Below are 72,089 nucleotides of genomic sequence, written 5' to 3' on the forward strand. Positions count from 1 at the left end.
CTGACATGTTGTCATCGGCTTGTCCGCTACCAATCGAAAGCTTAGAAGCTAGGGAATACGATGACGGCCACATCGATCATGTAGCAAGCTGGGCAGAGAAGCTAGCGACGATGACAAGTGCGGAAATGGAAAACGCGTTTTTCCGTTGTGATTCGGCCAGAAACTTCAACATTGTGAGGCGAACAGATCGTTTTGGAATATAAAGCTTGGATATTACATTTCCTTGGACTTTTGTGGATTTATGAAAATCAAGTTTTGGCCAAAATACCACTGTGTTGCTGAAAGGACAACTAAATCAGGTATGGATGCACTCTCGACACCTGCGCAGATTATGGCTAAATTGTTTTATTGTAAATTGTTTACTTTGTAACAGTTGTGTAACTGCTATAAATCATCGTATGCTTTGTATGTTAATGCTTAAGTTAATCATTAGAGGCTAAGCTTTCAATTGGTGTGTCGCATGGCTGTATATTTTGAATATTTAATGCTTTAAAGTTATAAAAACGCGAATGAGTGGAAGTTTTATCGAGGTTACAGCGACGCAGTGTCCCGTCAACGGGGCAGTGATCCGAGAGGTTGATCCATATATAAGGCGCTCCGGATTATAAGGCGCACTGTCGTTTTTTGAGAAAATTAAAGGCTTTTAAGTGCGCCTTATAGTGCGGAAAATACGGTAAGTGTACTAGTTATGCAAGGCTGACACACTGTCCACCTGGTAGTACAATGCAGAAGCCGTCCAGTAAGATGGTCCCGGTCCGGGGTGAAGAGCCAACTTCAAATCGACGGGTCACAGCACCAATGTGACGGGTCACAACTGTGTGTGATGAAATGCAGCTCCACACTACTGTCGCTTCTACACATCACAGGCGGCCAGGTGGATTACAGGGGGTCTTTATTGCTCCATATTTTCCTTATCGCTCTGTAACACAGTACAGCAGTGGTATGTCAATCGCATTGGTCTCAGGATAACAGTCACTGCGCTTCCCGCATCACTGTGTGTGATCTCATAACAAAAATAATAATAATAATAACAAAAGAAATTATACTAACTGGATGTGATCGTATAGTGGATATTACCTAATGTATTATAATACAGTACAATGCTTAGGGTACAATGTATTCACATTTGCCCAATCAAATATACCTCCATATGTACTGACATTATATTGTGTGAAAACACCACCCAGTAATCCATTTTATAATACAGGAAAAGGCAGAAAAACCTCATTAACCATTTAGCATGAGGTGAGCATAAACACAGCACAGGTATACATCATACACACCTAATCAACAGGCTGCTTCACTAACTATGAGCAGTTAAAACAGTTAAAAAGAGCTGCTCACGCAGACAAACAATAATTTGCAATGAAACATCATGAAAACTAACACAGAAATGCGTAGAATATTACCTGTAACACAGTACAGCAGTGGTATGTGGATTTAGTCTGAACAAAACACGGAACAGATGCAAATGATTATGCTAGGCTAACACTGACAATGTACGTTTCAGTAGGTCTCTAAAATATCATTTTAAAGACTAGATAGCTTATAGTCTGGGCTCAAGACAGTTAGCAAACGTCAATATATGTACATTACATGGTAAAATACAAAGTATGAACATTTGAAATCTCACAAAATTAGTAATTATCCCGGACCATGCGGGAGAACGTGACCTACCACTGCGCTTCCCGCATCACTGTGTAGTTCCGTAAACACCGACCCACAATGTTATAACCACCACCGTGCCAATAGGTGGCACTGTTGCCCCGCTTTTGCCATAATTAAAACAAGTATATTCTACTCCGTTACACATATATAATCAGTGGTTTTGTCACCAGCAACAACACGTTGCTCAGTTTTGTTCCTGTAAGTTATGCACCGTAATACGTTTAAAAAAATCTGCGGAATACTACGGAAGTGACGTAGTACGTACCGCTCGGCAGATAGGAAAGATAAAAATTAAAAATATTCGTAATATTGATGTTTTTGTCTAGCGTTGTATTTGAGGATTTAAACAATACAGATAATAATAATAATAAAATACAGTTTAATGTATTTTTCTCATGTACCGTTTGCTCGGTTGGCCAGCAGGCGGCAATGTGAACTGGAATGAAGCCCATTCACGTCAGACAGCAGAAAAAAACATAGACGGTAAAATAAATGGACACTGCGACGCCATATACTTTGACGGAGACCAGTGAAGTCACTTTTCCGGTCATGGCTGAGCGTGCTGTGCAGCCTCAAACTGAGCTTAACGACGTAGATGTGACATGAGCAACCTGTCTGAAAGTTGTAAGTCTTCTGGTAGCTGTGCCAAGAGAAATCTCAATCATTCTGAATCTTGCAGAGACGGAGAGCGTAGGTATATGTAAGGAGATAACATAGGCACAGGCTAATTATTGCTACTAACTAACTAACTAAAATGCTAGTTAACATTAGTAATTAAACTTAAACAGCTAATGTAAGTCGAAACTGCCTGCCAGCTTCATCTGACTATACGATAATTTCTCTACCGTGCGACAGAAAGTCGCGTGGTTATGACACAATTGTTATTTTTTACAAAAATGGTTGCTACGGGGCCATAATGTGAGATACAAGGTAATGGAGCCTTTTATATATTGTCGTGTTTCCTAAGAAATAAACAATGGACAAAAAGACTCTTCAAACGCTTCAGATGTAAAGTTATTCACTGTCAAAGTGACGCCAAAATGAATGGGAGTCAATGGTTGAGAGCTTTCCAGCCATGTGTTTGCTATACTCCTACGACAATGTTTTAATTTTTACTTATCATGCAATACTTTATTGTCCCCAGAGGGATATTTGCCTTGAGTTCAAATGTTTCACACATAACATTTGACATATTGTTTTATCATACAGCTGACCTATAATTACAATAAAAACCAACATAAACAAAGTGATATGTATCCAGACTGAAGCATATCACACAGCCACAATCTATTGCTCATCTTTTACAAACAGTGACAAGAGCAACCTACACACAACCCTATATGCATTATATCATGAAGCTATTGCACAACCCCTGCAGCCTCAAGCAACATTATTTAAAGTTTTAATTGAGATAGGTCCAAATTAGGCCTATAGTTTAGAAATATTTAGTTTGCATTGGGGTACCCTATATCTTCTGCCAGAGGGTAAGAGCTCATACTTAGCATGGAGAATAAAGATAGATCAGACCATATTCTCTATGCTTGCCTGGAGAGACTGGTTTCCAGTGGTGGAGTGGCAATCGGGAGAGCCGGGACTTTTTCCGGTGGGCCAGTCTGATAATAGTTATAAATTGCAAGTTCTTAGCAACACCATCCGGCAGCCTGATGTGCGGCCGCTGCCAGCGAGGGCCGGTCTGATAATAGTTATACATTGCAAGTTCTTAGCAACGCTGCCCGGCTGCTGCCTGGCCGCTGCTTAACCCATACGGCAGGCCGCAGCATCCTCTTATTTCAATACAAACACAGGCTAATCAGAAAGCACTGTCACAACCATGTCTAGGATTTTCAGAAATATAGGGGGATAAGTGAGTGGCCCCTCCCCAAATGGCATAGCCCTGGTCGGCTGATGACGTAAAGCCATCGAACACCTCTTTTTTTCTTTGTCACGTTTGGAAGTCGGTAAGATTAACAGACAGTGTGTGAGTCTAATGATGGAAAGCCAAAAAAGAAAAGGGAAAGGTGGCGTTGAGATGATCAGACTCAAAAGGAAAAAAAGGGATGCTGTGCTGTGTGTTGTTCATTCATTCACCATCCGAACATTCATTTAAATCAAACTTAGTCCCACACATAAATATGCTCATGTTTTTTCCCTTTAGTCTTTGCTATTAACATTCATCAACCACAAAATTAGAAAATTGCGTTTTGTTTAAATAACGATGCATGTTAAATAAAAAAAATGCTTCTCTCTTCAAAACAAATGCAAATTACTCAAACAAGCCATGAGGCTGTATTTCTAAACACTCAACTGTAGGTTTTTTATATAGTATATATAAGTCAAATCAAAGTGCTTAGCATAAAACACTATTTTTATTTGTATTTTTATTGTATAAATTCTCATGTACAACGTGCAACATTCTTTAACAGACAAGGGGCAGTAATTACTACGTCACTTCAGATTTTTTTAAGATCTCGGCTTTGAATGCGTCCAGCTCGGCCCATATCGTATAGTGTTCTGTCATAGAGCATACTGTAATATTTCATCGGTAATAAGACCGAAATAATATTATTTAAATAAAGAAATGAATACCATGATAACATCTAAATAAATCTTGATAGATGTAGTGTTATAGTTTTAAAAATATCAATAAACAAACACCATCTTCCCTGGCAATAAGATCAAAATAATAACAATAAAATAAAATAATACATATAATCCATGATAAGATCTCGTTAATAAATGCTGATTAAAATTAATCGTGATTAAATTACGTGAAGGGGCCGTGTTCTTCCTTTCGTCTATATCCGACGGTGAGGGATTAACATGAATGTCTATCCAACGGACCCCCACGTCGAAAAACAACGCAAAAGGTATACCTCTTTCCTTCGAACTTGACGCCAGGGTCCTTGACCATGCGTCAGACATTTGATGAGTAGGGAGTGAGACTGTGTTGCTGGAGAAGAGGGAGACTTCTCTGGACATATCTCCTTTGGAGGAGCTGGAAGAGAGACTTGTGGATGAGAGGGAGGCTTCTCCACGACTCGCTCTTGATAAAGAGGTTGACACTTTCCCAAATGATGTGACTGAGGACACATACAGAAAAGAGGAAACCCTGGTTCAGGACTCTGCCGTGGAGGATATGGAATATGAAGTGCAGTTTGGTGCATCCAGCCAGGCTCGCATTAAACTGGAAGAGGGACTCATAGAAGAGAAGGAGTCTTCCCTAAATTTCCCTTCCTCCGAGGAGCTGGAAGAGGGATCATGGAAGAGAGTAAAACTTCTGCACAAGTCTCTCTTGATAAAGAGGTTGACACTTTGCCAAAGGATGTGACTGAGGACACAAACAGAAAAGAGGAAACCCTGGTTCAAGACTCTGCTGTCCAGAATATGGAACAAAAAGTGCAGTTTAGTGCATCCAGCCAGGCTCACATTAGGCTAAAAGGAGTTCCACCCAAAATGGGGGGAGGATACGCGTAAAGTGCGCCTAATTATATATTCCACAGTATTTACAAAGACATAAGAGCGTGCCTCTATTCTGCGGGGGAAATTCTCCGCCTCTTAAAAGCAGGTCTAAACCAGGAAGCGCGTTTTCCTGTGTGTAAAAATGTAGCTTATTCATTGGCAGCAGACTAAAAACTAAATTAAAAAAAGCGTCTCCATGTCTGTTCCATTTTTGATAAACAATTTTGCGATTATTTATCTATATAACACTTTCTTTAATGACTTAACCCCATCGGTTGGGTTGACATATAAATTATATAAACATATGTATACATACATAATAATACAATAAAACAATAGTATCATAACAGACCACACATACCTTAATTCTCTACAGAGATCTCAGCAGTATGCCGTTGTTCTATATCTATGGTCCACACCTTCCACCTTTTTTTCCGAGGGTGTGGATGTTCTGCCCTGTAATATGTTCAGGTTTGTTTGTTACTTCATGCACTAATAGGTCAATTTCATCGTCACTAAATTTAAGCTTGCGCTTTTTTTTTCCTGCAGGAAGATCTATGATAGATACATGTGGGCCCATTCTTTGCTCTTTTAAAGATTTTTTTTTTGGGGGGCTTTTCCCTTTATTTGACAGTGACAGTGGATAGACAGGAAAGGTGGAAGAGAGATGGGGGATGACACGCAGCAAAGGGCTGCAGGCTGGACTCAAACCCGGGCCACTGCAAAGGACTCAGCCTACATGGGGCGCATGCTCTTACTGGGTGAGCTACTACAGCAGAAATACATGGACCATAAGCACAACACATCTGCCGCAGCATGTCCACAGCAGAGAACATCCATTATGATTACATAAAGCTGCACAGACCACAGAAGCGCTGCTCATCTCTATTTTTGAGCCTGAATCATAGACTGTAAACGTTACGTTAAGGTCAAAGAACTTCAAACTAAATGTAGAAATATTATTGCACATCTAAACTTTGCGTGCCTACACTTAAAATTACTTTCGGGGCTAAAGCCTCGGAAAAATTACTTGACGATGCCGATGCCTGTGCCCAACAAGTCTGAGTACAAGTTTTCATGTCTTTTTTTTTCCAGTATCCAAAACTCTTCTCCTGTATGAAAGGCAGCTAACTTAAGTTGGTATTTTCATCTTCCATAGAGCACATCTTGTGCAGTCAACCTAAGTTCATGTTACAATAATTAACCTACTGTGCAGGGCGTCAAGCAGGACCACGGCAGCAGCTGCTACCACAATCCAGATGCTACCACAATCCAAGGAAAGAAGAGAAGAGAGGAGCTTAGTGTGTCATAGGAAGTCCTCCGGCAGTCTAAACCTAAAGCAGCTTAAATAAGTGCTGGTCCGTTTTGTGGGCATTAAAGGATATATCCTGATCCAGTGCTGCTACAAGTTAGTAAGAGCCCCATGCTTGAAGGTGGGAATCAAACACAACCAATTGTATTCTTATTTTCCAGTATCAACAACTCATCTTGTGTATGAAAGGTAACTAAAAGAAGTTGGTATTTTCATCTGCGATAGAGCATATCTGCTATGGTCAACCTAAATTAAAGTTAATAACACTGGATTTCAACACTGAGGAGAGAGAATGTGGTCCACACAATTCTGCATAGCTTGAAGCATCTGGCCAGTTATGTGGGCATTAACCCTGTGTATTATTTGATCTTATTTTATAAATATTAATACAATTATGAATTTGATAACTTTATCAAATTGAATAAATAGTAAATGGGGCATGACTCTGAACTCAGTGAACAATAACTGAACTTTGGCTACTGTCTCAAAAGGGTTGTTCTCTTAAAAATACTAATATTAATAGACTTAATTAATTATTCTCATATTTATAAAGTGAACAGTGAAGGAGTGAATCTGAGCACTGACCTGCACAACCAGCTGTTATTACAACATATACAACAATAATCACAGACAACTTCTCTTTAAAGTATAATAGAATGTATTTACTTTTACTAATACAGATAATAAAAAATAAATAATTCTTTAATCAAAACACATCTATTATCCTGCTACAACTATAACAAAGGCAAAACAAGCAAGCCTATGGTGTGAGGTTGTGTGTGTGTGTGTGTGTATGTGTGAATGAATGAAATTAATGAATGAGGAAGAGGGAGGAAAGAGAGATAGAGAGGGAGGAAGATGGCTGTTGATAATGTGGGTGGCTAAGCCACACAAGTGTCCAAGATGGCGGAGGAAGCCACGAGACTTGAAATTGAGATTCTTTGAAATTGAACCATTGTTGCAGACAGAGTAAACAAAATGACTAATGTGGCACCAAGATGACGTGGAGTGGAGTTGAGCTGAGTTTCCAATGGAAAGCCAGTATCTGGATTAAAAATTAAAGGTAACACCTAGGTATGAACCTCAGTGTTTTTTTTTGGCACCTGTAGGCTTGGATAGGCTGTGTTTTCTACATGTAGGCCTTTCCTTTGTTAAAGGAGGCCACATGACTGCAGAGTGTTCTTTGTTTAAAAAGCTAACATTGTTCAGGTTCCAATAGTCCTCCATTTGGTCTAAAGAGTAGGGTGTAGGCCACGATCTGTAGAGCAATTCATGGGTTACGCAATCCATACATTCCTGGGAATGGTAAAAAAGGTTCAGAGTTCATAGTGTTCACACAGGTTAACTGAGGCTATAGTGTCCGGGCAGACATTGGGGCAACATCTGGGAAGATGACTTTTAATTACAGCCAAACATCATGACATGATTCAAAACCCAAGAAAATATACTTTTCAAAGATAACTACAGGATGCCTTACTGTGCTGCTGGAGGCCATGGCAACGCCATCCCGAGTAAGTATAATTTCAGACAATGAGCTTCGGAGGTGTTGGGATAATTGTTTTCTGAATTTAACATCAGAATCACCCTAGTCTCACTTTGACACAACATCCACACACTGCGGAGTGGAGAAGGGTCTGGCTAGTCCACATAGCATTCAAGGGTAGGAGAAAAACGTGCTCTGGTTTTTTGGCATTTCTTTAAACCAATCACAATCGCCAAGCATCACACGGAGCTTGTGTGAGGGAAAACTCAGGACAGATAGTTCCATAGTACCATGCCGAAATCTGAGGAGCAGTTAACCATAGTCCTGATAAATCCACCAGAGTTTAAAATTCCAACACAAAGAAAGGACATACCGGACATCCGGCAGAAAATTCAGTACTAGGATCATACAAATGTAGTCCACACAGCCATCCTGCATAACTCAACGCTTCTACGTACTTGTGTGGATCATGCTTGTGCATAGCTCTGAGCTTATAAGTATGTGTACTTAGGAAGACAATGTTTCTACCCTATTCCAGTTTTGCTCCCCTATGCAAACTCTGTACATATTAGGAAGAGCTCCATACATGAAGGTGGGAATCAAAGATGACCACTATCACCAAGGTAACAGCCTGCACAACACCCTTTTATAGGGGGTACCCAGATTTGAACTGGGGACTTCTTGATCTGCAGTCAAATGCTCTACCACTGAGCTATACCCCACATGCCATGTGCTGAATATGCTTATTGTGCAGCAAAACAATGGCTGGTCCTCCACCGTGTGGTTAAAATCACGGTCTGTGCCCACATCTGATTAAAAGTTTTCATGACCTTTTTAAAGTATCCAATACTCATCTCCTGTGTCAAGGGCAACTAAAAGAAGTATGCCTTGTCATCTTTGATAAAAGCACATCTGAATTCATGTTAATTACAATGAATGTCAACACTAAGGCAGAAATGTGGTCAACACAACGATCCTGCATAGCTCAAAGCATCTACGTATGTGTACTTATGTGGACCAAGTTTCTGCCCTAGCCCGATTTTGCTCACCTACGTAAACTCCAAACCAGTATTTTTAATGTCAAATCATAACATAAATTATCTCAGGACATTTTACAGATAGTGAAGGTCAAGACCACACTCTGTAATTGACAGAAACCCAACAATTCCCACAAGAGCATGCATTTGGTGCGACAGCTAAAGGTAATAGAACTTTTACTTATAAAAGTAGTAGTAGTAGTAGTGCACGGCGTAGCAGGGCCTTCAAGCAGGACCACGGCAGCAGCTGCGAACCCGATTCAGGTGCCACCACAATCCAAGAATTCTGAGGGGGAGAAAGCACAAGGACTCCAGACAAGAAGCTCAGTTAGTTACATGCATTAATGGTCATGATCACACACAGATGGAGAGGAGGAGGAGAGAGGTGCTCAGTGTGTCATAAGAAGTCCCCCGACAGTCTAAACCTTTAGCAGCATTACTTAGGGCTGGTCCATTATGTTGGCGTTAAAGCATATATCCCGAGTTAAGATAAGTCAGAGATTCCTTTCAGTGCTGCTGAAGGCCAGGGCAACACCAACCAGAGTAGCTACGTTTATCTTTAGTTAATACATGTTGGAGGTGTTTGGGGTAATGTTTATTTGAGTTTACTATAAGGAACTCGTAGGTCATCCAAACATGGTCCATAAAACCATCCTACATTGCTCAAAGCTTCTACCTACACTTAGGTGGATCATGCTTCTGCCTTACCTTTAAGCTATTTTTTGTTGAATTTTCGAGGACCATGTTTCTGCCCTATTCCAGTTTTCCTCACTCATGCAAACTCTATACAAGTTACTGAGACCCTAATGCTTAAAGGTGGGATTCAAAGACAACCAGTATTACAGAGATGACTGCCTGTCCATATCATTTGTGTAGGGGGCACCCAGAGTTGAACTGGGGACCTCTTGATCTGCAGTCAAATGCTCTACCACTGAGCTATACCCCCACATACCATGTGCTGAATATGCTTATTGTGCAGCAAAACAATGGCTGGTCCTCCACCGTGTGGTTAAAATCACGGTCTGTGCCCACATCTGATTAAAAGTTTTCATGACCTTTTTAAAGTATCCAATACTCATCTCCTGTGTCAAGGGCAACTAAAAGAAGTATGCCTTGTCATCTTTGATAAAAGCACATCTGAATTCATGTTAATTACAATGAATGTCAACACTAAGGCAGAAATGTGGTCAACACAACGATCCTGCATAGCTCAAAGCATCTACGTATGTGTACTTATGTGGACCAAGTTTCTGCCCTAGCCCGATTTTGCTCACCTACGTAAACTCCAAACCAGTATTTTTAATGTCAAATCATAACATAAATTATCTCAGGACATTTTACAGATAGTGAAGGTCAAGACCACACTCTGTAATTGACAGAAACCCAACAATTCCCACAAGAGCATGCATTTGGTGCGACAGCTAAAGGTAATAGAACTTTTACTTATAAAAGTAGTAGTAGTAGTAGTGCACGGCCTTCAAGCAGGACCACGGCAGCAGCTGCGAACCCGATTCAGGTGCCACCACAATCCAAGAATTCTGAGAGGGGAGAAAGCACAAGGACTCCAGACAAGAAGCTCAGTTAGTTACATGCATTAATGGTCATGATCACACACAGATGGAGAGGAGGAGGAGAGAGGTGCTCAGTGTGTCATAAGAAGTCCCCCGACAGTCTAAACCTTTAGCAGCATTACTTAGGGCTGGTCCATTATGTTGGCGTTAAAGCATATATCCCGAGTTAAGATAAGTCAGAGATTCCTTTCAGTGCTGCTGAAGGCCAGGGCAACACCAACCAGAGTAGCTACGTTTATCTTTAGTTAATACATGTTGGAGGTGTTTGGGGTAATGTTTATTTGAGTTTACTATAAGGAACTCGTAGGTCATCCAAACATGGTCCATAAAACCATCCTACATTGCTCAAAGCTTCTACCTACACTTAGGTGGATCATGCTTCTGCCTTACCTTTAAGCTATTTTTTGTTGAATTTTCGAGGACCATGTTTCTGCCCTATTCCAGTTTTCCTCACTCATGCAAACTCTATACAAGTTACTGAGACCCTAATGCTTAAAGGTGGGATTCAAAGACAACCAGTATTACAGAGATGACTGCCTGTCCATATCATTTGTGTAGGGGGCACCCAGAGTTGAACTGGGGACCTCTTGATCTGCAGTCAAATGCTCTACCACTGAGCTATACCCCCACATACCATGTGCTGAATATGCTTATTGTGCAGCAAAACAATGGCTGGTCCTCCACCGTGTGGTTAAAATCACGGTCTGTGCCCACATCTGATTAAAAGTTTTCATGACCTTTTTAAAGTATCCAATACTCATCTCCTGTGTCAAGGGCAACTAAAAGAAGTATGCCTTGTCATCTTTGATAAAAGCACATCTGAATTCATGTTAATTACAATGAATGTCAACACTAAGGCAGAAATGTGGTCAACACAACGATCCTGCATAGCTCAAAGCATCTACGTATGTGTACTTATGTGGACCAAGTTTCTGCCCTAGCCCGATTTTGCTCACCTACGTAAACTCCAAACCAGTATTTTTAATGTCAAATCATAACATAAATTATCTCAGGACATTTTACAGATAGTGAAGGTCAAGACCACACTCTGTAATTGACAGAAACCCAACAATTCCCACAAGAGCATGCATTTGGTGCGACAGCTAAAGGTAATAGAACTTTTACTTATAAAAGTAGTAGTAGTAGTAGTGCACGGCCTTCCTCAAGCAGGGAACGCAGTAGCTAACCCGATTCAGGTGCCACCACAATCCAAGAATTCTGAGAGGGGAGAAAGCACAAGGACTCCAGACAAGAAGCTCAGTTAGTTACATGCATTAATGGTCATGATCACACACAGATGGAGAGGAGGAGGAGAGAGGTGCTCAGTGTGTCATAAGAAGTCCCCCGACAGTCTAAACCTTTAGCAGCATTACTTAGGGCTGGTCCATTATGTTGGCGTTAAAGCATATATCCCGAGTTAAGATAAGTCAGAGATTCCTTTCAGTGCTGCTGAAGGCCAGGGCAACACCAACCAGAGTAGCTACGTTTATCTTTAGTTAATACATGTTGGAGGTGTTTGGGGTAATGTTTATTTGAGTTTACTATAAGGAACTCGTAGGTCATCCAAACATGGTCCATAAAACCATCCTACATTGCTCAAAGCTTCTACCTACACTTAGGTGGATCATGCTTCTGCCTTACCTTTAAGCTATTTTTTGTTGAATTTTCGAGGACCATGTTTCTGCCCTATTCCAGTTTTCCTCACTCATGCAAACTCTATACAAGTTACTGAGACCCTAATGCTTAAAGGTGGGATTCAAAGACAACCAGTATTACAGAGATGACTGCCTGTCCATATCATTTGGTGTAGGGGGCACCCAGAGTTGAACTGGGGACCTCTTGATCTGCAGTCAAATGCTCTACCACTGAGCTATACCCCCACATACCATGTGCTGAATATGCTTATTGTGCAGCAAAACAATGGCTGGTCCTCCACCGTGTGGTTAAAATCACGGTCTGTGCCCACATCTGATTAAAAGTTTTCATGACCTTTTTAAAGTATCCAATACTCATCTCCTGTGTCAAGGGCAACTAAAAGAAGTATGCCTTGTCATCTTTGATAAAAGCACATCTGAATTCATGTTAATTACAATGAATGTCAACACTAAGGCAGAAATGTGGTCAACACAACGATCCTGCATAGCTGCACTAACGTACGTATTGTACTTATGTGGACCAAGTTTCTGCCCTAGCCCGATTTTGCTCACCTACGTAAACTCCAAACCAGTATTTTTAATGTCAAATCATAACATAAATTATCTCAGGACATTTTTACAGATAGTGAAGGTCAAGACCACACTCTGTAATTGACAGAAACCCAACAATTCCCACAAGAGCATGCATTTGGTGCGACAGCTAAAGGTAATAGAACTTTTACTTATAAAAAGTAGTAGTAGTAGTAGTGCACGGCTTAGCAGTGCCTTCAAGCAGGACCACGGCAGCAGCTGCGAACCCGATTCAGGTGCCACCACAATCCAAGAATTCTGAGAGGGGAGAAAGCACAAGGACTCCAGACAAGAAGCTCAGTTAGTTACATGCATTAATGGTCATGATCACACACAGATGGAGAGGAGGAGGAGAGAGGTGCTCAGTGTGTCATAAGAAGTCCCCCGACAGTCTAAACCTTTAGCAGCATTACTTAGGGCTGGTCCATTATGTTGGCGTTAAAGCATATATCCCGAGTTAAGATAAGTCAGAGATTCCTTTCAGTGCTGCTGAAGGCCAGGGCAACACCAACCAGAGTAGCTACGTTTATCTTTAGTTAATACATGTTGGAGGTGTTTGGGGTAATGTTTATTTGAGTTTACTATAAGGAACTCGTAGGTCATCCAAACATGGTCCATAAAACCATCCTACATTGCTCAAAGCTTCTACCTACACTTAGGTGGATCATGCTTCTGCCTTACCTTTAAGCTATTTTTTGTTGAATTTTCGAGGACCATGTTTCTGCCCTATTCCAGTTTTCCTCACTCATGCAAACTCTATACAAGTTACTGAGACCCTAATGCTTAAAGGTGGGATTCAAAGACAACCAGTATTACAGAGATGACTGCCTGTCCATATCATTTTGTGTAGGGGGCACCCAGAGTTGAACTGGGGACCTCTTGATCTGCAGTCAAATGCTCTACCACTGAGCTATACCCCCACATACCATGTGCTGAATATGCTTATTGTGCAGCAAAACAATGGCTGGTCCTCCACCGTGTGGTTAAAATCACGGTCTGTGCCCACATCTGATTAAAAGTTTTCATGACCTTTTTAAAGTATCCAATACTCATCTCCTGTGTCAAGGGCAACTAAAAGAAGTATGCCTTGTCATCTTTGATAAAAGCACATCTGAATTCATGTTAATTACAATGAATGTCAACACTAAGGCAGAAATGTGGTCAACACAACGATCCTGCATAGCTCAAAGCATCTACGTGTGTACTTATGTGGACCAAGTTTCTGCCCTAGCCCGATTTTGCTCACCTAGTAAACTCCAAACCAGTATTTTTAATGTCAAATCATAACATAAATTATCTCAGGACATTTTACAGATAGTGAAGGTCAAGACCACACTCTGTAATTGACAGAAACCCAACAATTCCCACAAGAGCATGCATTTGGTGCGACAGCTAAAGGTAATAGAACTTTTACTTATAAAAGTAGTAGTAGTAGTAGTGCACGGCGTAGCAGGGCCTTCAAGCAGGACCACGGCAGCAGCTGCGAACCCGATTCAGGTGCCACCACAATCCAAGAATTCTGAGAGGGGAGAAAGCACAAGGACTCCAGACAAGAAGCTCAGTTAGTTACATGCATTAATGGTCATGATCACACACAGATGGAGAGGAGGAGGAGAGAGGTGCTCAGTGTGTCATAAGAAGTCCCCGACAGTCTAAACCTTTAGCAGCATTACTTAGGGCTGGTCCATTATGTTGGCGTTAAAGCATATATCCCGAGTTAAGATAAGTCAGAGATTCCTTTCAGTGCTGCTGAAGGCCAGGGCAACACCAACCAGAGTAGCTACGTTTATCTTTAGTTAATACATGTTGGAGGTGTTTGGGGTAATGTTTATTTGAGTTTACTATAAGGAACTCGTAGGTCATCCAAACATGGTCCATAAAACCATCCTACATTGCTCAAAGCTTCTACCTACACTTAGGTGGATCATGCTTCTGCCTTACCTTTAAGCTATTTTTTGTTGAATTTTCGAGGACCATGTTTCTGCCCTATTCCAGTTTTCCTCACTCATGCAAACTCTATACAAGTTACTGAGACCCTAATGCTTAGTTAAAGGTGGGACAAGACAACCAGTATTACAGAGATGACTGCCTGTCCATATCATTTGTGTAGGGGGCACCCAGAGTTGAACTGGGGACCTCTTGATCTGCAGTCAAATGCTCTACCACTGAGCTAACTATACCCCACATACCATGTGCTGAATATGCTTATTGTGCAGCAAAAAAATGGCTGGTCCTCCACCGTGTGGTTAAAATCAGCGGTGCCGTGCCCACATCTGATTAAAAGTTTTCATGACCTTTTTAAAGTATCCAATACTCATCTCCTGTGTCAAGGGCAACTAAAAGAAGTATGCCTTGTCATCTTTGATAAAAGCACATCTGAATTCATGTTAATTACAATGAATGTCAACACTAAGGCAGAAATGTGGTCAACACAACGATCCTGCATAGCTCAAAGCATCTACGTATGTGTACTTATGTGGACCAAGTTTCTGCCCTAGCCCGATTTTGCTCACCTACGTAAACTCCAAACCAGTATTTTTAATGTCAAATCATAACATAAATTATCTCAGGACATTTTACAGATAGTGAAGGTCAAGACCACACTCTGTAATTGACAGAAACCCAACAATTCCCACAAGAGCATGCATTTGGTGCGACAGGCAAAGGTAATAGAACTTTTACTTATAAAAGTAGTAGTAGTAGTAGTGCACGGCCTTCAAGCAGGACCACGGCAGCAGCTGCGAACCCGATTCAGGTGCCACCACAATCCAAGAATTCTGAGAGGGGAGAAAGCACAAGGACTCCAGACAAGAAGCTCAGTTAGTTACATGCATTAATGGTCATGATCACACACAGATGGAGAGGAGGAGGAGAGAGGTGCTCAGTGTGTCATAAGAAGTCCCCCGACAGTCTAAACCTTTAGCAGCATTACTTAGGGCTGGTCCATTATGTTGGCGGTGTAAAAAACATATATCCCGAGTTAAGATAAGTCAGAGATTCCTTTCAGTGCTGCTGGAAGCCCAGGGCAACACCAACCAGAGTAGCTACGTTTATCTTTAGTTAATACATGTTGGAGGTGTTTGGGGTAATGTTTATTTGAGTTTACTATAAGGAACTCGTAGGGGTCATCCAAACATGGTCCATAAAACCATCCTACATTGCTCAAAGCTTCTACCTACACTTAGGTGGATCATGCTTCTGCCTTACCTTTAAGTTTATTTTTGTTGAATTTTCGGAGGACCATGTTTCTGCCCTATTCCAGTTTTCCTCACTCATGCAAACTCTATACAAGTTACTGAGACCCTAATGCTTAAAGGTGGGATTCAAAGACAACCAGTATTACAGAGATGACTGCCATATGTCCATATCATTTGTGTAGGGGGCACCCAGAGTTGAACTGGGGAGCCCTCTTGATCTGCAGTCAAATGCTCTACCACTGAGCTATACCCCCACATACCATGTGCTGAATATGCTTATTGTGCAGCAAAACAATGGCTGGTCCTCCAACCGTGTGGTTAAAATCACGGTCTGTGCCCACATCTGATTAAAAGTTTTCATGACCTTTTTAAAGTATCCAATACACTCATCTCCTGTGTCAAGGGCAACTAAAAGAAGTATGCCTTGTCATCTTTGATAAAAGCACATCTGAATTCATGTTAATTACAATGAATGTCAACACTAAGGCAGAAATGTGGTCAACACAACGATCCTGCATAGCTCAAAGCATCTACGTATGTGTACTTATGTGGACCAAGTTTCTGCCCTAGCCCGATTTTGCTCACCTAACGAACACCCAAACCAGTATTTTTAATGTCAAATCATAACATAAATTATCTCAGGACATTTTACAGATAGTGAAGGTCAAGACCACACTCTGTAATTGACAGAAACCCAACAATTCCCACAAGAGCATGCATTTGGTGCGACAGCTAAAGGTAATAGAACTTTTACTTATAAAAGTAGTAGTAGTAGTAGTGCACGGCGTAGCAGGGCCTTCAAGCAGGACCACGGCAGCAGCTGCGAACCCGATTCAGGTGCCACCACAATCCAAGAATTCTGAGAGGGGAGAAAGCACAAGGACTCCAGACAAGAAGCTCAGTTAGTTACATGCATTAATGGTCATGATCACACACAGATGGAGAGGAGGAGGAGAGAGGTGCTCAGTGTGTCATAAGAAGTCCCCCGACAGTCTAAACCTTTAGCAGCATTACTTAGGGCTGGTCCATTATGTTGGCGTTAAAGCATATATCCCGAGTTAAGATAAGTCAGAGATTCCTTTCAGTGCTGCTGAAGGCCAGGGCAACACCAACCAGAGTAGCTACGTTTATCTTTAGTTAATACATGTTGGAGGTGTTTGGGGTAATGTTTATTTGAGTTTACTATAAGGAACTCGTAGGTCATCCAAACATGGTCCATAAAACCATCCTACATTGCTCAAAGCTTCTACCTACACTTAGGTGGATCATGCTTCTGCCTTACCTTTAAGCTATTTTTTGTTGAATTTTCGAGGACCATGTTTCTGCCCTATTCCAGTTTTCCTCACTCATGCAAACTCTATACAAGTTACTGAGACCCTAATGCTTAAAGGTGGGATTCAAAGACAACCAGTATTACAGAGATGACTGCCTGTCCATATCATTTGTGTAGGGGGCACCCAGAGTTGAACTGGGGACCTCTTGATCTGCAGTCAAATGCTCTACCACTGAGCTATACCCCCACATACCATGTGCTGAATATGCTTATTGTGCAGCAAAACAATGGCTGGTCCTCCACCGTGTGGTTAAAATCACGGTCTGTGCCCACATCTGATTAAAAGTTTTCATGACCTTTTTAAAGTATCCAATACTCATCTCCTGTGTCAAGGGCAACTAAAAGAAGTATGCCTTGTCATCTTTGATAAAAGCACATCTGAATTCATGTTAATTACAATGAATGTCAACACTAAGGCAGAAATGTGGTCAACACAACGATCCTGCATAGCTCAAAGCATCTACGTATGTGTACTTATGTGGACCAAGTTTCTGCCCTAGCCCGATTTTGCTCACCTACGTAAACTCCAAACCAGTATTTTTATTTTCAAATCATAACATAAATTATCTCAGGACATTTTACAGATAGTGAAGGTCAAGACCACACTCTGTAATTGACAGAAACCCAACAATTCCCACAAGAGCATGCATTTGGTGCGACAGCTAAAGGTAATAGAACTTTTACTTATAAAAGTAGTAGTAGTAGTAGTGCACGGCCTTCAAGCAGGACCACGGCAGCAGCTGCGAACCCGATTCAGGTGCCACCACAATCCAAGAATTCTGAGAGGGGAGAAAGCACAAGGACTCCAGACAAGAAGCTCAGTTAGTTACATGCATTAATGGTCATGATCACACACAGATGGAGAGGAGGAGGAGAGAGGTGCTCAGTGTGTCATAAGAAGTCCCCCGACAGTCTAAACCTTTAGCAGCATTACTTAGGGCTGGTCCATTATGTTGGCGTTAAAGCATATATCCCGAGTTAAGATAAGTCAGAGATTCCTTTCAGTGCTGCTGAAGGCCAGGGCAACACCAACCAGAGTAGCTACGTTTATCTTTAGTTAATACATGTTGGAGGTGTTTGGGGTAATGTTTATTTGAGTTTACTATAAGGAACTCGTAGGTCATCCAAACATGGTCCATAAAACCATCCTACATTGCTCAAAGCTTCTACCTACACTTAGGTGGATCATGCTTCTGCCTTACCTTTAAGCTATTTTTTGTTGAATTTTCGAGGACCACGTTTCTGCCCTATTCCAGTTTTCCTCACTTATGCAAACCCTATACAAGTTACTGAGACCCTAATGCTTAAAGGTGGGATTCAAAGACAACCAGTATTACAGAGATGACTGCCTGTCCATATCATTTGTGTAGGGGGCACCCAGAGTTGAACTGGGGACCTCTTGATCTGCAGTCAAATGCTCTACCACTGAGCTATACCCCCACATACCATGTGCTGAATATGCTTATTGTGCAGCAAAACAATGGCTGGTCCTCCACCGTGTGGTTAAAATCACGGTCTGTGCCCACATCTGATTAAAAGTTTTCATGACCTTTTTAAAGTATCCAATACTCATCTCCTGTGTCAAGGGCAACTAAAAGAAGTATGCCTTGTCATCTTTGATAAAAGCACATCTGAATTCATGTTAATTACAATGAATGTCAACACTAAGGCAGAAATGTGGTCAACACAACGATCCTGCATAGCTCAAAGCATCTACGTATGTGTACTTATGTGGACCAAGTTTCTGCCCTAGCCCGATTTTGCTCACCTACGTAAACTCCAAACCAGTATTTTTAATGTCAAATCATAACATAAATTATCTCAGGACATTTTACAGATAGTGAAGGTCAAGACCACACTCTGTAATTGACAGAAACCCAACAATTCCCACAAGAGCATGCATTTGGTGCGACAGCTAAAGGTAATAGAACTTTTACTTATAAAAGTAGTAGTAGTAGTAGTGCACGGCGTAGCAGGGCCTTCAAGCAGGACCACGGCAGCAGCTGCGAACCCGATTCAGGTGCCACCACAATCCAAGAATTCTGAGAGGGGAGAAAGCACAAGGACTCCAGACAAGAAGCTCAGTTAGTTACATGCATTAATGGTCATGATCACACACAGATGGAGAGGAGGAGGAGAGAGGTGCTCAGTGTGTCATAAGAAGTCCCCCGACAGTCTAAACCTTTAGCAGCATTACTTAGGGCTGGTCCATTATGTTGGCGTTAAAGCATATATCCCGAGTTAAGATAAGTCAGAGATTCCTTTCAGTGCTGCTGAAGGCCAGGGCAACACCAACCAGAGTAGCTACGTTTATCTTTAGTTAATACATGTTGGAGGTGTTTGGGGTAATGTTTATTTGAGTTTACTATAAGGAACTCGTAGGTCATCCAAACATGGTCCATAAAACCATCCTACATTGCTCAAAGCTTCTACCTACACTTAGGTGGATCATGCTTCTGCCTTACCTTTAAGCTATTTTTGTTGAATTTTCGAGGACCATGTTTCTGCCCTATTCCAGTTTTCCTCACTCATGCAACCTCTATACAAGTTACTGAGACCCTAATGCTTAAAGGTGGGATTCAAAGACAACCAGTATTACAGAGATGACTGCCTGTCCATATCATTTGTGTAGGGGGCACCCAGAGTTGAACTGGGGACCTCTTGATCTGCAGTCAAATGCTCTACCACTGAGCTATACCCCCACATACCATGTGCTGAATATGCTTATTGTGCAGCAAAACAATGGCTGGTCCTCCACCGTGTGGTTAAAATCACGGTCTGTGCCCACATCTGATTAAAAGTTTTCATGACCTTTTTAAAGTATCCAATACTCATCTCCTGTGTCAAGGGCAACTAAAAGAAGTATGCCTTGTCATCTTTGATAAAAGCACATCTGAATTCATGTTAATTACAATGAATGTCAACACTAAGGCAGAAATGTGGTCAACACAACGATCCTGCATAGCTCAAAGCATCTACCTATGTGTACTTATGTGGACCAAGTTTCTGCCCTAGCCCGATTTTGCTCACCTACGTAAACTCCAAACCAGTATTTTTAATGTCAAATCATAACATAAATTATCTCAGGACATTTTACAGATAGTGAAGGTCAAGACCACACTCTGTAATTGACAGAAACCCAACAATTCCCACAAGAGCATGCATTTGGTGCCAAGAACAGCAAAAGGTAATAGAACTTTTACTTATAAAATAGTAGTAGTAGTAGTGCACGGCGTAGCAGGGCCTTCAAGCAGGACCACGGGGGGCTGCGAACCCGATCAGTTGCCACCACAATCCAAGAATTCTGAGAGGGGAGAAAGCACAAGGACTCCAGACAAGAAGCTCAGTTAGTTACATGCATTAATGGTCATGATCACACACAGATGGAGAGGAGGAGGAGAGAGGTGCTCAGTGTGTCATAAGAAGTCCCCGGCAGTCTAAACTTTTAGCAGCATTACTTAGGGCTGGTCCATTATGTTGGCGCGTTAAAGCATATATCCCGAGTTAAGATAAGTCAGAGATTCCTTTCAGTGCTGCTGAAGGCCAGGGCAACGCCAACCAGAGTAGCTACGTTTATCTTTAGTTAATACATGTTTGAGGTGTTTGGGGTAATGTTTGTCTGAGTTTACTATAAGGAACTTGTAGGTCATCCAAACATGGTCCATAAAACCATCCTACATTGCTCAAAGCTTCTACCTACACTTAGGTGGATCATGCTTCTGCCTTACCTTTGTAGGAAAAAAGCGACCGATTCTACTCTTGCTCAAAAAGCCAGAGTCTTTTAAGAACCACCGGTCACTTCTCAAAGTTTCCCCTTTTCTTATTGTGTTCGTTGAAAGGCAGACCAAGAAATGAATACTCAGGATTCGTTCAGTTAAACTATAACAATCTTTAGTAAAATGATATTGCAAACAGATCTTTCATATGCATATGGATCAGCCGCTCCTTCGAGACTTTCTCTCCTAGCCACCAACAAAGTCTTTCCGGGTCTGACACCGGACCTTCCTTTTCCCTATTCTTTTATTCATCTTCAGGTTCCTCCTTCCGCCATTGCGTGTGGGCCGCCAATTGGTTGGATATCACTCAGACTTTCTGTCTCCGAGAAGATAGAGAAGTTGCGCGCTAGAGATTGTCTGTTCCTTTAAGAGATTTCATTAGGTGCATTCTGTTCCAATTGTTTATTAAACAAAACAGGAGCACTTTTGCTCCACTAAATTTGAACCCGTCTTATCTTACACATGCCAGACAGGAGGAGACAGCGAGGCCATCCCAGGCTACAGGACATTCTTATTCTAAACCCAATATATTTCTACACCCTCTTTTTCCACAGCAACACGCTGTGGAACATAATCCTAATATTGGTAAAACAAAATAATGGGATCCCTCTTTCGAGACCTACGTATGACTTACTGGCAATTTAGTAATCAATAATAAGCAATCAAAAGTTAACTGTGATAGTAGATATCATGACAGAGCGGTGTGGTGCGTGGGTCTTATATGTAGATTTTAGCTCCTAATGTAAGCTGCATAATCCATTGCTCTTTCTATGACTATACCAATGGTTACAATTATTTTTGTGGAAATCCCTAAACATCGTGTATCATGCAAACTTCAAACAAACATCTTTTGTAATTATTGTAATTAATTAAAAATTGTAAAATCATACTTCAACCCTATGTCTTACTTAAGGCTATATTGACTATGGGCTGATTTTCAGCGCCCCACAATATCTGTGAAACAAATAAGGGAATCTCTGACAGCAGATAAGAAGATAGAAAAACAGTTGGAGATAGGAAACGGGGACTCAGGGAGAGGGGGGCACTGGGTGGTGATTGTGAGTAATTTAGACCCAGCGTGACTATACTCCTTCCTCCTCCTCGTCGGAGGAAGTGCCAGCCTCGTCAAAATAGTTCCCATAGTTGGCAGGGTGAGTAAACTCTGTCATGGCTAACATCTAATAAACCGGGGGAGCACCCTCTTTTGATAATGCCGTTACTATCAGTCTATTGATTAGAGTTCTGAGACAGGGGACAAATTATATAAAAAATATATTTAGTTTTTCTCAGCATTATTTTTAAAATTTCTACTCAACTGTATTTTTGATTGATTTTTTAACACTTTACTTTTGATTTCTCACAATTTTCATCAGCTTTTGGCATTTGGAAAAACATCTTTCTTAATTAATAGGAAAACTATCGTTTAAATATCCCTCAGATAAAGGCAAGCAGTAGGTCCAATATAATTGACTTCTGATTGAAAGTAACTGTTAAATTTAACTCCTATAAAATCTATCAATAGGAAACCCATTATCCTAATTCCAAAATACATTTAATGTATTCAAGTGACATTATCTTTTACTGTTTATTAGCTTTATCTTTTAATTATCTTATATCTTACTTTTCGTGTACACATATAAATATGAGAGTATTAAATTAATAGGTGTATACCATTGTCTAAGTACATTACTCATAATGTACATCATTAAGCATTCACATCAACATTTAAACATTTTCATTTAGATGTTAGTTTTAATCATAATCTCTGTGTTAAAGTTGTTGATACCTGGTTTTAATCATCATGGTTTCAAACCTTCTCACTAAAACTCACACAACTTCAACAGGTCTCAGGAAAGATGCAGCAACTGCAAAAAAACTAGAAAAATACAACTTAAGGTTTTTAGGAAGTCTTTGAATGGATCATTTTTATCAACTTTTCATCAATCCAATTTGAACAGTGAAATGTACTTTAAATATTTACTGACACACCAACTGAACATTTATCTTAAAAGTAAAAATAAGTACTTCTAATTATCTTCTCCTAATAGTGTGTGTATTTTCAGAATGTGAGTCTGTGTGCTACTTAACTTCACAGTGCGTCAGATGTGTCAGAGCAGAACGGTCTCTTGCTCCCCCCTCCTTCTCTCAGTCCGTCTACCCCTCCGTACCTCCAGATATCAGCGTCTTTTCCTTTGGTGAAGCAGACCGGGTCGCATATGATTGACCCCTCTGGAGCCTTCTTATTTCAGCGTCATCAGTTCATCACACAATGCTCATCAGGCTTTGGGTAGGGTGTGTGGTTTGCTGCTGGCTCTTAGGTTTGACACAGTACATCTCCAGATACTGAAGTCACAACCAGCACGCCTAGCCGCCATCCCTTTTCTTCTGGGCCGAGAACTGTAGCCAGACCACAAACCTTTATCATGTCTAGCTGTGTTGTGGTCTGAGGTGCTGTGATGGTCAATCTCCTGGTACAGTTTTTTCACCAGTCCTGCAGCTGGAGGGGGAGTGAGATGGACCCGTCGACACACATGAGGCGCTGTGTGGCACAAAACAGAACTCCAAAAAGGCATTATTTGTTCTTTTATCAATATTATCACTTGGAAAAACTTCTAGTTATTTTAGTGAATATCAAATATAAAGCAGCATTTATTTCCCTTATGCTGGTTTAGCTCTATAAAATCCATCCACATTGTGATAAAAATTTTGGTTTTGTAACTGTTCTCTTTAAGATTACTTTTAAAGGTTATGTTTCTGCAAATAGTGAAAGTCTATCAAAACAAAAATAAATTTTCTTTAAAGTAGTTTTTAAATTAAAAAATTATGTGAACACCTTATTTATTAAACACCTTATTTATTATTGCTACTATATCCCTTCTATTTGAGGCATGACAAGCTCATGACTCAAAACGCAGCACACATATAAATAATCTGTTTAGTAGTTGTAACTTGTATAAAAGCAACAAAAGTTCAATGAATAATTTCTTTAAAAGAAAAGGAAATTACCAAAATAGAATGTTTTCAACCTCAACTTAATACTTTAGTTTTAAGCAATTTGTGATATAGTAACCCAATAACTCACTAGAGTATGATATTAAATTAATTGTTTACAGACTGAAATCTCATATCAACCTGTATTGGTTTCAATATAACCAATAAAATAAGTATTAAACAAAAATATGTTGTTTATTTTATTTTTATCTTTAGTTTGCAACCCAAAGTTATACTACTCACTGTCTGATAGTTCTAAAAATCATTACAAATTAAAGTTTTTTATGCCTATAGAGCAAACCTAAGTACTTCTAATTTGACATCTATTTACCTGATACGGGAAACATATCACATTATCAATTGTCCCTAATAGCAAAAACAAACAAACAGTGTATCAGTGCAAAGCATTTCTTCATTGCATGAAGCGAGTGTGTGTGTGGTATGCTCAAAACTTCTTGGACTCATCCTCTCTCGGTGAGAGGGTGTGTGTGTATGCGTGAAATTTGAGCTAGTTGCTCGCTGGCTGTCGTCCTGTCTGCACCTCTAGTGCTCTATCTTAACTGGGGTGTGTGTGTGTGTGTGTATGTGTGTATGTAGGGTTCTGTCAATAAAGTTTTCCCTACTTCTCCTTAGTGAAAAGAAACCAAGTGTGTGTGTTGTTGCAGCCGCATAGTCACAGACAGTTCACTCCCCTTTTCGCCCAAAGCGTGAATTTGATCCAGTCCGTAGTTGTGCGACCCACTTCACACTCTCCCTGCATTTGGATTTCACTGTCAGCTTTCCTGACTATTTTCTTCAATAATTATTTACCCCCTTTAATATACCGAGGATTTTATATTATTATCTTTCCTAGATCCAATACTTAGCGTTTTTGTCCCACCAAGTATGTTGATTATTATATTATATTATTTCTATATAATTTATTAAAACTTCTACGCGTCTGTCTCCTAGGAGTACTCTCTCTAGCCATTTTTAAACCAACACGCTAACAGTCTACTAACCCAAACTAGATAAACATTTGCCACACAAATGAATACACTGACTGCTCACATCATCACGCCAAACACATTAGTACACTGCTTTTCACCTGGTTTTCCGAGACTGGATCGCCATGGGCAAATCGCCGCCAGATGCACTTTTGCATTTTTGTTTTTTATCTTTACTTGCGTGTCCCCAATTTACTTTATGCACTTCTGATTTTTTATTTTAATTTTATATAGTGACACCAATTCTCCACCAGGTGTCCCTCTTAGACCATATCTCGAAACCCAGTTTTCCAGTCAGCTTTAGACAGCTCTTTCTACGCGAGATGTCTTTACTTTGTAATCACAGGACATTTATTATTAGACAACACTCCTCACTCGAGGTGTCTTTTTACTGGACGACACTCCTCACTCGAGGCATCTCAGTTAAACTGGACGACACTCCTCACTCGAGGCGTTCTCAGTTTTTCCCAGGCGACACTCCTTGACTCGAGGCGTCTGTCTCTGCGTGCAATATCACTTACAGTACTGGTTAGCCCAATTTTTAATTAAAACCCAAGATGTCTTACCCTCACAGATCCAAAAGAAATTTAGTTTTGAGGTCCGAATGTGAGAATTTTGGTCTTTCTTAAAGACAAAACAGGAATTCTCTTACCTTTAATTTTGGTGCACCATTTGGATCCGGAGAGAAGAGTCTGAGTGTGTGAAGTCCAGCCAAAAAGTTCTGGTTGGCTTCTGTTGGTTTCCTGGTCTCTGCCTCACGTCGGGGTCACCATGTAGGAAAAAAAGCGACCGATTCTACTCTTGCTCAAAAAGCCAGAGTCTTTTAAGAACCACCGGTCACTTCTCAAAGTTTCCCCTTTCTTATTGTGTTCGTTGAAAGGCAGACCAAGAAATGAATACTCAGGATTCGTTCAGTTAAACTATAACAATCTTTAGTAAAATGATATTGCAAACAGATCTTTCATATGCATATGGATCAGCCGCTCCTTCGAGACTTTCTCTCCCTAGCCACCAACAAAGTCTTTCCGGGTCTGACACCGGACCTTCCTTTTCCCTATTCTTTTATTCATCTTCAGGTTCCTCCTCTCGCCATTGCGTGTGGGCCGCCAATTGGTTGGATATCACTCAGACTTTTCTGGTTCCCGAAGATAGAGAAGTTGCGCTAGAGATTGTCTGTTCCTTTAAGAGATTTCATTAGGTGCATTCTGTTCCAATTGTTTATTAAACAAAACAGGAGCACTTTTGTCCCACTAAATTTGAACCCGTCTTATCTTACACATGCCAGACAGGAGGAGACAGCGAGGCCATCCCAGGCTACAGGACATTCTTATTCTAAACCCAATATATTTCTACACCTTCAAGCTATTTTTTGTTGAATTTTTGAGGACCATATTTCTGCCCTATTCCAGTTTTCCTCACTCATGCAAACTCTATACAAGTTACTGAGACCCTAATGCTTATAGGTGGGATTCAAAGACAACCAATATTACAAAGATGACTGCCTGTCCACATCATTTGTGTAGGGGGCACCCAGAGTTGAACTGGGGACCTCTTGAGCTGCAGTCAAATGCTCTACCACTGAGCTATATCCCCACATGCCATGTGCTGAATATGCTTATTGTGCAGCAAAACAATGGCTGGTCCTCCACCGTGTGGTTAAAATCACGGTCTGTGCCCACATCTGATTAAAAGTTTTCATGACCTTTTTAAAGTATCCAATACTCATCTCCTGTGTCAAGGGCAACTAAAAGAAGTATGCCTTGTCATCTTTGATAAAAGCACATCTGAATTCATGTTAATTACAATGAATGTCAACACTAAGGCAGAAATGTGGTCAACACAACGATCCTGCATAGCTCAAAGAATCTACGTATGTGTACTTATGTGGACCAAGTTTCTGCCCTAGCCCGATTTTGCTCACCTACGTAAACTCCAAACCAGTATTTTTAATGTCAAATCATAACATAAATTATCTCAGGACATTTTACAGATAGTGAAGGTCAAGACCACACTCTGTAATTGACAGAAACCCAACAATTCCCACAAGAGTACGCATTTGGTGCGTAACAGCTATGAGGTAAAATATCTTTTAACAGGCAAAACCTCAGACTAAAACTGGCTCGTGGTGGGCAGTCATCTGATAACGACCGGTTGGAATAGAAAGAGAGAGATACAGAAATAAGACTCAGAGGAATATTAGCCGTGGGAATAATGAAATGACATGGTGAACAGTGCTAATTATAGTAACAGAAAAGGTAATAGAACTTTTACTTATAAAACTAGTAGTAGTAGTGCACGGCGTAGCAGGGCCTTCAAGCAGGACCACGGCAGCAGCTGCTACCCCGATTCAGGTGCCACCACAATCCAAGAATTCTGAGAGGGGAGAAAGCACAAGGACTCCAGACAAGAAGCTCAGTTAGTTACATGCATTAATGGTCATGATCACACACAGATGGAGAGGAGGAGGAGAGAGGTGCTCAGTGTGTCATAAGAAGTCCCCCGACAGTCTAAACCTTTAGCAGCATTACTTAGGGCTGGTCCATTATGTTGGCGTTAAAGCATATATCCCGAAAGGATAAGTCAGAGATTCCTTTCAGTGCTGCTGAAGGCCAGGGCAACACCAACCAGAGTAGCTACGTTTATCTTTAGTTAATACATGTTGGAGGTGTTTGGGGTAATGTTTGTCTGAGTTTACTATAAGGAACTCGTAGGTCATCCAAACATGGTCCATAAAACCATCCTGCATTGCTCAAATCTTCTGCCTACACTTAGGTGGATCATGCTTCTGCCTTACCTTCAAGCTATTTTTTGTTGAATTTTTGAGGACCATGTTTCTGCCCTATTCCAGTTTTCCTCACTCATGCAAACTCTATACAAGTTACTGAGACCCTAATGCTTATAGGTGGGATTCAAAGACAACCAATATTACAAAGATGACTGCCTGTCCACATCATTTGTGTAGGGGGCACCCAGAGTTGAACTGGGGACCTCTTGAGCTGCAGTCAAATGCTCTACCACTGAGCTATATCCCCACATGCCATGTGCTGAATATGCTTATTGTGCAGCAAAACAATGGCTGGTCCTCCACCGTGTGGTTAAAATCACGGTCTGTGCCCACATCTGATTAAAAGTTTTCATGACCTTTTTAAAGTATCCAATACTCATCTCCTGTGTCAAGGGCAACTAAAAGAAGTATGCCTTGTCATCTTTGATAAAAGCACATCTGAATTCATGTTAATTACAATGAATGTCAACACTAAGGCAGAAATGTGGTCAACACAACGATCCTGCATAGCTCAAAGAATCTACGTATGTGTACTTATGTGGACCAAGTTTCTGCCCTAGCCCGATTTTGCTCACCTACGTCAAACCAATCTCGTATTTTTAATGTCAAATCATAACATAAATTATCTCAGGACATTTTACAGATAGTGAAGGTCAAGACCACACTCTGTAATTGACAGAAACCCAACAATTCCCACAAGAGCATGCATTTGGTGCGACAGCTATGAGGTAAAATATCTTTTTAACAGGCAGAAACCTCAGACTGAAACTGGCTCGTGGTGGGCAGTCATCTGATACGACCGGTTGGAATAGAAAGAGAGAGATACAGAAATAAGACTCAGAGGAATATTAGCCGTGGGAATAATGAAATGACATGGTGAACAGTGCTAATTATAGTAACAGAAAAGGTAATAGAACTTTTACTTATAAAACTAGTAGTAGTAGTGCACGGCGTAGCAGGGCCTTCAAGCAGGACCACGGCAGCACGCTGCACCGCCATTCAGGTGCCACCACAATCCAAGAATTCTGAGAGGGGAGAAAGCACAAGGACTCCAGACAAGAAGCTCAGTTAGTTACATGCATTAATGGTCATGATCACACACAGATGGAGAGGAGGAGGAGAGAGGTGCTCAGTGTGTCATAAGAAGTCCCCCGACAGTCTAAACCTTTAGCAGCATTACTTAGGGCTGGTCCATTATGTTGGCGTTAAAGCATATATCCCGAGTTAAGATAAGTCAGAGATTCCTTTCAGTGCTGCTGAAGGCCAGGGCAACACCAACCAGAGTAGCTACGTTTATCTTTAGTTAATACATGTTGGAGGTGTTTGGGGTAATGTTTGTCTGAGTTTACTATAAGGAACTCGTAGGTCATCCAAACATGGTCCATAAAACCATCCTGCATTGCTCAAAGCTTCTGCCTACACTTAGGTGGATCATGCTTCTGCCTTACCTTCAAGCTATTTTTTGTTGAATTTTTGAGGACCATGTTTCTGCCCTATTCCAGTTTTCCTCACTCATGCAAACTCTATACAAGTTACTGAGACCCTAATGCTTAAAGGTGGGATTCAAAGACAACCAATATTACAAAGAAGACTGCCTGTCCACATCATTTGTGTAGGGGGCACCCAGAGTTGAACTGGGGACCTCTTGATCTGCAGTCAAATGCTCTACCACTGAGCTATACCCCCACATGCCATGTGCTGAATATGCTTATTGTGCAGCAAAACAATGGCTGGTCCTCCACCGTGTGGTTAAAATCACGGTCTGTGCCCACATCTGATTAAAAGTTTTCATGACCTTTTTAAAGTATCCAATACTCATCTCCTGTGTCAAGGGCAACTAAAAGAAGTATGCCTTGTCATCTTTGATAAAAGCACATCTGAATTCATGTTAATTACAATGAATGTCAACACTAAGGCAGAAATGTGGTCAACACAACGATCCTGCATAGCTCAAAGAATCTACGTATGTGTACTTATGTGGACCAAGTTTCTGCCCTAGCCCGATTTTGCTCACCTACGTAAACTCCAAACCAGTATTTTTAATGTCAAATCATAACATAAATTATCTCAGGACATTTTACAGATAGTGAAGGTCAAGACCACACTCTGTAATTGACAGAAACCCAACAATTCCCACAAGAGCATGCATTTGGTGCGACAGCTATGAGGTAAAATATCTTTTTAACAGGCAGAAACCTCAGACTGAAACTGGCTCGTGGTGGGCAGTCATCTGATACGACCGGTTGGAATAGAAAGAGAGAGATACAGAAATAAGACTCAGAGGAATATTAGCCGTGGGAATAATGAAATGACATGGTGAACAGTGCTAATTATAGTAACAGAAAAGGTAATAGAACTTTTACTTATAAAACTAGTAGTAGTAGTGCACGGCGTAGCAGGGCCTTCAAGCAGGACCACGGCAGCAGCTGCGAACCCGATTCAGGTGCCACCACAATCCAAGAATTCTGAGAGGGGAGAAAGCACAAGGACTCCAGACAAGAAGCTCAGTTAGTTACATGCATTAATGGTCATGATCACACACAGATGGAGAGGAGGAGGAGAGAGGTGCTCAGTGTGTCATAAGAAGTCCCCCGACAGTCTAAACCTTTAGCAGCATTACTTAGGGCTGGTCCATTATGTTGGCGTTAAAGCATATATCCCGAGTTAAGATAAGTCAGAGATTCCTTTCAGTGCTGCTGAAGGCCAGGGCAACACCAACCAGAGTAGCTACGTTTATCTTTAGTTAATACATGTTGGAGGTGTTTGGGGTAATGTTTGTCTGAGTTTACTATAAGGAACTCGTAGGTCATCCAAACATGGTCCATAAAACCATCCTACATTGCTCAAAGCTTCTACCTACACTTAGGTGGATCATGCTTCTGCCTTACCTTTAAGCTATTTTTTGTTGAATTTTTGAGGACCATGTTTCTGCCCTATTCCAGTTTTCCTCACTCATGCAAACTCTATACAAGTTACTGAGACCCTAATGCTTATAGGTTGGATTCAAAGACAACCAATATTACAAAGAAGACTGCCTGTCCACATCATTTGTGTAGGGGGCACCTAGAGTTGAACTGGGGACCTCTTGATCTGCAGTCAAATGCTCTACCACTGAGCTATACCCCCACATGCCATGTGCTGAATATGCTTATTGTGCAGCAAAACAATGGCTGGTCCTCCACCGTGTGGTTAAAATCACGGTCTGTGCCCACATCTGATTAAAAGTTTTCATGACCTTTTAAAGTATCCAATACTCATCTCCTGTGTCAAGGGCAAAATAAAGAAGTATGCCTTGTCATCTTTGATAAAAGCACATCTGAATTCATGTTAATTACAATGAATGTCAACACTAAGGCAGAAATGTGGTCAACACAACGATCCTGCATAGCTCAAAGCATCTACGTATGTGTACTTATGTGGACCAAGTTTCTGCCCTAGCCCGATTTTGCTCACCTACGTAAACTCCAAACCAGTATTTTTAATGTCAAATCATAACATAAATTATCTCAGGACATTTTACAGATAGTGAAGGTCAAGACCACACTCTGTAATTGACAGAAACCCAACAATTCCCACAAGAGCATGCATTTGGTGCGACAGCTATGAGGAAAAATATCTTTTTAACAGGCAGAAACCTCAGACTGAAACTGGCTCGTGGTGGGCAGTCATCTGATACGACCGGTTGGAATATAAAGAGAGAGATACAGAAATAAGACTCAGAGGAATATTAGCCGTGGGAATAATGAAATGACATGGTGAACAGTGCTAATTATAGTAACAGAAAAGGTAATAGAACTTTTACTTATAAAACTAGTAGTAGTAGTGGCGGCGTAGCAGGGCCTTCAAGCAGGACCGACGGCAGCTGCTACGCCGATTCAGGTGCCACCACAATCCAAGAATTCTGAAGAGGGGAGAAAGCACAAGGACTCCAGACAAGAAGCTCAGTTAGTTACATGCATTAATGGTCATGATCACACACAGATGGAGAGGAGGAGGAGAGAGGTGCTCAGTGTGTCATAAGAAGTCCCCCGACAGTCTAAACCTTTAGCAGCATTACTTAGGGCTGGTCCATTATGTTGGCGTTAAAGCATATATATATCCCGAGTTAAGATAAGTCAGAGATTCCTTTCAGTGCTGCTGAAGGCCAGGGCAACACCAACCAGAGTAGCTACGTTTATCTTTAGTTAATACATGTTGGAGGTGTTTGGGGTAATGTTTGTCTGAGTTTACTATAAGGAACTTCGTAGGTCATCCAAACATGGTCCATAAAACCATCCTGCATTGCTCAAAGCTTCTACCTACACTTAGGTGGATCATGCTTCTGCCTTACCTTCAAGCTATTTTTTGTTGAATTTTTGAGGACCATGTTTCTGCCCTATTCCAGTTTTCCTCACTCATGCAAACTCTATACAAGTTACTGAGACCCTAATGCTTATAGGTGGGATTCAAAGACAACCAATATTACAAAGATGACTGCCTGTCCCATCATTTGTGTAGGGGGCACCCGAGAGTTGAACTGGGGACCTCTTGCGCGGCAGTTACGTACTACCCACTCGCAGCTATATCCCCACATGCCATGTGCTGAATATGCTTATTGTGCAGCAAAACAATGGCTGGTCCTCCACCGTGGTTTAAAATCATGACTGTGCCCACATCTGATTAAAAGTTTTCATGACCTTTTAAAGTATCCATACTCATCTCTCGTGTCAAGGGCAACTAAAAGAAGTATGCCTTGTCATCTTTGATAAAAGCACATCTGAATTCATGTTAATTACAATGAATGTCAACACTAAGGCAGAAATGTGGTCAACACAACGATCCCGCATAGCTCAAAGAATCTACGTATGTGTACTTATGTGGACCAAGTTTCTGCCCTAGCCCGATTTTGCTCACCTACGTAAACTCCAAACCAGTATTTTTAATGTCAAATCATAACATAAATTATCTCAGGACATTTTACAGATAGTGAAGGTCAAGACCACACTCTGTAATTGACAGAAACCCAACAATTCCCACAAGAGCATGCATTTGGTGCGACAGCTATGAGGTAAAATATCTTTTTAACAGGCAGAAACCTCAGACTGAAACTGGCTCGTGGTGGGCAGTCATCTGATACGACCGGTTGGAATAGAAAGAGAGAGATACAGAAATAAGACTCAGAGGAATATTAGCCGTGGGAATAATGAAATGACATGGTGAACAGTGCTAATTATAGTAACAGAAAAGGTAATAGAACTTTTACTTATAAAACTAGTAGTAGTAGTGCACGGCGTAGCAGGGCCTTCAAGCAGGACCACGGCAGCAGCTGCTACCCCGATTCAGGTGCCACCACAATCCAAGAATTCTGAGAGGGGAGAAAGCACAAGGACTCCAGACAAGAAGCTCAGTTAGTTACATGCATTAATGGTCATGATCACACACAGATGGAGAGGAGGAGGAGAGAGGTGCTCAGTGTGTCATAAGAAGTCCCCCGACAGTCTAAACCTTTAGCAGCATTACTTAGGGCTGGTCCATTATGTTGGCGTTAAAGCATATATCCCGAGTTAAGATAAGTCAGAGATTCCTTTCAGTGCTGCTGAAGGCCAGGGCAACACCAACCAGAGTAGCTACGTTTATCTTTAGTTAATACATGTTGGAGGTGTTTGGGGTAATGTTTGTCTGAGTTTACTATAAGGAACTCGTAGGTCATCCAAACATGGTCCATAAAACCATCCTACATTGCTCAAAGCTTCTACCTACACTTAGGTGGATCATGCTTCTGCCTTACCTTTAAGCTATATTTGTTGAATTTTCGAGGACCATGTTTCTGCCCTATTCCAGTTTTCCTCACTCATGCAAACTCTATACAAGTTACTGAGACCCTAATGCTTAAAGGTGGGATTCAAAGACGACCAGTATTACAGAGATGACTGCCTGTCCATATCATTTGTGTAGGAGGCACCGAGAGTTGAACTGGGGACCGCTTGATCTGCAGTCAAATGCTCTACCACTGAGCTATAGCCCCACACGCCATGTGCTGAATATGCTTATTGTGCAGCAAAACAATGGCTGGTCCTCCACCGTGTGGTTAAAATCACGGTCTGTGCCCACATCTGATTAAAAGTTTTCATGACCTTTTTAAAGTATCCAATACTCATCTCCTGTGTCAAGGGCAACTAAAAGAAGTATGCCTTGTCATCTTTGATAAAAGCACATCTGAATTCATGTTAATTACAATGAATGTCAACACTAAGGCAGAAATGTGGTCAACACAACGATCCTGCATAGCTCAAAGCATCTACGTATGTGTACTTATGTGGACCATGTTTCTGCCCTAGCCCGATTTTGCTCACCTACGTAAACTCCAAACCAGTATTTTTAATGTCAAATCATAACATAAATTATCTCAGGACATTTTACAGATAGTGAAGGTCAAGACCACACTCTGTAATTGACAGAAACCCAACAATTCCCACAAGAGCATGCATTTGGTGCGACAGCTATGAGGAAAAATATCTTTTTAAAGGCAGAAACCTCAGACTGAAACTGGCTCATGGTGGGCAGTCATCTGATATCGAACCGGTTGGAATAGAAAGAGAGAGATACAGAAATAAGACTCAGAGGAATATTAGCTACGCGGGAATAATGAAATGACATGGTGAACAGTGCTAATTATAGTAACAGAAAAGGTAATAGAACTTTTACTTATAAAACTACTAGTAGTAGTGTACGGCGTAGCAGGGCCTTCAAGCAGGACCACGGCAGCAGCTGGCAACCGCATTCAGGTGCCACCACAATCCAAGAATTCTAGAGGGGAGAAAGCACAAGGACTCCAGACAAGAAGCTCAGTTAGTTACATGCATTAATGGTCATGATCACACACAGATGGAGAGGAGGAGGAGAGAGGTGCTCAGTGTGTCATAAGAAGTCCCCCGACAGTCTAAACCTTTAGCAGCATTACTTAGGGCTGGTCCATTATGTTGGCGTTAAAGCATATATCCCGAGTTAAGATAAGTCAGAGATTCCTTTCAGTGCTGCTGAAGGCCAGGGCAACGCCAACCAGAGTAGCTATGTTTATCTTTAGTTAATACATTTTGGAGGTGTTTGGGGTAATGTTTGTCTGAGTTTACTATAAGGAACTTGTAGGTCATCCAAACATGGTCCATAAAACCATCCTGCATTGCTCAACGCTTCTACCTACACTTAGGTGGATCATGCTTCTGCCTTACCTTTAAGCTATTTTTTGTTGAATTTTCGAGGACCATGTTTCTGCCCTAGCCCGATTTTGCTCACCTACGTAAACTCCAAACCAGTATTTTTAATGTCAAATCATAACATAAATTATCTCAGGATATTTTACAGATAGTGAAGGTCAAGACCACACTCTGTAATTGACAGAAACCCAACAATTCCCACAAGAGCATGCAATTGGTGCGACAGCTATGAGGAAAAATATCTTTTTAACAAGCAGAAATCTCAGACTGAAACTGGCTCGTGGTGGGCAGTCATCTGATACGACCGGTTGGAATAGAAAGAGAGAGATACAGAAATAAGACTCAGAGGAATATTAGCCGTGGGTATAATGAAATGACATGGTGAACAGTGCTAATTATAGTAACAGAAAAGGTAATAGAACTTTTACTTATAAAACTAGTAGTAGTAGTGCACGGCATAGCAGGGCCTTCAAGCAGGACTACGGCAGCAGCTGCTACCCCGATTCAGGTGCCACCACAATCCAAGAATTCTGAGAGGGGAGAAAGCACAAGGACTCCAGACAAGAAGCTCAGTTAGTTACATGCATTAATGGTCATGATCACACACAGATGGAGAGGAGGAGGAGAGAGGTGCTCAGTGTGTCATAAGAAGTCGCCCGACAGTCTAAACCTTTAGCAGCATTACTTAGGGCTGGTCCATTATGTTGGCGTTAAAGCATATATCCCGAGTTAAGATAAGTCAGAGATTCCTTTCGGTGCTGCTGAAGGCCAGGGCAACGCCAACCAGAGTAGCTACGTTTATCTTTAGTTAATACATTTTGGAGGTGTTTGGGGTAATGTTTGTCTGAGTTTACTATAAGGAACTCATAGGTCATCCAAACATGGTCCATAAAACCATCCTACATTGCTCAAAGCTTCAACCTACACTTAGGTGGATCATGCTTCTGCCTTACCTTTAAGCTATTTTTTGTTGAATTTTCGAGGACCATGTTTCTGCCCTAGCCCGATTTTGCTCACCTACGTAAACTCCAAACCAGTATTTTTAATGTCAAATCATAACATAAATTATCTCAGGACATTTTACAGATAGTGAAGGTCAAGACCACACTCTGTAATTGACAGAATCCCAACAATTCCCACAAGAGCATGCATTTGGTGCGACAGCTATGAGGAAAAATATCTTTTTAACAGGCAGAAACCTCAGACTGAAACTGGCTCGTGGTGGACAGTCATCTGATACGACCGGTTGGAATAGAAAGAGAGAGAGAGATACAGAAATAAGACTCAGAGGAATATTAGCAGTGGGTATAATGAAATGACATGGTGAACAGTGCTAATTATAGTAAAGGTAATAGAACTTTTACTTATAAAAGTAGTAGTAGTAGTAGTGCACAGCGTAGCAGGGCCTTCAAGCAGGACCACGGCAGCAGCTGCGAACCCGATTCAGGTGCCACCACAATCCAAGAATTCTGAGAGGGGAGAAAGCACAAGGACTCCAGACAAGAAGCTCAGTTAGTTACATGCCTTAATGGTCATGATCACACACAGATGGAGAGCAGGAGGAGAGAGGTGCTCAGTGTGTCATAAGAAGTCTCCCGACAGTCTAAGCCTTTAGCAGCATTACTTAGGGCTGGTCCATTATGTTGGCGTTAAAGCATATATCCCGAGTTAAGATAAGTCAGAGATTCCTTTCAGTGCTGCTGAAGGCCAGGGCAACGCCAACCAGAGTAGCTACGTTTATCTGTCGTTAATACATTTTGGAGGTGTTTGGGGTAATGTTTGTCTGAGTTTACTATAAGGAACTCGTAGGTCATACAAACATGGTCCATAAAACCATCCTACGTTGCTCAAAGCTTCTACCTACACTTAGGTGGATCATGCTTCTGCCTTACCTTTAAGCTATTATTTGTTGAATTTTTGAGGACCATGTTTCTGCCCTATTCCAGTTTTGCTCACTCATGCAAACTCTATACAAGTTACTGAGACCCTAATGCTTAAAGGTGGGATTCAAAGACAACCAATATTACAAAGATGACTGCCTGTCCACATCACGTGTGTAGGGGGCACCCAGAGTTGAACTGTGGACCTCTTGATCTGCAGTTAAATGCTCTACCACTGAGCTATACCCCCACATGCCATGTGCTGAAAATGCTTATTGTGCAGCAAAACAATGGCTGGTCCTCCACCGTGTGGTTAAAATCACGGTCTGTGCCCACATCTGATTAAAAGTTTTCATGACCTTTTTAAAGTATCCAATACTCAGTCAGAGATTCCTTCCAGTGCTGCTGAAGGCCCGGGCAATGCCATCCAGAGTAGCTATGTTTATCTTTAGATAATAAACTTTGGAGGTATTTGGCGTAATGTTTGTCTGAGTTTTTTCAGTTAAAGCACAAAAACATCCTGGTTAGAATTAACACTGACATTACAGCTTCATGCAAGATTTGATTGGCGTCATCGATATAGAGTCTCCATCTACTTATATGAATAGTACATGGTATTCTGTTGAATTCAACTAGGGCTGCTATTATGAAAACAAAAAATATTAATGTATTCCTTTTGGTTTCTGATTTTCGTCTCAAATAGGAAATATGTTGCTGTAGCAGACAAAAAAATGCAATTTAATATCTGTTGAACATTAGGACAGAAATCTAATCAGCAGTGCCACTTCAAGAAGAGTTCAGTTGTGTGATGTTCAAGTGTAAGACAGAAGACACCCTGTCTGTCCATTGAGTGCATATTGATTTCCTGTACGGAGTGACAGAGGTGGGGACTTCTCAGCCCATGGGCAGATGGTCTGCAGTGTAACCTTACTCTGATTAATACCACAATTTGGCCCTGCCAGTCAAATACGCTGATTATATTATGACAGAGTTTCTGTCACAAAACTAACACATGGCACCCCACCTCCATCCTGGAGCAACCCCTCACCCCATCCCATCTCATAATGGATGGCTCTCAGGGGACTGGCCCCATTAAACCCCATTATCTGGATAGAGAGAGGATGAGGAGCAGAGGCATTGATCTGTCCGAGTGGAGACATCTTCTTATATCACACACAGAAATGGATGGAGTGTGTCAGAGCAGCCTGGTCACGACAATTTGTTAAGTCATTTTGAGTGGTATCACAACGCTTTTATTTAGCTTTTTGGCTGTTATTTCACAGTCAGACCGGGTTTTCAACCATTAACCCATCCATGTCAATGTTACACACTCAGAGCTACTACTCTGGAAGTGAAGCTACATAATATAACAACGCACCGTTCAAGTGACAACAATTGGTTACGTGACAGTGAAGTTTAGCCATCAATTGACAGTTAAGTTAAACGGTAATTACACTTAAAGGGTAACTTCATATTTTTTAACCTGAACCCTGTTTTCCTTTGTTTTTGTGTGTAAGTGACTGATGGGAACAACAATCTTTGAAATTAGTCCAGTATGAAGTGTGAATGCTGTGACCAGCAGTTGCGAACCAGACTGCAATGTAATCCTATAGGGCAAATAGGATGCTTGTCGCATTGCCTGTCAAACTGCCCGCGCCTCCCTAGCTGGGTTAGGCGCATGGCTCAAAAGGGTTGTACTTAGTGTCTTAATTAATCATAGGTGTGTTTTGGGCAAAACATGCAATAAACCAATCAGAGTGTCACCTCTCATTCCCTTTAAAAGCCAGGCAGGTTTGGACCTTGGCACATTGCTATTATGATGGCGGATTTGCTGAGCAGGAAGGAGAGATTTTCAGGAGAAGAAACTGAGCTGCTTGTGCGTGAAGTGAAAGCTTGCGAGCAGATAATATCATAATACTATTTAGCATATCTATTTATTTGCTATTTAAACAACGTGGGTGCTGGACGGGAAATTGACAACTGCGTCAGTCTTGAACCAGCAAAGACACTTGCTTCGGGCTTTTTGTTCTGCGCTGTGCCGGGTGCAAAATAGGGCCCCATAGTGTCCAGAGGAAGTTTCAGAGCGAGAGCATCAAAGTGACCGTAGAATTTCAGTAAAACTAAACTCCTGTGAGTGGCGTCCTTCTGCCTGTCCCAAACTTACTGACTGCCTGCGCATGGTGCACGAGGAGAGGGAGGGACCCGCGCTGTTGGCAGAACAGCCATGGACTGCGATTACTCATGCATGGGAATGAATTAAAATATAACACTATGTGAATATATTTCTTGTTTTCCCCTGATAGTTCGAATAAGCCGCTAAATGTAAAATCTGCTGGAAAGTGAAAGTCCAATATCTTAAGCTCTGGACATGTTCCATCAGAGAATACTGTGTTGTTGGTCTATAGGAGGATAAAATATTTACATTTTTACTAAGTTTGATATAGGAAATTGTAGAAGCTGTTAGATGCTGCTTCGTGCTCATGTTTATGTGTGCGCATGCTATGTTAGAACCCGACTGGGTGCAAGGTAGAAGTAAAAATGTGGAAAAGAGTTTCACTGATTTGGGCATTCTCTCAATAAGCAAGCGGAATGGATTTGATAACGAAGCACTGGTCCAGAAAGCCATGTCTAAAACCAATAATTTTAAAAAGTGGGTTAGACTTGTCCCCCTCTCACACAATGGCTCCGACACATGCTAAATATATATATAACATTGGATGAATGGTTGCTGATAATGGGCAATGTTGATATTGCATTAAAGATCAGCCACTTCTTTCTACAAAAGTCGAGAACCCTTTTGCAATTATGTAAGCACATATTGTAATCTGAAAACTGCTGCCCTGATTAAAAAAACAATGTAACTGATCTCAGCTGGTATTTTGTCTGTAATGGAGTGGAATGGACATTTCTAAGTGACCCCAAACTTTTGACCGGTAGTGTGTGTGTATATATTTATATATATATATATATATATATATATATATATATATATATATATATATATATATATAAAACAAACTTTTAACATAATTGTGTGTTCAGCAGTGCCCGCTTTTGGCTAACCAGCAGCAGTAGCTTTAGTTTAAGTTTCACTTTCAGTTGTAAATTTCCATCAGAAGTCAAGTGATTGTGCTGCAGAGCAGAGTGCCAGTGCTGTTCTCTCCTGTTGTTTCTTCATATATTTTTGCCTTGGATACTATTTGTAAGTACTGTATATATTACTAAAAAATGTTAAAAGGAATTGTACTTGGCATATCTTTGGTTTATTGGTGTTTTCTAATGTCAAATCACTAAATTGGATAGTTAGCATGGCTATTAGTTATGACTCAGCATTTTCTGTTGCTGTAAGTTGTGGGTTTGTACTATACTTTAAGTATCTGTATTGGTTTGATCTCATTTCTGTTTTTGCTCTTTGTTACAGTTTTACAGCATAAAACAATAAGGAAAGTAAAGTTTCTTCGTCGAACCCCAAGAAAAGTTATGCCTTGTGTTTTTTGGAGAACTTTACACAGCTAACTGTCGAGAGCTTTGAAGAAGCAACTCATTGCAAGGACAGTTTATATATATATATATATATATATATATATATATATATATATACACATACATACTGTAACATTTCTGCTGCAAACTCTATAAGTAAAATACAGCACCTGAACTACCAATATTGTGTTTGGAAACACTTGAACAGAGAAACTCTTTAATGCACACCGATGCTCTAACTTCATCCACACTAACTGACTTCACTTTCTTGCTCTGTGACTGCATGGGAGTACTGCTCCCAAATGAGCTTCTGAGATTCACATCCTAAACTCTTGGGGATGAAAGAAAGAACGAGCAGAGGCAACACATCATCGGTGGAAAAGTGAAGAGGAGACATGAGAGTAGGGGGAGAAGTCACCTACGATGGCAGGCCTGAGGTGTGATGAAAGAGAAAGACTCATCAAGGGGATGATATTGGAGGCTAGGTGGTGCTGGATCATTCTTTGCTCTTTAAAGGAAGATGTTTCTTTGAGCTCTGAACAGCTTAAAATTGTAATGACAGTTGGTAATGAATATGTCACTGTCACCATAAGATCCTGCTTGATGGTATAGCTCCCTGTGGAAGAGCTGTTGAAGAAATGGAGCTCTAATTTAAATCAGCATTGAGGTAACAGGTAACATTATTAGTAGATTAGTTGACAATATCACTGATGTGTTATTATTATTGCAGGCTGCACTGAGTTCTATAAAATGTCAATCAAAGGCAGATTTAAAAACTTCTAAATTGTTTAAGAGTGATTCATTTCATAATTCTTTCTATTGACATTTGAGCATCATCTCCCTGTTAATGGCCGTTTATTTCATTTCTGAATTGTGAAGCACTTTGTAAAGTCAGTTTCAACATGAGCGCTATAGTATATAGTATGACGTTTAATTATGCCGATGACTGAGATTTAACCGTAATGATGGTTTGCAGAAACACGATGGATTAGTTGTACAGACACTACAAACAGCCACAGTGTAATGACAGCTGCTCTAGCACTGTTGGAGAACCTCGCCGATGCAACACAGTCTGTAAAATTCTTTACTGTTCTTCTCATTGACAGGTCTATTGAGTGGTGGAGTGGATGTTTAAGGGTGTTTCTACAACCATTTTGACAGCCTAATTCTAAGCTGTGAATTAGGCTGACAGCCTAATTCTGATGAAAAGAATGCATCCGTGTATTTCTGTTGTTGGGCATACACACAGTTTTAGTCGTGAATCTTCAGTTTTATGCATCTGGCCCCTCTTGTTTTTTCATATGTTTAAAAACTAAATTCATAGTTGTTAACTTGACAATGACATCTAGGATGGGGTATCAAACTAATCTTTTTTCATGATCACATAAATAGAGCTAGATTGTCACACCCAGCTTCTGCTCGTAGGTCATGTCTTTATTTTTCTTTCGCATTCATCTCTTAGTTTGCTCATTTCCTGTTTTATTTTGATACTCACTGTTTGTTTCTGTTTTATTTCAATTTCCTTTCAGGTCTTTTGGTGCGTTCATGCCACCTGGAAATATCAGGGACCACCCCCGTGATTACGTTGTTTTTCCGACTGCCAGCGTTCACATGGTCGGGATGCGTGTTCTTCTTCTTCTGTTATATTGGCGTTTGGCATAACAACTTGTTGCATGACTGCCACCAACTGTTGGGCGTAGCCTAGAGCATCAGAGGCCTATACTACGAATCAAGGTCAACATGCCCTGGATTTCTTTCAGTTATCCGGCTTCACTAATCCTAACAACCGCGGTCCCGCATAAGCTGTGTCACGACGGTGGTTATCAACTAGTTCAATCAACCCAGGGTTTCCCAATAAAAAAAATTTTTAATTATTATACATTTTATCCAAATATAAAAATTTTTTTAAAATAATTTTATTTTTTTTTTTTTTTTTTTTTTTTTTTTTTTTTTTTTTTTTTTTTTTTTTTTTTTTTTTTTTTTTTTTTTTTTTTTTTTTTTTTTTTTTTTTATTTTTTTTTTTTTTTTTTTTTTTTTTTTTTTTTTTTTTTTTTTTTTTTTTTTTTTTTTTACCCCAGTGACACGCGCGTTCACATAAAAGAGGCGGTGTTTGCACAGCATGACCAATCGCAAACATCTACCAGAGCCGCATATTTTACATAAGAAGAGCAAACTATTACTCTACATAAATATGAAGAACACAGACACGCTTTTGAAGGCAAAACGCAATACAGTCACGGCTTCCTAAAACAAGAGGAAAGCTGGCAAAAAAAATAGGCGACGCTGTAAATGCGTAAATCACAACGTTTATCAATATCACTTCCTCATCAGTCAGGCACAAGATCTGACCATAATTACGCTTGTGCTTTCCATAAACTGCCGTTGCTTTAGCCTATTATTTCAGTTGCAACCCTGGCAGTGGAAGCGATCGTGAGCGCAAATAAAACATATAAAAACATAATTCAAACCGATGTGCACATTGGCGACACATGGCTCAAGAAGCCGACAAATAGACAATATTAAAATCTATATATTTAATAAAAATACCCATCAAGGAATGTTAACGGGGTTGTCGGTCTCTAAATGTTTTAACTTTTATGAGCGCACTCATCTCTCACCCTCTATCCCCCTCTCCCTCTCTCTCTCCCTCTCTCTCGCACCGAGCTCCGCCTGATCTTCTATAAGAACAGTGATGCCGTTATCAATCGAGTATTGATTGGTCAGTAGGCGGAGCTTTTACACCAGTTGATCTCCAACTTAACCTGCTCCCAACCAGGTTGGGAATTCAGCATAAGTAACCACGGCGACTGAACCCGGTAATAAGTGATCCACCTTCGTGATACAGAAAAACCTGGGTTGAACCTGAAGTTACATCGTTAACGCGAAATCTTGCTTCGTAGTATAGGCCTCAGGTGTGTAAAAACATGGAGGCCACAATAACAAAGATTTGCTGCCGTTTTCTTATGCGAGCATACAAACAGCACATGGACAGGTGTTTGTGTTATCTGCAGGACAACGAACGGGAAAGGACACGGATAAGGTGTTGTTTTTTATAAATAGGCCTATTCATGAATAATTTGAAACATGTTATGTCTGTGTTTCTTGGCAGAGGCATTTGTCCACAATAAACAGTTTATTGTCATTGAAATATTTTCAGTAAACCAAAGTCGCCTACATCAAACGTCAGTTGTCACCAACTGAGAAACTCTGTTAGCAAAATCTCGCTTGAGTTTCCCACCTCTGATTCCCACAGGAAGTGACGTGAATGATGACGTTTTCACTGGGAAAAATGTTTTTCCGATGCCCATGAACCGCCTTCTTTGATCACCTGCCCCGCCCTAATGTCCTGCACCTGGGTTTAATTGTGCCCCACCTCCCTCATGTTGTATATACACTCCTTTTGTTCAGTGCCAGTTCGTCTTGTACCCTTGTGTCTTGCTTTCCAGCCTTTTTTCCTGTGTCCCTAGTTAGTAGCCTAATTGTGCAGACCATTCTGCATTTTTTTTTTACCAAAGTCTCTGCCTAGTGTTTTGGATACTGTCGTCTCATTTACCATTTTGACTGCTGCCTGTTTTTAGACCCAGCCTCTGCCTTGTGTTCTGTGGAAACCTTTGCTTAATCTTTGTACTGCAACAGTGGACATTACATATTAGTTGTTGCAGCCCTAATACACATACAAACTAGAAGATGACAAAGGAATCGTCAAAGTATTGCGCCACAATGTCATCCTTGATATCAGCTTCCCACCTGTTAAGTCACCTGAGGATGGGGAAGGGAGGATCTCACTCCAGTGTTATGGATTCAGAGAGCGAGGTTGATAAGGTGGATCTCATGCCCCATGCATCCAGCCACTCATTTGCAGAATGACAGTTCCTTATTAGCAGTTAATCCTATTAGCCTCTTGACCCCATGCAAAGGACACCTCCCCAGGGAGAATGGACCAACAAGATTCCATCTTTTACTTACAACAGAATAACCTGACCAATGACCCTTGTTAGCTTCATGTAATAAAAGCCATCGATTTGTATTTTGGAGGAATAAATCTAATTTAGCTCAGGCCTTTCTGTGAATACTGCAAGTCATGTCATATGCCATTCAAAGCTCTGCAGTCATATTTGTTTGGACTTCATTCGTCTTTGTGGCATCATCCGCAGAGTGACTGAAATGTCAAATATTACTTCTGTTCAAATAGGAAAATAAATGAAAGCTGTTCTGAGTGAAAATGGAGAGTTTGAATCTATAATGCAGCAATATGTTGCCACTGCTGGCGCACAGTATACTGAACAAAAATGCCTTGTGAGCACTGAGTAGCAGATTCAATTTAAGGAGATGATCAACAATACAATACAATACAATGCAAAGCAGATCTGGGAAAAATCAAAAACATGTTTTATTTTCTAAATGCCTAAATGCAATGTATGGTCAAATGCATATACAATATGAGTTCAATATTATTTAAAGGTTAATTCCAGAACATTTCCATAAATGTATTAATTAATTTGATGGTTGTACTATGATGGATCTGCAGTGATGCAACTTTTTAAATTTGCTTTAAAACTGAAACTTTATTTTCCTGAGATTAAAGAATTAAAATGAAGCTTGTCTAAAGTCTGTGGGCAGAGTCAGTCACAAAACGAACCGGGTTTGTAAGCGTACTGTAGCGTTTCCATCTTGTTTGTGGCTTCCATGAAATGCAGTTGGCATTGTTGTCAGGTGGGAAGCTAGTGAGGGATCACGTCCTTGTCACTGCACTTGTGACCAACCTACTGGTTGGTCACTCAGGGTTACAATTCAATTTAAATCACTGTACATAACTCCAGCTACATATACAGGGTCTGGAACAGTTTCCAATGAAACAAAGTTGCGATCTTACATATTTTGGTACTGCCGCCCAGTGGCACTGTTCTGGACCACAATTCATATGTGGTTAAAGGAATGTGTGAATGTGTTATGGGGTAAAAAAAAAAAAAAAAAAAAATAAAAAGTATGGAGGTAAGCATGATCATCGACCCAAAAACCACCAAAACATGGTGAATAACTAAAATGTAATGATTGTTTTTGCCTCAATTTTTTTGCATTTGTCAAAGACATCCGTAAGGGGCACTCAGTGTTATTGGCATGCCTCTCCACCTCTCCACCAAGGTGTCAACAACAATAATAAAGATCACACAAATAATAATAATAATAATAATAATAGCAGGTTTTGTAGGTTTTTGTGGCAATAATCGTAGAAGGTGGACTCAAAACAAAGCATTCGCTGGCCAAAGTCATGAACGCTAATTAACATGCCCCCTCTGCGTTCAAAACAAAGCCAAAGTGACAGCGGCTGTAATGAAACGTACGATGTGAATGATTAATAAAGATCACTTAAAGGCTCCCCCCCTCAATTAATAAAAGATTTGCTTGTTTTACCCTCCACCCCCTGCTGTGCCTGTTCTCCTCAAGCCCCGCCATCCTGTCCCAGCTAGACAGCCAGCACACAGTGAAATTCCCTGCTGGGACTCAGTGTTTGGGCTGGATGTCTGCTCAGTGAGGCACTGCTAGCCATGCGGCACGAGGAGGTCGACAGATGGATGGAGGAGGGGGTGTGAGTGGAAGGATTGGAAAGTAGGGTGGGAGGAAGAAAGGGTAGTGATTTTACTTTTTAAAGGCCAGAGCCTTCCTCACCCTCTGTGGCTCTCAGCCCCAAGCCCATTAGATCCAACTGAAGATGTAAATCTTCAAAAACAGCTCTCAGATTTATAGTCTCATTTAAAGTAAAGCTCAGTAATTTTCTAAAGGAATCACAGGGCAGATAAACCAATTTGTCGTTAACATAGCCAGATAGGGCATTTGTGTTGCATTCATGTAGTGTCTGAATAATCGGAAAACTTCCTGACTGGGACAATTCACAATGCAACAGGGTACCCCCAGGATTCTTTAAGTTATATTCAAGACATTTTGAATACCACCTTGGATGAAATTCAATGCCAACTTCACAACCATATCATGAATATGGATAATAAAAAATAAAAACTTGTGCATTATGAGGTGTTACATTAAGTTCCACCTTGGCTAGTTAAGATAATATATAATGTAATAAAATATGCCAATGTAAATGCCAATTGCTTCAATGATTGTTTCATCCCGTTCTGCTTTTTGCATCTAAAGGCTGCTTGAAAGCAGCGGGGATGAAGATTTGGGTCAAGAGCGTAAAGAAAAACACTGACATAAACTGTACCTGTACAGTCGTATAACATCCAAGTAACACCAAACGGAGTAAATTGTAAAGTCACAAAGATACAAAGCATTTATTTATGACGTTACAGTATTTATTTAATCCTACCAAAGGACACAAAATAATTTAGGACCTTTGTAAACAAACTGTAATACTTTGTGAACGAAAATGTAAGAGTTTTAAGGCTTTATTTTTTAAATGTCAAATTGAAGACTTTTTCAAGAAGATAGAACGCCTTGGCAGAGGTCTGCGCTCTCCGAGTACCCTTGTGTTTTTGTTAATTCAGTTTGGGGTTTTGAACTGTTGGGCAGACCAAAAGAAAATGAACTCATGATGGAACTTGTGGCGGGCATTTGTTGTTGTTGTTTTTTACAGTAAACAATTCAATTAATTGAAAAATGTGATAAATCAATAATGTTACTATTTGTTGCTGGCTTATTGTTTTCGTTTGTATTGTTTTGGTAGGAACCGCTAAAACACAACAACCTTGCCGTCTTCTTCACCCGACTGAACAACTTTATTGGCTTGGAATTACGGCAACAATCGTTAAACAAACTCCAAACTCAAGGTCCTCTCTTTCTGATATACAGCCCCCTCCCTCTCTTGGCTTAAAATAACTCAGTGTTGTCGGCTACGGCCGCTGAACAGGCTACACGTTGTAAACAGCCGTGGCCCACTTGCCTGGTCCTCCGGTAACGTTAGCAGGGTTAGCATGGCGGCGTTAGCCAGGACCAGTCGGGATCACTTAACTGGTTGTGTCTCAATTGTTTTTGCGAGTAACCAACTCGAGTACTCTAGCTTCAATGTGAGTACATGAATGTTTAAATGACATAAAATGCACGTCCCTTGTAGCTGTGATAAATTAGCCTGGAGCTAATGCTTACCTGTTCAGGAGGAAATTAGCCAACTCGGCATCCTTTGGGGCTCTAAGCTGTCTCTATCTTTCAAATACATTTTAATATTGTTACGTCTCTGGTCACCAGTGTTGGGAGTAACGTTTTACAAAAGTAAAGCAATTACTTTTTGCTGTTACTTTTTGCAATTACTTTTTGTAGTAATGCAGTAATATAACGCATTACAAATTAAATTTCGGTAATATTATACCTGTTACAATCTCTGTTACACGAGTTACAACGCATTTTAACGCACCATTTAGTGGTGTTTTTTTTTTTTATTTCTTCACAGGAAAAAAAAAAATGACCTTTAGCTTTCATCACCCCATAACGCTCACTTTTTCTTGCCTAAACTGAACCGTAATGACAGGCAGCTAGTGGTGCCCTGTACCCGGCTCATACTCACCTATTCTCGAGTAACAGAACCACCAACAACGACCAGCAGCTCGCAGTGCTCTGTACCCGGCTCAAAGTCACTTATTCTCGAGTAACAGAAACACCAACAATGACCGGCAGCTCGCGGTGCTCTGTACCCGGCTCACAGTCACCTATTCTCGGGTAACTGAACCACCAACTGTCGCTGACCTGACGGAGCACTATGATGAGCATCGTAGCCGGTGTCGCAGAGCTCTCTAGTAGCTAAATACATCTACTTACTGCCGCTGACTCAACAAGCTGTGACAGAGGTCTGTAGCCGGCATCACAAAGCTCTATAGCAGCTTAAACAGCTAGCATCTGGCACTCTGTAGCACGGAGCTCTATAGTCGATGTCACGTGCCAGCAGTCTCCTGGTTTTCGTATGATGTCATATGTTGTAGTGTGCATAACTTTTCGTATAATATCTTACAAACCTGTTCATGAGAATGCGTTGTACAATGATAGCATTACATTTCCATAGGTTAAATTCACTTAACACACATTTTCATTTCCCTCAAGACTGCACATTAGACAACAGACACTTTGTGTTAAGTCCTCCGTAGTTTAGGATTGTCTCTGTTATAAGTTATTAAGCTGTATAGTGCTGAAATATCAACACTGTCTATGGAGTTAGGAGTAGGGGTGGTACGGTTCATGAAAAAACACCCGAACCGCTCGGTTCGCTAGTCTCGGTTTGCTAGTCTCGGTTCGGAGCATGTGTGTACCGCACGGTTCGTCAGTACACTGTTAATGTGCACTAACCTCTTACTGCCGTAGTGCCAACTTTCGACACCTATGTTAAAACACTTACTGGAGCGGGATGGGCGTGACAAACACAACCCATGGCAGCTGATTGGACGATTGCGTCACATGGGTCTGGCTGGTCCCAAATTTCAAAGCCAGACTGTCATGGCGGCTCGTTCAGAATACGATCTCATATTGTACTAAAATAGTTCACCGAAACGTGTTTCTGAAAACATTTTAAGCGAGAAATAGGCCGTGCAGTTGCTGAATCTGTCTTCATTTCAGATCGACAAAGGTCAGTTTAAGAGATTTTCGTCAGATTTTGAGAGACACCGAGCCGACCGCTCCTCAAGTGGAGTGGGGTGCTGCTGCCGCTGCAGGTCACGTCACGTCACCTGCAGAAATGTCAGGTGGGAGAGAGGCTGCCCAGAGCTGGAGGATGCGCCAGCGTCGTTTATAGTCTGGTGTGTGGGAACATTTTGGATTTCACGTTACTTATGATGAAATAAAACAATATAGAACTGCCACTGTGTGCACGTTTTGTGCAACATGCATTCAATATGCTAATTTTAGCTATATGCTGAAGTATATTCTGGAGTGATAAAGAAAAAATAAGAACCGTACTGAACCGAAAACCGTGACCCTAAAACCGTGATACGAACCGAACCGTGGGTTTTGTGAACCGTACCACCCCTAGTTAGGAGTGATGAGAATGAACCCCACTGATTATATTATACTCCAGCTGGGATCATTTTTTACTGAACTAAGGCATAGTAAAACTTAATTATTCATAATTTATTTACTTATTTATCAGCACCCAGGAATAGCCTCCAGGGCCCCTGAAGGTCCACTGAGGCCATGTCTCACTGACTCAGACCTGTTTGTTTTAGGCTAGATGCATTATATTTTGCACTGCATACAATATTTATATTGATTCTCCTTTCATTCTAGACCATTGTGAGGAAATAAAACTAAGTCATAGACAAGTTATACTGATGGAAACTGTTAGCTCCGACAAGGAAGGTATGTTTTCAGTTTGGTTTGTTTGTTTGCAGGATTACTGAAAAACTGCGGGCTCAATTTTCATGAAACTCTGTGGAGTGGTGTAGCATGGGCCAAAAAAGAACCCATTACATTTTGGAGCACAGGTCGGATACAAAAAATATTTTTTAGTTAATATTGCGAGATAGGGCTCTGAATTCACGTGGTGCCATAATAATAGGAAAAATGAGTTCATTGTGAGATTGGGAATGTCTTAGTGGAGGTCTGCACTCTCCGAGTGCTCTTCTAGTTAAAGATGAGGCAGGTTTTCCAATGCTAAAAGGAGAATTCTGGCCAATTGTTACATTACTTTTATTAACGTAAACATTTGGAATTCTCCTTTAACCAGATCGTGCAACAACACCTTTAAGGACTTTATCTGGTCAGATGATAAAATAAAAATTTATATAATTTTATTGTTCATTGCTATTTCAGCAAACCCATCTATTGGTCCCTTACACTGAGACAGTGGGAGAAAAGGATGGGGAAATGGGGGTGGGTGATGTGAGAGGGGGGGGGGGGGGGTTCTCTCTGTGATATGAGCTAATGGCTCTCTGCTGGCATCTGGCTACTGTGTATACATGCAGCTCATTAAGGAGTCACTGTGTAACCCCCAAGAGACAGCCAGAGGGAGGAGGGAGGGAGGGGTATAATGCAGGGTAGGCGTCACACTACGATGACAGCAGCATCAAATTAGCTCCATTTCCTTCTACAGTGGGATGTTGTCTCACATTGATTTTTCTCACAGTGCCTTTTTTTGCTGCATACTGGTGTTACCTGTGGTAAGGATTGGGGTTGTTTGGTGTGTCCCATGTTGCTGGAAACCCACAGGGCCAGACAAGTGCAGGCTGCATGTGCCACTGGAACCATTACAAGCCTTTTCATTGGTGAATTATTATAAATTATCTGTAATTGATTGGTTGTGAGAGGCTCTTCTTGCCGGAGCTTAGAAGACTTAAAAATAATGGCTGACTATTAAGCCACTAGAGTTTTCATCAAATAGAATACACAAAAAAAAATAACTTGTAGCCTAAAATCATTTTTTTCTTTGTGATCCAAAGAACCAAATCAATCTCTGCAAGAACCAAAGAGACACAAACTGTGTTATTCACGTGTACTCACTTTAATAATGTGTCAGTCCCTAGACCCTAGGTAGTAGGTCCCATCCTGGAGTTCTGGAACCCCTTAGATATAACTAAAGGAGCACACTATTATTAAAGGGAGAGGAAAGAAAATTATGTCACAAATCATTTTTTTCAATTTTTCCTTTTTTTTGGGTAAAATATTGGATACTTTCCCTTCTTCGAGTTTCCAAAAATGAATAAATAAACCACTGTTTAGTTGAGTGGCTCAGAATTCATGTCCACACTCAGTTAAACACTTAGTACTCGGACTACTACGACTACATATTTAGTAAAACCTATTTTTAAAAGATGATGCTCATGTTGTTTTGTATACCTTTTTGTATCTATTGTGATTCATAGTTTAGCTGAAAATTACATGAAAACTTCTACAGATTGTCCAGTGGTCATGAAGTCTCCATGTATATGTATGTATATGCAGTATACATTACTGTATGTCATTGGGACATAATTGTTTGTTCACTGTTTATCAGGGTCTGGGAGGTCTGGCAGTACATGTATCTGACATTGGATGTAGGGAGCCGGCTGTATGGCCTGTCCAATGGTTATCATGTACAAACAATACCCCCTTGCATGTTAATGAGCATGTAGGATACATCAGCAATGTGTCAGGGACAGAAAATGTAAATTATGAAATAGTAGACAAATGGAGGGTTGCATGGATGGAGGGTGGCAGAAAGACAACAGACGGACAATGGACAGGACAATGCTGCCACGACAGAAGGAAGACCTCAGCACCCATCTAGATTTTTTTTCGATGTGAGGACATGAAAAGAGGAGAGGAGACAGTGACGGAGAAAAAGATGTTGAGAGAGAGATGGATGAGAAAATGATGAGCTGAAGATGATGGATGAGAGAAACCTGCTGCCTAAAATAAAGTGTTAAGTTGGCCCATGATGCATGGCGTCTCACCAGAGGCGGAGCCCCGTTGGAGAGGTTAAGTGCACGACTCCGGTGGCCTCATGGTGACAGAGAGATGAAGTGGTTTACACTTAGGATTCAACACCGGTTTCTGAGGTAATTCAGATTTCCACCTCACTCACCTCAACTACATCTTCATCAACATATGTGTAGGCCAATATACACAAAAGTTTGACTGATGAGGGTGTGAGGAAGCACCCACTCCCTCACTAACTATTTTTCTATTTTGTTAATAAATGTAGACATGTAACTAGGTTTTCTTCATTTTCTGTATTTAAAGCTCCGTTGCAAACAGAAATTCTGCCAGATTTCACTCATTTAGGCCGGATATCCGTTGCCTTGGGCTTCCTTTGTGTTGGCATTTTAAACTCTGGTGGATTTATGAGGACTATGGTTAACTGCTCCTCAGATCTCTGCAGGGTAAATCCAGACAGCTATCTGTCTAATCTTAGTTTTCTGCACGACTGAAACAGCTTTTGAATTCCACCAAAACAATACAATGCATAAACAATACTGCATAACAGAGACTTTTTTTTAAAACCAGATTTGCAGTAATGGCTATGAGAAAAATATGGCATTATTGACTATTGACAGGGTCTGTGTCCTAAATTAATTAATCTATTTAATGTATAGTGCACTATATTTACGTTTAAGTGTCCACATTCTGAGTGTGAATTTTAGTCCTATATAGCAACCTCATAAATTCACACACTTAACTGAAAAAATTTACAGTTTCCTGCCAACAATCCCACAATGCAATGCATGGAATTTTATAGATGCCAGAACATTGTGTTATTTCACACCACCTAGATATTATTCAAAATTATTATAATTTATCAGTTTCCAAATCTCAATTTAGTCCTCACCATAGAGTGTGAGTGAGTAAGTCAGTGAGTGAGTGAGTGAGTAAGAGAGTGAGTGAGTGAGTGATTTTAGTCACAGCCAAGGTCAAATACTAGGCTTAAAGTTGTGCAATGGGTAAGCAGACGGTCATTACAGGCACACAGGTGGGCAGAGACAGGTAATCAGGCAGATGGTGATAACAGAGGCAGAGTAACTGGCAAATCTTCAGGAGCAGGAACAGGTTCAGGGTTCAAGAATCAATGGCTGAAACACAACAGCAGTAAAGCAACATTACCTATATAGCCTTGGGAAGAATGGCAGTGGCCAGTAAAGTATATACACTGGGGCTTGATGCGAGAACAGGGGTCAGGTGTGCAGGAAGGAGCAGGGTCGGGGGATTGGCAGGAGCGGGAAACTCAAAAGGGTCAGGTTGAAATTGAGAGGAACAGAACGAGAGAGAGAGGTGAACTTTTACTGCTTTCACACCTATGTAGTGTGAATATAGTAATAACAGTTTTACATTTGCTCTCGAATGTCAACTTTCATTCCTACCCTCACCTACGGTCATGAAGGCTGGGTCATCACCGAAACAACTAGATCACAGATACAAGCAGCCAAAATGGGTTTCCTCAGGAAGGTGGCTGGCGTCTCCCTTAGAGAGAGGGTGAGAAGCTCAGTCATCTGTGATGAACTCAGAGTAGTGCCGCTGCTCCTTCGCGTGGACAGGAGCCAGCTGAGGTGGTTCAGGCATCTGTTAAGATGCCCCCTGAGCGAAGGAGGTGTTCCAGCCACATCCAGCTGGTAGAAGTCCTCGGGGAAGACCCAGGACTAGGTGGAGAGATTATATCGCCACCCTGGCCTGGGAACGCCTCTGGATCTCCCAGTCAGAGCTGGTTAATTTGGCTTGGGAAAGGGAAGTTTGGGGTCCCCTAGTCTCGCTTTGCCAGACCTTCCTTCACAGCACTTCAGAGGAAGGTCTGGCTAGTCACACAGCATTCCGGGATGGGATTAAAACATACTCTGGTTTATTGGCATTTCTTTAAACCAATCACAATTGTCATCGGTGGGTGGTGCTAAGCACCGGCAGAGAAGTGCAAAATAGCGGGAAGGAAGGAACTTGCTTTGGTGGAACATGTATACGTTCAAAAGTTGTTTTAGTCGTGCAACAGAAAACTCTGCTGTCTTGATTTACCCTGCAGAGATCTGAGGAGCAGTTAACCACAGTCCTCATAAATCCACCGGCGTTTAGAATTACAACACAAAGAAAAAGGGAAGGTACAAAAGAGTGAAATCCGGCGGAATTTCTGGCGGCAACAGAGCAATCCCAGAAGTGGAACGTTGTGGATATAGACTAGGGGTCCCCTGCTGGAGCTGCTGCCCCCCCGACCTGACCACAGATAAAGGGATGAAGATGGATGGATAAATCTTATGAAGACTGATTCATGCTTACTCTATTTATTTATTCCCTCTTCATCCTCTTGCTTCCAACTCAATCAGCTAACTGAGGGCGTTCACTCTTTCAGTTAAACAATCAATCTTCACCCCTTCACCACCACCAGGGTCTAGACTCCTACAGCTCATGGCATCATTCCCCATTAAAATAATGATGGGCTCTAAGTGCTAAAGACGCTTTTTCTTTAACTCATCTGTTGGGCATGGTTGTAAATGGACTGCATTTATATAGTGCATTTCTAGGCTTAACAACTATTCAAAGCGCTTTTACACAGTACAGATACCATTCACACACATTCATACCCTGGTGGCTGAAGCAAGGCACAACCTGCTCAACAGATAAACATTCACACACATTCAAACACTGATGGAGCAGTATTGGGAGCAATTCAGGGTTCAGTGTCTTGCCAAGGACACTTTGACAAGGGACTGCAAAGACATGGATTGAACCACCGACCTTCAGATTGGTAGACGACCTAAGCCACAGCCATCAATGTCAAAAGATTAAGTAAATACCGTAAATTCAGTCTCCCTGACTGAATTGATAACACAACCTTGGTCACACACAAAATGTTACATAAATATTAGAGCCCTACTTTCATTCCACAGGACTAGTTACAAATGATGGTCATGTTGTGTCAGTGCTTAAGTTTCTTGCACTGATTCAGGCTACTTTAATTGACTTATCTTTGTGTTATGATACTGAGTTTGCTGCTCTAAATAGCTGAAAGAAGTAGGCAATTAATTGTTGAGTTTTTTTTATTTTCCAGGCACGTACAAGCTCTGCAGACTCACTGGGGATCAAAATTATAGATGCTAATGAATGCTACAGACATTACAATGACAATTACAGCAGCACTGCCAGTTAAACTGAGGTAGAATGAACACAACTTTAGTGCAGGAGTGAAGCAGAATGTTTAACAAGATCATGTCTGCTCAGTCACTTTTCCTCTCGGTCTGACTGATTCCACTGACTTCTCTTTCTTTCTGTATTTTTTTCTCATCCTTCATCTTTGTCTGGTTTTGTCTTCTGATTTACACATTGCACTTGGCTTCAGTTTGGAGTGAATTAAACTTGAATCCGCTGCAGAAGAGGAAATGCTGCACCAGCAAAGCAGCAAATAAAAGAGTGACTGCCACATAAATAAAACTGAATGAACAGTAGGTTATCAAATGGATGATAATTGAATTAACGATGCAAAATAAAATTACAAAAAAGACGATGAAACAACATGAAGAGCTTGCCAAGGTGAGCAAAACTGTGCTAGGACAGAAACATGGTTGACATAAAGTATAAGTGCATAGATTGGTCTTGAAATCCATTGTAATTAACATGTAAGCAGGTTAACTGCACCAGATGTGCTCTATTGAAGATGAAAATGGCAAATTCTTTTAGCTGCCTTTCATACAGAAGATGAGTTTTAGATACTGGAAAAAAAGAAACCTTTACTCAGATATGGGCACAAACCTGGATTTTAAACACATGGTGGAGGCCCAGCCATTTATTTGCTGATCAATGAGCATATTCAGCATGTGATAAGTGGGGTATAGCTCAGTAGTAGAGCATTTTACTGCAGATCAAGAGGTCCCCACTTCAAATCTGTGTGCCCCCTACACAGAAGATGTGTGCAGGCTGTTATCTTTATAAAAGTGGTTGTCTTTGATTCCCACCGTTAAGCGTTGAGGTCTTACTAACTTGTACAGAGTTTGTACGTATACGCTTCGAGCTATGCAGGATGGTTGTGTGGACCATGCTTGGATGACCTACAATTTCCTGATATTTAAGTCAGACATAAATGACCCCAAACACCTCCGAAGCTCATTATCTAAAGATGTAGCTACTCTGGATGGCGTTGCCATATAATGTGTCCCTGAGGTTCTTCAAATAAAAAGTTTAGGGAATGTCTTAGGGAATGTCTAAATGTGACTTATGGAAGCTGACTCACCTTCAGCTCTGCTGTATAATGTTGTTCTCTTGTATTTTAAAATTCTGGTTGCTTTCCTGGGAGGTTAGACGAGTAGAGTGGTACTGCATGAGAAGTCAACGGGATAGATGCAATATTGTCAGTTACATGTGGAATCGAATCTCAGTTCAGACAATATAATTTTCACGTCAAATACTTTTCAAAATGCAAAGTTTCACTTATTCAGCTTCACAAGGTGAAATCAGTAATATCCAGTATCTCAATTTTAACTCTGACAACCCCTTAGATAAAAAGGTCCAGTGATGAAAACGTCCTACACACTCCACAATATTACATGGGTTGGTGTAAATGTGAAATTTTGCCAACTCTAATGTGGATGTATACATTTATTGATATATATTTTGTTCTGTTATCTGATTTTTCCTTTGTCCTTTACTTTGTTGTTACATATTAAACTGTAATCATACTCTATGTTAAAGGGAGACACTTTATAAGGCCCTTAGGGTTTCCTTGCACATGCTTTTATGATGGATTGGTTACTATGTACAAATCATTTTGATGTGCTAAATAAAAAAAATAAAATAAAAAAAAGATGTTCAATCAGTACCGATGGTATATGTTGTCTATTGAGGAAATAATTCCCCATTATGTTTTTTATTGACTCCTGCTTATGAAGCCGTGGCAGCTGTGCCTACATTTACCAGGATGTATTGCATGTGAACGACAACTCTCTTAGCTTTTTTAGTAAATACAATAAACCTTTTTAATTCAAGTCTGTCTCTTTCACAGAACCAAGAATATATTAGTTACCTGTTACCTCATCATAAAACACACACAATTAAACCCACCAATCCATCTTGGTTAGCATTTCCACTGTTCCAACTATCACAAACAAGACAACAGGCTGGAATTAGGGATAAAGTTTGGTACTGGTTAAGGTAAGGAGAAACACATATTGACAGGGGAAACAGACTTCGACACAACACCTCTACCACACAGCCTTTATCCGCCATCTAACATCTCTACTGTCCCGGCTGCTCTTTGAGCATCTGCCTGGTAAACTGCGGCTCGCTGGCAGCTCTGGTGGTCTTGTTTGTCTTTTCCAGTTAATCGAGATCCTAAACGTCTACAGCACACTGTCCAAGTAAACATGCAGAAACACACATCCAGCTCTGTGAGAGCTATCCTCGGCAACAGTATCAAGCCAAAACTGTCTAGGCTGACATTTTCTTGCAGCAGAATCATTCAGTTTTTGTTCTCGGCCGTCGTCCATATCCTCCTGCAGCCTCCAGACACCAGTGATATCACATGTGTGGTAAAGCAGATTTTGCATCTGCAGCTGGTTGTGCCCCAGAGACACACAGGCCACACTTTGTCAGTGTGAATTCACTATGTACTCAAAATAGCAAGTCCAAGTACAGAAGTGCAAGATTTGAGACACAGCAATAAACTTGAATTAGCGGCAGCCGTGAGCTAAGGTTAGCAGAAGAAGCAGCCATGTGCACCACTTTTTGTTCTGGAAATGTTTCTCTATTTGGATGTGTTTTCTCTATGTAGAGCATATTCTAAATGCTGTGCATAAGTTGTGAAATTGGTGTTTCATGTTTTCATAATTAACTCAGGCCCACTGTACAGTTCAAACAATAGATGGATGGAAAATAGTTACAGCCATAGTTCTCCATAGAAGAAGTAGTTGCTAACTGAGTGAATAGTTTAGATCCCAGATGCCATGTTTGTTATGGCTGCTCCATTCCAACTAATGAAAATATACTAAATGCCAAATAATTGTGCATTGTTTTGTACACATTTCTCCAGAATCCAGCCTGACACATTTTTAGATACCCACCACAATTTATGATAAAGTTTCTGGGTCTGAAGAGTTTAAATGCAGAAGCTACTTTGGATCTCATTGACAGAAACATCACTTAACACATATGTAAATCAGCAGTAGTAGAGTACAGTAAGTTTTCCTGCCTGGCCCGTCTCACCTCTTGCCCCGTCTGTGACCAGACTTCTTAAGCAACATGAATTATTTAGTCCAACCGGATTGATGCTGTGGCGGCTTGGTGCCTTTTAAGCCCCACTAGGGCTGCCAGCGCACCACCTTTAAATAGCTCCACCCAATGACAAATGAACATTAATGGCATTACATGCTGTGTTGTGAGACATTTTATTATTCTCCCTGTGACTAATGAACAACACATGACAAATAACACAGATTGATGGCTAAAAGGTGGACAGATGCATTCATAATTAGAAAGGAGCTTGAGTCCTGCTAATCAAGTTTCCTAACGCATGATAAAGTGTCTCATTGGACCAGGATGGACAGAGATGTAGTGGGCTTTAAACAAATGTATGACACAAGTCAGCTAAGTGACTGCTAGAAATGAAACACAGATAAATGATCTGTTGTGTGGACTGAGATTAATAGAACTATTTCACAGATTAAAAAAATGACAAGAGATCATGTCAGAGGGAAATAGACAGACAGCAGGGAACACTAAGGAGGAGGAGGAAGTCTCTTTTTCAAAACCCAATTACTGCCATTACAACTAAAGCCCACAAAGACACACGGTGCGGGTTCGTACAGAAAACTAAATAAATCATGATAAAGCTAGATGGGAGACGTAACTATTCATTATGTTGTCATCACACTGCTGTTTTTTTGCAGCATGGCAGAGCATCCATTTTTTTTACTGACTTTCATCCATCAACATTGTGCGCTGCCACAGAGCTGCTCCCAGGGCAGCATTATCTTGTATACATCAGAATATAGGTCCACTCTATATGTAAACCTTCCCATCTAAAATAAGTTATTGATGTCTGCGTCTGGCAAAAATTTCCAAATAACTCTTTGTATGAATTTATTTTCTTGTGGGTCCTAAAATTAGCAATGTGGTTGGTCAGTCAGTTGATAAGAGATGAAAATGTACTACGCCTGTAGTTTACAGGCTCCTTATCACTTATTAACACCCCTATTCTGTCACTCTCCAATACCTTTCCTGCAGCTGCATTTCACGATATCAGATTTTCACTAAACAATTATTGTGGCCAAAAGAATTCCGGATAATGATATTATCACGATATCTAGACATTGAGCCTAGGTGTTCATCTCACAATAAACTGGACTGGACAGATAACACAAATGTAAAAAAAGGACAGGGCAGACAGGGCTTGAGCGCAGACTGCAGGTAGGTAGAGCTATGGTGATTAGTGAGCTTAGGTACAGTGGGGCTTTGCCTAGCAAGGACTTGTAGATGAGTTGGTACCAGACGATACTAGACCTAATTTTAGATTGGAGATGGTTACTGTGGGCCTGAGGAGAGGGAACTATCAAACCAAACACCTACGTTTTTACAGTGGGTACGGAAAGTATTCAGACCCCTTTACATTTTTCACTCTTTGTTTCATTGCAGCCATTTGCTAAAATCAAAAAAGTTCATTTTATTTCTCATTAATGTATACTCAGCACCACATATTGACAGAAAAAAACAAATGTTGAAATGTTTGCAAATTTATTAAAAAAGAAAAACTGAAATATCACATGGTCATATGTATTCAGACCCTTAGCTCAGTATTGAGTAGAAGCACCCTTTTGAGCTAGTACAGCCATGAGTCTTCTTGTGAATGATGAAACAAGTTTTTCACACCTGGATTTGGGGATCCTCTGCCATTCTTCCTTGCAGATCCTCTCCAGTTCCGTCAGGTTGGATGGTGAACGTTGGTGGACAGCCATTTTCAGGTCTCTCCAGAGATGCTCAATTGGGTTTAGGTCAGGGCTCTGGCTGGGCCAGTCAAGAATGGTCACAGAGTTGTTCCCAAGCCACTCCTTTGTTATTTTAGCTGTGTGCTTAGGGTCATTGTCTTGTTGGAAGGTGAACCTTCGGCCCAGTCTGAGGTCCTGAGCACTCTGGATGAGGTTTTCTTCCAGGATATCTCTGTACTTGGTCGCATTCATCTTTCCTTCAATTGCAACCAGTCGCCCTGTCCCTGCAGCTGAAAAACACCCCCATAGCATGATGCTGCCACCACCATGTTTCACTCTTGGGATTGTATTGGGCAGGTGATGAGCAGTGCCTGGTTTGCTCCACACATACCGCTTAGCATTAACGCCAAAAAGTTCAATCTTGGTCTCATCAGACCAGAGAATCTTATTTATCATAGTCTGGGAGTTCTTCATGTGTTTTTTGGCAAACTCTATGCAGGCTTGCACTGAGGAGAGGCTTCCGTCGGGCCACTCTGCCATAAAGCCACGACTGGTGGAGGGCTGCAGTGATAGTTGACTTTGTGGAACTTTCTCCCATCTCCCTACTGCATCTCTGGAGCTCAGCCACAGTGATCTTTGGGTTCTTCTTTACCTCTCTCACCAAGGCTCTTCTCCTACGATTGCTCAGTTTGGCTGGACAGCCAGGTCTAGGAAGAGTTCTGGTCGTCCCAAACTTCTTCCATTTAAGGATTATGGAGGCCATTGTGCTCTTAGGAACCTTGAGTGCTGCAGTCATTCTTTTGTAACCTTGGCCAGATTTGTGCCTTGCCACAATTCTGTCTCTGAGCTCCTTGGGCAGTTCCTTCGACCTCATGATTCGCATTTGCTCTGACAAGGTCTTATATAGACAGATGTGTGCCTTTCCTAATCAAGTCCAATCAGTTTAATTAAACACAGCAGGACTCCAATGAAGGAGTAGAATCATCTCAAGGAGGATCAGAAAAAATGGACAGCATGTGAGTTAAATATGAGTGTCACAGCAAAGGGTCTTAATACTTATGACCATGTGATATTTCAGTTTTTTATTTTTAATAAATTTGCAAAAATATCTACATTTCTGTTTTTTTCTGTCAAGATGGGGTGCTGAGTGTACATTAATGAGAAATAAAATTAACTTTTTTGATTTTAGCAAATGGCTGCAATGAAACAAAGAATGAAAAATTTAAAGGGGTCTGAATACTTTCCGTACCCACTGTATAAGTAGCCACATATTCTAATTCTGAACCATCTAGTGTAGTGATGCTGGTCAGACAAGCAGGAGTGGGCAATGATTGAAAACCATACACCTAATTTTATTTGAGTTTAAAAGTCATTGAAGGTTTCAGAAAGAATGCTGGATGGCATTAAAGCTCTCCTGGAGGTTAGATGGTACAGTATCTAATGAAGGGCCAGATGTATACAGTATAGTAACGTCAGCATAGAGGTGGATCAGATAGTCACTCGCAGCCAGAGCCACATCATTGATATATAGAGAGAACAGTGTCAGCTTGAGAATCGAACCTGTGGCACCCACATGGAGACAGCCATAGGTCCAGACAGCAGGCCCTCTGATTTTACACACTGGACCCTATCAGAAAAGTTAGTGAACCAGGCGAGGCAGTTCTGAGAGAAACCAAGGCTATTGAGTCTGCTAATAAGAATAGGATGGTTGACAGAGTCAAAGTGCCTTGGACAGATCAATATAGACGGCTGCACAGTAATGCTTTTTATCAATAGCAGCTATGATGTCATTTAAAACCTTGAGCGTGGCTGTGGTTCAACCGTGACCAGCACAGAAGCCTGATTGCATAGCAGAAAGGGTACGGTGAGATTCAAAATGTTTGTTAAAATGTTTGTTAACCATGCTTTCCAAGACTTTGGAAAGAAATGGGTAGGATAGATATTTGTCTGTAGCAGTTGAGATCAAGGGTGTCTCCCCCTTAGAAAGGGGAATGACCGTGGCAGCTTTCCAATCTTTAGGGTTCTGAAGATGAGAGAGAATAGTAATGGGGGCTGATATAATAATCACAGATAGTTTTAGAAAAGAGGAGTCCAGATTATCCAGCCCATCTGATTTGCACTTCGTTAAGGGATGATAAAACCTTTCTGTGACACAATAAAACCTGATGGTCTCAGCCACAATCTTCAACCCAGCGTCCCGTGTCCCTTCCCTCCGCACTACACCCCTAATATCGCAGTCCCGCAGCATGACACACTGAGCTCCTCTCTCTCTCCATCTATGTGTGATCATGTTCCATTAATGCATGTTTCTAACTTGGCTTCTTGCCTGGAGTACTTATGCTTTCTCCCCTCTCAGAATTCCTCGGATTGTGGTGACACCTGGATCGTGGTAGCAGCTGCTGCTTTGGTACTGTTTGATGCCCTGCTACGTGCTGCACTACTACTATTATTAGTCATAGTTCTAGTAATTTTACTGTTACTATTATTGACACTTCATCATGTCATTCAATTATACTCACTGCTATAATTCTTTTGAGTCATATTTATTTATCTCTCTCTCTCTCTCTCTCTCTCTCTCTCTCTCTCTCTCTCTTTCTCTCTCTCTCTCCCAACCGGTTGTGTCAGATGACTGTCAAACAAGAGCCAGGTTCTGTATGAGGTTTCTGCCTGTTAAAAGGACATTGTTCCTCATCGCTGTCACACCAAATGCATCATTTTGTGGAAATTGTTGGGTCTCTGTAACAGAGTGGTCTAGCCCTACACTATCTGTAAAATGTCCTGAGATGACTTCTGTTAGTTTGACACTATAACACATGAAATCAGGATGACCACAGCAGATGTGCCTTTATCGAAGATGAAAACGCCAACATCTTTTTTGGATACTTGAAAAAATACATGGAAACTTTTAATCAGATGTGGGCATAGACCTGGATTTTAACCACATGGTGGAGGCCCAGCCATTGTTCTGCTGATCAATAAGCATATTTAGGTATGTGGGGGTATATCTCAGTGGTAGAGCATTTGACTGCAGATCAAGAGGTCCCCAGTTCAAATCTGGGTGCCCCCTACATAGATACTGTGCGCAGGTTGTTATCTTTAAAATAGTGGTTCTTTTTGATACCCACCTTCAAGCATGGAGCTCTTACTAACTTATAGTACATTTACATCCACACTAATATGCCACTATTATTCCGAATGTGACAATAGTCTGAATTTGATACAGGTCATGTAAACAGCATATTCTGTTTGGATACTCCAAATAAGGCCTTTTTCCGAATATAGCATTTTCCGATTAAGACGTGGGATATTCCGGTATTATTAATGTTTTAGAGGCATTGTTTGGACATGTATATCAATCGGGGTTTTCACTGCAGGCTTATGGTCAGCGCTGTGCGTTGCTATGGTTTCTGTACACAAACCAACCAGCCAATAGTTTGCAAGGCTGAAGACCCGATAAGAAGGAGAAACACACCTACTTTTAAACATTATCAAACACTTGGATATCAATAGGTTTTTGGATATGTGCACACATCGCTATGCCGACCTTTTGAAGAAGCTGGTTGAAGTAGTGAAGGAATGAAAGAGGGGCGCTGTGTTCACACGGTCCAACAAGTTTGCCGCCACTGGTAAACTTTGAAAAAATAGCTACATGCAGTTAGCTACATGTAAACAGGAATATTAGTGGAATACTCACTTTCATTAGCCATGTAAACAGCTTGGTTGGAATATCATCTTTTTTGGAATTAGGGCAAAAACAGGAATATTATGTGCATGTAAACATAGTCACAGTCCACATAAGAATAAGTACAAAGAAGCTTTGAAGTATGCAGGATGGTTGTGTGGACCACGTTTGGATGACCTTCAATTTCCTGATGATAAACGCAGACAAACACCTCTGAAGCTCATTATCTAAGATATATAGCTACTCTGGATGGCATTGTCCTGGCCTTCAGCAGCACTGTAAGGAATCTTTAAGCTAAGAGGGTATTACTCTGATTTTATGCTTACTTTTTTGAGTTATAAGTAAAGTAATGTGATTAGTTACTACTTACTATTTAAAGTAATGTTGCATGTTACTTACTAACTCAATACCATATAATAATGCTGTGCCTCACTAAATAATATCACACAGTAACCAATTGTTTCGTACCCAGCAGATCCACATGTTCAGTGAAGCCCAACAGTTCACTAACTGCCAATAAATGTCACATCTTTTTCAAACTCCTCCAGCTCAGTGCTAAACATGTACATTAGTTAGAGCTTTGTGCTTCATTTCTGTGAATGACTCATACAGAACCTACTGCGCGACAGACAAATGAACATGCACATACTGATGCACCTCATTACAGCTCAGCAGATTCCAGGTCTCTCAGTCTGTTGTCACTCCATCAAGTCTGCTTAGATAGTGCTTAGAGTTTGTAAGCAATGAGAACCAGCTCTCACCAGCCAAGACAAAGGCTGGCTCCAGTTTGTGCCTTTCGTGTAATAATTGCTTTTCAATCAGGAGAGTCTACTTTTTTGAGTGAACAATTATTTGACACATGCACAATAAAACGGATACATTTGAAAATTCTTTGATGATTAGAGTATAGTCATATTTCTATATTTGTTATAGTTAGGTGTTATTGTAGTTGCTTTGTATCTCTCCAGCCAGGTTAGACTCAGCTGAGGACTGAGAAGCGAGAAGCTGTCAAATAAGGAAAGTGAGAAGGACCCACGGAGTGTCCAGGAGTAGCAGATGAGAAGATAATGGGAGAATATATTTTTCTCGTCTTGCTGCGGAATCAGACATTGACTTGCTAATGCTAACAGAAACTGGAAAAAAAAGATAATTTGAAGGTTTGCCATTTGCGACAATTAACACTGGTATGAAAGCTGACAGCAACAGAGAGGAGAACAGATTTAAATATTGACAGCAAAGATGTAATTGGTTTAACTAAACGAGTAAGTTTAGTTAAAGTAGGAGAAGACGGAGAGAGAGAGAGAGAGAGAGGGGGGGGGGGATGAGAATGAGTAACATAAGATAGTCTTCCTGACTGAACTTATGCTAAGCTTTATTTGCATGAGATGTACATGTGGGTCCTCATGCTCGTGCCAGCAAACCATTAAACAGAAACTGTTAAAACAGGGTCTGCTCATTTAATCATTGTGTAATCGCTTCACTGGTGGTCCAAAACTCTCCAAGGGAATTTTCACATAACTCCACCTTTACCTTATTAGCTGTCAGCTCCTGATTGTGAGCAGTGTTTGTTATCATTTAGGGAAAGTTTTTCTCTGTCCACACTAACGTATAGCTAAAAAATGCAACATGTATTTATTTTTGACAGATGGCAGGTCAAAACAGAGAAGAACAAATATTTTCAAATGTAGCCAGTATGGACATGGCCCGAATTAAACATGATGCTGTCATGAGGAGGATGCCACTTAAAGGTTAGTCTGCCCGGTGACAGGTTAATTAACTGAAGCATTCTTCCATGAGCCTGGACTCTCGGTATGTCAGGCTTCCTGTGTTTTCACTGCTTGTTAAGAAAAAGTCACCATGAGACATATGGGTCACTGTGGCCTCTCTATGGTCTACTGATCCACACACTTGTCCTCACATTTGTCATTTCATTTCACTGGAATTGTTCCTTGTATGATTTAATGTGAATATACTTTACATATATATATATATAAGTATATATATATAAATGAAGTTGATTGATTGATTGATCTTATATATATATATATATATATATATATATATTCTGTTTTGGAAACACATGTTCTGTAATTGGATGTTTATTTGGTCAATGTGTATAATGTTCATTATCTAAAAGCCATTGAACTCACCAGTTAGTGGCTCCCTCTTTTTTTCAAGATGTTTGAACTGATAATTAAATTTGAAACAGATTTAAGATAAGATATTCTTTAAAAATGTTGCTTAGACAATAAAGCAACATACAGTGGCAATGAACCTAAAACAATTCATAGCCACATTTAATGATTAATTTGTGCTCCTTCAAAGATAGTGTAATGAAGGGATAAATGACTTTAACCCTTGTGTTGTCCTTCGGGTCCCAGTGACCCGAAGGACAACACAAGGATTATGTACTTCCGTTTACTTTGTTGAGAATTGCTCTCAAAACAAGGGTTAATACAGCATCTTAGTTCTTGTTTGTACAGCATTTTGGTCAGCTTAAACTGTGTTTAAATGTGTTCTAGAAATAAACTTTACTTACTTACTTTACAAGAAACAGGGTTTAGAGAGCAATTCTCAACAAAGTAAAGGGAATTACATAATCCTTGTGTTGTCCTTCGGGTCACTGGGACCCGAAGGACCACACAAGGGTTAAAACAGTTCAGTTAGCCTATTTTTAATCGTTTCTGTGTCACAAAAGGGAAAAAAATATTGGCATCACTATTTCACAATCGGTGCATCCCTAACTGCTACACCATATATTACACCTATGCATTGACTGGTAGTATCGCCAGCCAGAGGACCTCATAATAAATCAAGCGTCTCTGCAGGATTCCTACATGTCATTTGTCTTTTTAGAGACTATTTGGCTGAGGTAAATTGTTTGGCTTCCAGAAAATGGCCTGTAAAGGAAAAGCCTGAACATGATTTTGTTCTCCCCACTGAATCCATTCAATCCAATGACAATGGATAGTGAGAGCCCATTCATTCTCTATATGGCCCTCAGTGTGGGATGCAAATGTTTGCCAGGAGGGTGCATTTGCAAAATTAGCAGGCCAGGGCATACATATTACTTTCAGGAAAGAGAGATGAAGTGTGGGAGGAGATTTTTGAGAATGACCTCACCTCCTAACCTGATGACTCAAATAAGTTTCTGTCTTAAAGAGATTCATATCTGGAAGGAAACTGGGGAACCGACCTTAGCACTTCACCAGATTAAGTCAGAGGTCCCCCTGGTAGTGTGTGTGATTGTGTGTATGTGTGTGTGAATGTGTGTGTGGTCCCAGGACAGGTAGCTGATTTGATTGGATAACTGGCATGATGCTTGCACTGACTGCAGAGCAGTCAGTGTTTATTGTCCCGGTGGAGACGCCACAGCATCTGTGACCACAAGGAGGAAAATAGTTTGTCCAACATGCTGTTGTACATCAGACTACATTACAGAACACCAGTCATTCCTTTGAGAGATTATTTTGGAGATTTTTCTCCTTTATTGAATTACTGTAAAATCAAGAGAGAGGCAGGAAGGACAGAGAGAGACAAAGGTCATGGGCCTCTTTCATAGCTAACATTAAAATAAGGCTGACAAACAAATCCCATGTGCACATGTATATAGTATTGTATTATAAAGGTTAAAATATTTTTTAATTTTCAATTTCATTTTAGTTCATTTTTTGTTAGTTTTCAGTGTTTGCAAGTTTAGTTTCAGTTCTTCTATAAAGGTTTAGTTTTTGCCATGATGTTCAATGTTAAATCTTTGCACTACTTTAGTGCTCGATGTGCTCGAGCAACTATGGCACAGCGCCGTCTCATTTCAAGTCCGTTCAAATTCTGTTGTTCAATGTCATGTTGTCTGCTCTTTTTCAGTAGTGGTGTATCTAGCTAAAAAAGTAAAACTATAGTATTTGCATTCATTTATATTTTATTTTTATTAGTTTTAACTTGGCAATATAGTTTCAGATTACTTTTTCTTAAAAGTTTTACTTTTTATTTAGTTTCAGTTTACGAAAATACGTTTCACTGCTTATTTTCATTTTTGTTTAAGTTTACTATAAATACAGACAACAAGTGGCAGACAGAGCGTGATGCCACATATAGGCAGGCTACCAGACACTGTTTTTGAGTCACATCGTTGCAAATATCACATGATGATGCATCATTCCACAAAATGGTTTGTCTTCTAAATCATCAAGTTGTTCAATAGGCTATCTATTAGGCTACAGGAACGTCTATATGTCAGTGTGTGTGTTATTCTCATATTTCTCGAACCGTTCAAACACGAGTGTGTGCAGTGCCAAGTTTGACGTTGTTTGGATAAGAAATGAGAAATCTATGATTGAAAGAACAATAAATAGGTTCTTGCCACTCTAATTACCCTCCCCCCTCCTAAAGTAGTAGCTACCTGCTCCAGCCAACCTCCCCCTGAATCTTCACCCATTACTCTAATTGCCCTTCCCCTCCTAAAGTAGTAACTACCTACTCCAGCACTAAAACTTCGCTCATTACGTTTTGTGGATCTTTGTTTTTCACCTGAAGTAGTAGCCTGCTCTGAACCTCATCTGAATCTTCGTGCTTACGTTCATTCGTGGATGTTCACTGCATCTGTAAGTCAGCTACAGTGTTTAATTCTGAATATTGTGGGATGGGAACATTTGTGGGATAACATTCTGTTGCGCTTAATGTATCGTTTTCATCGTAGCCTGCTCCAGCCAAGGTCTGAACCTCCCCTCATCTTTTCTAGTCCAACATATCCACATTGGACTAGAAAAGATGACCAAGACCACTTTATAATGTCCTATAAAGTGAAACACTGGAGATTAAATTTTTATTGTAATTCTGAAAAGATTGTATTGATCATCTGCTGGGATTAATAACTATGTGATTTCAGTATACACTTTAGGTTTCAAATTGCTTCCAATAGATCTGTCAGTAGTGACTCACTTTACAAGGACTTGAATTTCAGGGTTTGATTACTGAGGCAGTGAATACACGAGGCCATGACTTGAGACAGTATTCCAAGGCAAAGCTTAATGAACTCACATAAACAACATATTATTTCAAAGCAGGCTTGCCTTGAGGCACAATCCAAAGTTTCTTCAAAACTTGCCATTTTCAGCATGTAGCTTGCTAGTTTGAATTTTTTTGTTGTCTCCCGTAGTGAAGGGATTTTGAGAACGGGAGAACTATTGCTGAACTACAGTTCAGCAATAGATAGTTCATAGACATGCAACCAATTATGAGGTGCTAAAAGAAAACAGATCTTTCTATAAAAGCAAAAAAGATAATCTGGTACGTCAGTCTTTCTGTTCAGGACGATGTTGTTGCTAGTGGAGATCATGAGTTCCACAGGGTTCAGTTCTTGGGCCTCTAATATTTAACCTCAGATAAATCATATTTTCATCATTCATATTTGAGGATAAAAAAGGTTCCATTCTTATATGACAGATTTGTAAGGCTCTATTATTCTTTACAATGTTAGTATCTTTTTAAAAATCTTCACTCAGAGGCAGATGCAGAGTCGGAGCCAAAGGCTGCATAATGTTCTGGCCATCCAGGAGAAGATAACACAATTCATATTTAACTTTGACATTTTACACTGAATTTCATTAAAGGAATAAATATTATCTTATTACTAAACTTAGAAACCCGAAGTGTGCACACACACACACACACACACACACACACACACACACACAATAGGTAACAACAAAGACATCCCTGCTCTCCATTGTCAACTCAGATCACAGAGATATCTCAATTTGTTTTCTTAACCTTTGGCTCCGTTGCTGCAGAAACCTGAGGAAGATGTAATAATTACCCACACTTCCTCTGAGACGCTAGGCTCGGCTGCTTCAGTCCACTCCTCACTGCCAGTCCATGTATTGGGTTGCTAATGGCTTTTACCCGCTGATGTACAAGGCGGTAGTAATGGCTGACTATGGAGGGCTGAGACATTAATATTTACTAGCCTAGAGGGGGTCAAGGCAGAATGGATCAGGCCATCTTCAATAAAACATGTCACCACCAAAGGGACCACTCCCTTGTGCTCTCTACATTTCTGCGTTTTATTAATCTTTGAGCAGGTTTTGCGCGTGTCGTCTGTGTAAAATGAGCTCAGCGTTCATGGCAGTTTAATGGGAATGGTGTAATCCACTTCATCCTAGTGTACAGGGGATAAATCAACAGACTATAAAGTTCAGGTTTGGTTACTTTGTGGGCTGATGCATGACTGTATGAATGATCAGTGTGGTGTCTGCGGGTGTAAAAACCTTCATACAGAAAATCTGGGGAAAATATTAAAGTTTTATAATGCAGGCTTTTAGGCATTACATGGACTTGGCACCAGACGGAATTGGTCACCATTATCCAAACGTGATGTTGAAGTTGTCAAATGTAAACATCAAAGTAATCACCAAAGAAAAGGTGAGTTAAACATTGGGTGTGCCTTAGTGTATATCAGCGACGTTTCATTTCCATGATTGTTTAAGTTTTTGGCCCGGATGTCCGTCACCTTCCTCTTTCTTTGTGTTGACATTCTAAACTCCGGTGGATTTATGAGGACTATGGTTAACTGCTCCTCAGATCTCTGCAAGGTAAATCCAGACAGCTAGATAGACTATCTGTCCAATCTGAGTTTTCTGTTTCATGACTAAAACAACTTTTGGTTAAAGAAATGCCAATAAACCAGAGCACGTTTTTCTCCCATCCTGGAATGTTTTGTGGACTAGCCAGACCTACCTCCGCAGCGCTGTGGAGGAAGGTCTGGCAATGCGAGACTAGGTGTGCCTCAACATCTAAGCGGTACAATTATAGTTTGTGCTGAAAGGGTGTTGTTTTCCACCCAATTTAAAACCAGCGCATAATGCACACTGACCTGAATCACTGGCCTGTTCACTGGCAAGAAAAGAAAAGCTTACGTGTCAACAACAGAGGAAACTGTAGCAGCTGGTTAAAATACTGAATCTTTCACAATTGCCATTGCTGAATCTATATAAAAATGGTACCTGTCTTTACCAACACTTGAAAGTTGTCTAAGAGTTAAACTAAATTGAATTGATAGTTGCATTTTTACTACCTGGCAGCTGATATTTTGAAGTCAGCATCTAGTGGCCATCAATGATATTGCATTCAATTATATTAAATGCAAACCTCTAGTCCTGCAGCACAGTCAGCTTTTTGCTAAAATAAAGCTAAAGACAGTTTGTCGGTGAGCTTGGAGGTTTGAGGTTGGCAACATGTGTTATCCTCTCTCCACTCTGGGGGACTTTCGTTTGGGCCTCGGAGAGATGTTGACATGTCTAACTGAGCTCTCCCACATGAACCTTAAAATTCATCAACAAGACACTTTGTTTCGCTGTTCGAAGTCATACAGACACTGTGTGCATTGGTAAAAGGTGAGAATTGTTGTTTTTATTCTGTTAATCGAGTTGAGCCGCTTATAAACATGCCGGACCTGAGGAAGGCTGCTAAAGCTAGCAAACCAGCAGAAAGCACGAGCTCGGGGCAGTCAGCTATATTGCAAGCAATAAATTCATTAAGAAATGAACTACTGGCAAAAATGGATGAGAAAGCAGAGATGCAAAATGAAGAAATACGCAAGCAAATCAGTGGTTTGAGAGACAAGCTGAAGAGTGCAATCGATCAGGCTAACATCAAAGCTAACGCGCTAGAGGAGCGCACCGCAGGCCTGGAAACAGCAGCTAACACTCACTCGGATGCTATCGCTAATCTGGAGCAACAGGTGGTTCAACTGAAAAAAGAGGTGGTGAGTTTGGCGGCAAAGGCTGAGGATGATGCAATTTACGCATCTTTGGGGTTAAAGAAGGACGAGAGGCAGGCGTCTCAGCGAGCGCCTTTGTTGCAAAACCTTTACAAAAAGTGATGGGCCTGGACGAGCCACCCGTTATTGATAGGGCTCACCTTACTTTGCAGTAAGCCCCGGGAGACAGGCAGCTACCTAACTTTTTTAAAGAACTGTTTGGCCGTATACCAGAGCTGGGCACACATCATTTGATTCTGGGAGGAGACTTTAATACGGTTCTTAAACCTTCTCTAGACCGTTCCAAAGTATTTACAGCTCCTCCTTCTCCATCTAAATCTGCAACTATTATAAATGCTTTTTGCGGTTCTAGTGGTGTAGTAGATCCATGGAGATTTAAGAATCCTACGTTAAAGGAGTTTTCCTTTTTCTCTGCTGTTCACCAAACATACTCAAGAATAGATTTCTTTTTGCTGGATCAAAAAATGCTCTCATCAATTAAGTCTTGCAGTTATGATAGCATTGTTATCTCTGACCATTCTCCGGTCATTATGGAGCTTTGGCTCCAGGCTAGAAGGCCAATTCAGTTTGATTGGCGTTTTAATACATCTTTGTTGTCTGATGAAACATTTGTAGATTTCATTTCAACACAGATTGATTTCTTTATTGAAACCAACCAGCTGCCAGACACCGATATTTTAATACTTTGGGAAACTCTTAAAGCATATATTAGGGGTCAAATAATAGAATACACTGCCAGTCTTAATAGAAGCAGGTCTAGACGCTACAATGAGTTGATCAATCTAATCCACGATGTTGACCAGCAATACTCCTCGGCCCCTACAGCTGACCTCTGCAAAAAAAGAATAGCATTACAAACTGAATTTGATCTTCTTGCCTCTATGGAAGCAGAAGAGAAATTTTTGAAATCTAGACAAAACTTTTACGAACATGGAGAGCGGGCAAGTAGG

At 40.8% G+C, this 72,089-nt stretch overlaps 15 non-coding genes across 15 annotated transcripts; 1 reads left to right on the plus strand and 14 right to left on the minus strand.

The window, feature by feature from the left end:
* Positions 1 to 8,572: 8,572 nt before the first annotated feature.
* On the minus strand, positions 8,573 to 8,644 carry trnac-gca. The gene has a single exon. It is a non-coding gene; the product is annotated as a tRNA-Cys (tRNA).
* Positions 8,645 to 9,833: 1,189 nt separating this feature from the next.
* On the minus strand, positions 9,834 to 9,905 carry trnac-gca. The gene has a single exon. It is a non-coding gene; the product is annotated as a tRNA-Cys (tRNA).
* A 1,181-nt stretch (positions 9,906 to 11,086) lies between these two features.
* trnac-gca lies at positions 11,087 to 11,158 on the minus strand. Its single transcript has one exon. It is a non-coding gene; the product is annotated as a tRNA-Cys (tRNA).
* Positions 11,159 to 12,338: 1,180 nt separating this feature from the next.
* trnac-gca lies at positions 12,339 to 12,410 on the minus strand. Its single transcript has one exon. It is a non-coding gene; the product is annotated as a tRNA-Cys (tRNA).
* Positions 12,411 to 13,603: 1,193 nt separating this feature from the next.
* trnac-gca lies at positions 13,604 to 13,675 on the minus strand. Its single transcript has one exon. It is a non-coding gene; the product is annotated as a tRNA-Cys (tRNA).
* Positions 13,676 to 16,132: 2,457 nt separating this feature from the next.
* On the minus strand, positions 16,133 to 16,206 carry trnac-gca. Its single transcript has one exon. It is a non-coding gene; the product is annotated as a tRNA-Cys (tRNA).
* A 1,194-nt stretch (positions 16,207 to 17,400) lies between these two features.
* trnac-gca lies at positions 17,401 to 17,472 on the minus strand. The gene has a single exon. It is a non-coding gene; the product is annotated as a tRNA-Cys (tRNA).
* A 1,181-nt stretch (positions 17,473 to 18,653) lies between these two features.
* trnac-gca lies at positions 18,654 to 18,725 on the minus strand. Its single transcript has one exon. It is a non-coding gene; the product is annotated as a tRNA-Cys (tRNA).
* A 1,190-nt stretch (positions 18,726 to 19,915) lies between these two features.
* On the minus strand, positions 19,916 to 19,987 carry trnac-gca. The gene has a single exon. It is a non-coding gene; the product is annotated as a tRNA-Cys (tRNA).
* A 6,572-nt stretch (positions 19,988 to 26,559) lies between these two features.
* Positions 26,560 to 26,631, minus strand: trnac-gca. The gene has a single exon. It is a non-coding gene; the product is annotated as a tRNA-Cys (tRNA).
* Positions 26,632 to 27,998: 1,367 nt separating this feature from the next.
* On the minus strand, positions 27,999 to 28,070 carry trnac-gca. Its single transcript has one exon. It is a non-coding gene; the product is annotated as a tRNA-Cys (tRNA).
* A 1,367-nt stretch (positions 28,071 to 29,437) lies between these two features.
* Positions 29,438 to 29,509, minus strand: trnac-gca. Its single transcript has one exon. It is a non-coding gene; the product is annotated as a tRNA-Cys (tRNA).
* Positions 29,510 to 30,877: 1,368 nt separating this feature from the next.
* Positions 30,878 to 30,949, minus strand: trnac-gca. The gene has a single exon. It is a non-coding gene; the product is annotated as a tRNA-Cys (tRNA).
* Positions 30,950 to 37,074: 6,125 nt separating this feature from the next.
* Positions 37,075 to 37,146, minus strand: trnac-gca. Its single transcript has one exon. It is a non-coding gene; the product is annotated as a tRNA-Cys (tRNA).
* Positions 37,147 to 62,675: 25,529 nt separating this feature from the next.
* trnac-gca lies at positions 62,676 to 62,747 on the plus strand. The gene has a single exon. It is a non-coding gene; the product is annotated as a tRNA-Cys (tRNA).
* The last annotated feature ends 9,342 nt before the right edge of the window (positions 62,748 to 72,089 follow it).

The sequence above is a fragment of the Perca fluviatilis genome, chromosome 4, assembly GCF_010015445.1.
Source record: "Perca fluviatilis chromosome 4, GENO_Pfluv_1.0, whole genome shotgun sequence".
In the NCBI taxonomy this organism is placed as follows: domain Eukaryota; kingdom Metazoa; phylum Chordata; class Actinopteri; order Perciformes; family Percidae; genus Perca; species Perca fluviatilis.